This window comes from Neopsephotus bourkii, unplaced genomic scaffold, assembly GCF_033783945.1.
Source record: "Neopsephotus bourkii isolate Nb327-2 ecotype Australia unplaced genomic scaffold, CSIRO-AGI_Nbou_v1 NB_1067, whole genome shotgun sequence".
In the NCBI taxonomy this organism is placed as follows: Eukaryota; Metazoa; Chordata; class Aves; order Psittaciformes; family Psittacidae; genus Neopsephotus; species Neopsephotus bourkii.
In genome coordinates, this window is record NW_026901555.1 from 3,045,121 (window position 1) to 3,101,782 (window position 56,662).

The window sequence follows — 56,662 nt, forward strand, 5'->3', positions numbered from 1 at the left end:
TGGGCGGGGAATAACCTGATGAAATATAACAAGGGAAAGTGTAGAGTCCTGCATCTGGGCAGGAACAACCCCAGGTTCCAGTATAGGCTGGGGAACGACCTGTTAGAGAGCAGTGTAGGGGAGAGGGACCTGGGGGTCCTGGTGGACGACAGGGTGACCATGAGCCGACACTGTGCCCTTGTGGCCAAGAAGGCCAATGGCATCCTGGGTTGTATTAGAAGGGGGGTGGTTAGTAGGTCGAGAGAGGTCCTCCTTCCCCTCTACTCTGCCCTGGTGAGACCTCATCTGGAATATTGTGTCCAGTTCTGGGCCCCTCAGTTTAAAAAGGACAGGGACCTGCTGGAGAGAGTCCAGCGCAGGGCAACTAAGATGATTAAGGGAGTGGAGCATCTCCCTTATGAGGAAAGACTGAGGGAGCTGGGTCTCTATAGTTTGGAGAAGAGGAGATTGAGGGGTGACCTTATTAGTGTATATAAATATATAAAGGGGGAGTGTCACGAGGATGGAGCCAGGCTCTTCTCAGTGGCAAACAATGAAAGGACAAGGGGTAATGGGTACAAATTGGAGCACAAGAGGTTCCACTTAAACCTGAGAAGAAACTTCTTCTCAGTGAGGGTGACGGAACACTGGAACAGGCTGCCCAGGGAGGTTGTGGAGTCTCCTTCTCTGGAGACATTCAAGACCCGCCTGGATACGTTCCTGTGTAACCTTATCTAGGTGTTCCTGCTCCGGCAGGGGGATTGGACTAGATGATCTTTTGAGGTCCCTTCCAATCTCTAACATACTGTGATACTGTGATACTGTGATACTGTGTGCTTCCCTTTCTCTACCTCCCCAGACCATCCAGGGCATCCAAGCCAAGTGTTTCCGCACCCTCCCTGACCTGATCAGTGCCTACCAGCAGCCCAACAACGGGCTGGTGATGCCCCTGCTCTACCCCGTGCACCGGGCAGGGCAGGCGGCCGAGGAGGACTCGGGTGAGCCAGGGAGGGGACATGGGGGCCATGCAGGGTGTGAGCATGGAGGGTTCCTGCTGAGCCGCTGTGCTCTGCCCGCAGACGGGGAGGATGCCCGGGGCACTGGGCACACGGTGAGCGCGGTCCCTGCCAGCGCAGCCGCGGCAGGCTCATGGCTCAGCGCTCCCATCACCACCCAGACCCACATCTCACAGCAGCTGCACCAGAGGCTGCAGGAGCAGGTGCACAGCAGGTAAGGCAGCCCTGCACACCCCGCGCTGGTGGAGGTGATGGTGCGGGCATGGCCGGGGAGGGATGTCCCCACTTTGGAGCACTGTGTGCAGTCCTAGTGTCCTCAGCGTAAAAAGGACATGGAACTGTTGGAACAAGACCAGAGGAGGCCACGAGGATGATCAGGGACTGGAGCACCTCCCATATGAAGACAGGCTGAGAAAGTTGGGGCTGTTCAGCCTGGAGAAGAGAAGGCTGCGTGGAGACCTCATAGCAGCCTTCCAGTATCTGAAGGGGGCCTATAGGGATGCTGGGGAGGGACTCTTCATCAGGGACTGCAGTGGTAGGACAAGGGGTAATGGGTTAAAACTTAAACAGGGGAAGTTTAGATTGGATACAAGGAAGAAATTCTTTACCGTGAGGGTGGTGAGGCACTGGAATGGGTTGCCCAGGGAGGTTGTGACTGCTCCATCCCTGGCAGTGTTCAAGACCAGGTTGGACAAAGCCTTGGGTGAGATGGTTTAGAGCGAGGTGTCCCTGCCCATGGCAGGGGGGCTGGAACTGGATGATCCTAAGGCCCTTCCCAACCCAACCTTTTCTATGGTTCTAAGATGCCCACCTTCCCTTGCAGCCCAGCCAGCGACTTCATGGGCTTCATGGCTGAGTACCTGAACCACCACGTGCAGCTGGACCTGGAGGCGCTGCGCCACGGGCACCCGCAACTGCGTCACCTCAGCACCGCGCTGGTCACTGCCTGCCGCGCACTGCACAGGCGAGCGCACCCCTGTGCCCCCATCCCCTTCATGGTGCCCGGACACCGGCACCCAGGGCTCAGGAGATGCCTGCTCCATCTCTCACCCGCTCCTCTCCTCTCCTCCCTTCTCCTCCCCTCTGCAGTGAGATCGACTTCACTCTGGCTGGTCTGGAGACACTGGCCAGGATGTTCGACCCCCCCATGTCCCCTCACAGCCCAGCCAGGGAGCAGGTGACCCCCCCCGCGGCCACCACAGCCCCCAGCCACCTGCAGGTGTGTCCTCATGTATGGCTGGGTGCCCCTGCTCATTGAGGAGGTGGTTGGGGTGGTTTCGGTGCCTGTCAGCACCCAAAGGTGCTGCACACCCCGCAGCACTGCCAGCGGTGATGGGTGCTGCGTGCCATGGTCCCTGCAGCCAGTGGAAGGCACCTGGTGCTCTGTGGCCCGAGGGCAAGCAGGGATTCATTCCTGCACCCAGTCCAGGGTGCAGCAATAGAGGAAGCTGCTTCCCCTGCCAGACCCCAGGGACCCCCATGTCTCAGGATGCAGCCCAAACCCACGAGGAGGAATCCACCAGTCTAGTGCCACTGTGCTGCTCCAGGAATGTCCATCCTTCTCCCCAGGGTCTCCTGACCAGCGACCCAGACCTTGAGCTGCTCCTCAACAAGATATCTGCCGTCAACCATCTCCTCTCTTCACTGGAGAAGAAGGTGTCTGCCCCATCCTGCCATACTGGGCTTGGGAGGCGCGACATACTGGGTGCAGGCGGAGGCATGGCTGCTGTTAACGGCAGCCACTGCCCAGCTCTGAGGGTGCCCCAGGCTGGGGAGCCTCACTGTGCTCCAGTGAACCCCTCACCTAAATCAAACCCTCTGGCAAAGCAGGCTGCCAGCAGCTGCACAGCCCCAGGGTGCCCAGGGCTCCCAGTTAGCCCAGTGCCCCCTGACCAGGATCCATCTCCCGGCAGGTGCTGAAGTCGCTGCAGGAGACGGTGTCAAGGCACAACCTGGCACTACCTAGCATGGCAGCGTCCCCCCCGCCAGCCGCCAGGCCCCTGGCTGTGCAGAGCTTTGAGGTGAGCGTGGAGGATGCAGCAGGGCCCCAGCGGCACTGCCCACGCTGGGCAGGCCTGGGGCCAACCCGGGATCCTCGTCCCTGCCTGCAGGTGAAGGTGGGCAAGTCGCAGCGGGCAGCCCTGACGGTGGACGTGCAGTCGGGCACAGTGGCCATCACCAAGCAGGGCAGTGGGTCCCCGGAGGAGACCATCCCACAGGACAAAAGTAAGGGTCGATGATGATTGGACTGTGGGGTTCCCTGGCACAGGCCTGATGCCAGGGTGATGGGCTGCAGACCTGGTCTCATCCCAAGCCCCCATCCCACACTACCTGCCGCTCCCGTGGTGGGAGGCTGGCAGCCACCGTTGACCCCCTCACACCCAGCATTCAGTCCTGCAGCTGATCAAATACCAGAGCGTGCAGAGCAAGGTGAGGCTGCTGTATGACCGGGAGCCACAGAAGAGCCTCAGCAGAGACTTCATCTTTCCCAGTGCACGGGTAAGCAGCACCGGCTGCTCCCTGGGTGTCCTGGGGGAATCCAGAGCTGTTATGCACCATGCAGCAAATCAATGGTCTCAGGGCTGAGAGCAAACTGGCTCCTGTGTCTGGGGGTGATGTCCTCTGATCCCACCACCAGCAGCTTCTGGGCTTGCTGTGGCTCCCGGCTCCCCTTTGGGACCCTAAGACACTTGTATTGTCCCACAGAAGCGAGAGGCCTTTTGCCAGCTGCTGCAGCTGATGAAGATCCAGCACTCCAACCTGGAAGAGCCTGACCTTATCTCAGTGTATGTCGGGACGTGGAACATGGGTAAGGATAAGGTCACATTGTCCTGGGAGGCTGCCATGGCTCATTGTGAGCATGGGTGGGTTTGGGGGCGTGAGAGCTTCAGGGACCTGCCCCAGGAAACCTGAGGTCCGAGCTGGTCCTTGGTGGGAGGAGGAGGCTGGAGAAGACTGACTGCTTTTGTGTTTGCCTGTCCTGTCATGATCCGCTCACCCAGTGGCTGTCAGGGAATTGGAGGACCTGGGATACCTGGGAGGGTTTTGGGCGGTAGCAGTAAATCCCCCATCAGTCTCGCATGAGCATGGCTGAGCTGTAGGGCTGCCATGAAGCTTCTTGCCCTGGCAGCTCCTGGAGGTGCATAGGGTCTGTGGCTGGGGACAAGCCGGATGAGCCTGGCATGCCGCCCTGGTGACCCGCTGTCCCCTGCCCGCAGGCAGCACGCCGCCACCCCGCTCCATCGCCTCCTGGCTGACCTCGAGGGGCTTGGGGCGCACGCAGGATGAGACCACTGCCTGCATCCCCCATGACATCTACGTTATCGGCACCCAGGAGAATTCCCTGGGTGACCGCGAGTGGGTCGAGTTCCTCCGCGCATCGCTCAAGACCCTGATGGCCATCGACTACCGAGTGGTAACGGCGGGTGCAGCCTGGACCTCTCTGGCTGTGCCTGGGGAGGCACCCAGTGCTGAGCACGCTAAAGGTGTCCTGCAGCAGTCTCAGGGCACTGGTTACCAGCAGCCATCACCCCAGGGATCCTACCCCCAAAGCCAGGGTCCTTTCCCACCCCAAATGCAGCCCAGGGAACCCCTTACACCCCGCAGACTCTGTGTGCCCTCCTCAGCAGCCACCTTTCAGGGATGGGTTGGCTGACCTTGCTGCTTCTCCATCCCCACCGCGCTCGGCCATGGGGTGGTATGGGGGGAGCAGGCAGACTCACCCCCTGTCCCTCCCCGCAGGTTGCCCTGCAGTGCCTCTGGAGCATCAAGATTGTGGTGCTGGTGAAGCCCGAGCACGAGCGGCGCATCAGCCACGTCCACACCTCCAGCGTGAAAACAGGGATTGCCAACACCCTGGGTAGGGATGGGGTGTGGGGTGCCCCAGAGAGCCTGAGAGCCACCCCAGGATGTCTGAGATGCCCCAGAGCTCAGTGCCCAGCGCATCCCTGCAGGGAACAAGGGAGCTGTTGGTGTCTCCTTCCTCTTCAATGGCACCTCCTTTGGCTTCGTCAACTGCCACCTGGCCTCTGGCAGCGAGAAGACCCACAGGTGATTGATGGAGGGGCTGGGGATGGGGCTGCCCCACAGCAGGCAGCTGTCTCAGGGGGCTGTGGGGATGTCCCTGTCCCCACCACCCAGGAGCAGGGTGAGGATGAGGTGTCAATGATGTGGCTCACATGGTGCTGCTGTCGTCCCCCCCCGCAGGCGGAACCAGAACTACAGTGACATCCTGCACTCCCTGGTCCTGGGGGACAAGCGGCTGGGGGGCTTCGACCTCACCCTGCGCTTCACCCACCTCTTCTGGTTCGGGGACCTCAACTACCGCCTGGACATGGACGTGCAGGTGGGACCCCATGGGCACCGCAGCGGGATGCTGGCACGCTGGTGGCAGTGCTGGTGCCGCTGCAGGGATGGGAGGAGCTGGGGCTCACCGTGCCTCCTTCCCCGGCACAGGACATCCTTGCCCACATAACCAAGAAGGAGTTTGAAGCTCTCCTGGCTGTCGACCAGCTCAACCTGGAGCGGGAGAAGAACAAGGTGTTCCTGCGATTCAGTGAGTGTGGGGACACGGGCACCGAGATGGTGGCACCCAGGGTCCCTGCAGACCTCTCCTGTGCCACCTCCAACACATGGTGGAGCCCTGGCCTGGCATAGCCCTGTGCTGAAAGGCTGGGGATGTGCAAGCCCCAACAGGGCAGGTCCCTGCGCTCTGCATCCCAAGAGTGTGCAAGCACAGGGCCCTCAGCCATCGGTGTGAGCACAGGATGATGCTCCATGGGGCCTGTCCCAGGCTGATTGCAGTGGTGCTGGCCCCTGTGCCACCTCTGTCTTGGTTCCCAGGTGAGGGTGACATCTCCTTTCCCCCCACCTACCGGTATGAGCGGGGCTCCCGGGACAGCTACATGTGGCAGAAGTTCAAGCCCACAGGGGTGAGTTCATGGAGCCTCTGCCGAGCCGCAGGACATCACTGTGGGATGGGGACAGCCGGCTCAGCTGGTGCTGGGGAAGAATTGCATGGTGATGTTCAACCCCACACCTCCACCAGCCTGTTCCATCTGCAAAACGGGCCTGGATGGGAGGGAGCTTGCTTTTTGGGGTGCACCCAAGGGGACACTGAAGCTGGCTGCTTTCCTGTTTTCAGATGAGGATCAATGTCCCCTCGTGGTGTGACCGCATCCTGTGGAAGTCACACCCGGAGACCCACGTGGTCTGTAACTCCTATGGTTAGTGAGACCCTGGGGCTGGGGGCCAGCGCTGCCCGGGACCCCATGGCTGGGGACCATCACCCAGTTGCTCCCTGCCACCCTCCAGGCTGCACCAATGACATTGTGACCAGTGACCACTCGCCCGTCTTCGCCACCTTCGAGGTGGGAGTGACCTCGCAGTTTGTGCCCAAGAAGGGTAAGGGCCTGGGGCCTGTCACTCCCGCACCCTGTTTGGGGTGAGCCCTGGCCATGGGCTGAGCTGCTGGTACCTGCCTGCAGCTCCCGGCTCCAGCCCCGAGCCCCTGGCCTGCATCGAGTGGGAGAGCATCGAGGTGATTGTGAAAACCACCAGCCGCAGCAAGTGCTGCATCGAGTTCCACTCCTACTGCCTGGAGGGTGAGGTGGCCCTGCGGGGTGCTGGGGTGGCAGCGGGGTGCCATGGGGGGGAGCCAGCCCTGGCTGGACCTATGCCCGCTGCTCTCCCTCGCAGAGGCCCAGCGGAGCGGGGAGAACACCTTCCAGAGCTGTGACATCCCCGGCTTCCTCAAGCTGGGCTGGTCCGCAAAGCATCTGCCTGTGGTACACCCCTGAGCATCCTCCTCCCTCCTCTGCCGCATCCCTCCTGCTGGCTCCATACCCTGACCCCCAAGGGGTCCTGGGGGCTGTCACCGTCCCCCCCAGGACAGTACCACCTTGTACCACCCTACCTTGCAGCAGCCCCCCCGAGCACTCCTCTCTCTGCATGCAGCTGAACCCCATTCTGCCAGACTTGGAGTACCTGGTGGACCAGCACCTGCTCCTCAGCATCAAGGGTGTGGAGAGCTGCGAGTCCTATGGTACGTGCGGGATGGTGGCAGGGGGGAACAGCCTTCTGGGTGTGTGGTTCTGCAGCTGGAGCTTGGCAGAAGGGACTGTGGAACTTACCCTGCTGCGTGCTGTGCCTGCAGGTGAGTGCTGCATCGCAATGAGGTCAATGATCAGCAGCATGGCCCAGCAGTTTGAGACCTTCCTCTTCCACCGTGGCGAGGAGACGGGCTCCATACGTGGCTGGATGAAGGTCCGGGTCCCCAAGGACACGTGCGGCACCCGTGAGAGGCTCTATGGTGAGGGTGGCCACACACCAGTACCCTCCTGTCACCCTGGGAATGGGGCACAGTGCACCCCAGGCTGCCCCCCCGGACCCCAGCAGCGGTCAGGGGCTGTGCAGTGCCTGGTGGGGAGATGCCAGACTCCAGTGCTCTTGCAGAGTGGATCAGCTTTGAGGAGGAGGATGCTGAGCCAGCGGCAGACACCCCAATGTGCCCCAAGCCACCCCGGCAGACCCTCAGGTACTGCAGCCAGGCTCAGCCCCACCACAAGGCCTGGTTGTGGGGCGATGCTGAGTCCTCTCCCACTGTGCTTTGCAGGAGCCGGCCCCGCAGCCTCCCGGAGCCGCCTGCTGGCTACACCAACCCAGCCTACTTCATCTTTGAGGGGGTCCCCAACACATGGGGGCTGGCCCCTGGCACTGGTGAAGCCCACACCAAGCAGGCAGAGAGCCCGGCCAGGGGTCCGCAGCACCAGAGCCCCCTTGGGGCACGGGCCCCTTTGCCCTCGGAGGAGCAGCAGTGGGGCAGCCAGCCCCACCGTGTACCAGGGGGTCCACCCCGTGAGTGCCCACTCAGCCCCCTTCGTGTGGGCCAGCAGAAGAGACCCAAATCAGCCACGCTGGTGAGGGACACACCGGGGCTGGGCGACTGCTCACTGACAGCGCTGCACATGGCCTCCTGCCTGAGCCAGATGGACTGGGCATCCCCTGGGGATGGAGGGGACAGCCAGGAGAACCTGCTGCACCCCAGGACCCTGCTGCACCAGGCCCACAGCACCCTGGAGCCACCCCCACGGCCCTGCCGGGAGGTATCGAGGTGCCTGCCAGGTGCTCGCCAGTACAGCCCCTCCAGAGAGGTACCACTGTGGTCCCTATGGGGCTCTGGAGCTCAGCTGAAGGGCTTGGGGAGCTGAGGGAGGGAGGGGACCTGCTTTGGGCCATGGGGTCACCATCAAATGCAAGGTCCCATCCCCAGTGCACTGTTCTGCCTGATGGAGGTGCCCAGGCAGTGGGATAGCGGAAGGTGAAGGAACAGCAATGTGCCCCATTGACCTGGGGTGAGGACATGAAGGCGGGGACTTCATGGTCCTAGTATGACCCTGCTGGCATGTGTCCCTGTGCTTCTCTTCCCAGTGGCCTTGCAAGAGGGGTGAATGGTCCCGCAGCACCAGTGGGTGCCTGGGCCACCTCAGCTTGCAGCAGGACAAGGAACGGCTGCAAGAGCATGGCTGGGACCACCAGGAGATCTTCAGGTACCCCAGGCCCTGGAGCCCAGGAAGGGGGCACAGTGCAGATCAGCTCCTGTGGCCCCACAGGCCCTGGCAGAGCCCCATGCCCTGGTGGGGAGGAGAGGTGGGAATGTGGCAGGACAGGGGCAGGAGGATGTCAAGTCCACGATGGATGCCCTGGGGCTGCGTGGGCTTCCTGCTTCCTCTCTGTGGCTCCCCCAGCACTTGCTCCCCCTCACAGAGATGTCACGGAGCGGGACCTGCCGGAGGCTGGGGCGCTCAGCCCGAGCCATCCTCAGCTCATCCATGGCACCGTGGTGAGCCTGCCGCAGAGACCCAGCCTCGGACCCAGCGCCTAGAGCATCCATCCCCACCCCAGCACCAGTGTGCGCTCTCCTATGGAGCTCCCAAGGAGGCAGGGCTGCCGAGGAGGATGGGGCAGGAAACACCCAGGCCATGCTCCCAACGTGGTTGGCCTCACCAGCAAGTGACTCAGTTGGGGGTGTCAGGAAGCTCCTACAGACACTTTCCGTGTCTCAGTGCCTGTTTCCATCCTTCCACCCCAAAGTGATGGAAGGACCATGCTGAGCCCCACCAGCAGGGAGGGATGGTGGACATAGGAGATGTTGAGGCCATTTGGAAGGTGGGACCACATTGGACCTTAAGGCTCAGCCTTTTCAGGCAGCCTGCAAGGGCACAGTGGCACCTGTGGCCAGCCCAGCTCCACACACCCTGTGCCTTTGGCCTCATCCCTCCTCCCCAGGCCCAGCGCTGGATGGACAGCATTCCCAGATTACTCCAGGATGGACAGCATTCCCAGATTACTCCAGGATGGACAGCATTCCCAGATGGCTTCATCTACAGCAGCTGCTCCTGAGGCTGCGGCACCATTTCCTTACAAGATGCCCCTTGCTGTTCCCATCCAGAATAAAGTCTCAGGGATGCTGGGGTGCATGTGTGCAACGCCTCATTCTGTGCACAGGCAAAGGGGGAGCACCAGAACATTGCCCTCTGCCTCCCACTGTTTACTCGGGGACCCTGCAAACCCATCCCTTGGGGCTGCCCTCAGTGGCACCGTTCCCTTTGGAACGCACTGATCTACCTGCTCATCCCAGCACACCCAGGCTCCCCCAGGCTCTCCCTCTGTGTCCAGGCATTCTCGGGCTGCCCCTGCACCACCCCTCACACCTCTGCTCCTCCCCAAACCACCCCGCTCTTGGCCAGGGTCCCCAGCATCTCAGGGCGCACCCGTTCACCGCCGGCATGCCCGTTCATCCCAATACCAGTGCTTCTGAACAGCACACGCTTTTAACCCGCCTGACGCTCGCAAAGGAGTTAAATCCCCCGACCAGGCAGTGCTCTGCAGGCAGTGGGGGCACACGGTCCCCCCAAAACACAGGGAGACCCCAGCCCAACAGGGCTCCGGCTGCTGCTGCGCCCAAGGTGGCCCTGGTTTGGGGGACACTATGCCCAGGCTGGCCTCAAGGTGGCAGTGGCCACCTTTGTCCCTAGCGTTGCCCCTCAGGGCTGGGATGCCAGCAGGGCAGCACCCTGGGGTGCGGGCACTGCGGGACATGCGTGGACCCGGTGGGGCAGGGGGGCTGCCGTAGGGTGGGCAAGGGGCCACGGTCCCCACTGGCAGGGGGATGCGGTCCGTACGGATGAGGGGCTGTGGACCTCACGGCTGAGTGACTTTGGTCCTCAGGTGCGAGGGGCGCTGGTCCCCATGGCCAAGGGTCCTTGCCTCCCACAGGGCTGTGGCCCCATGGGTGAGACCCACGCGTCCCACGGTTTGGGGGCTGCTGCAGGGTCTGCAGATGGCCCAAGGCCTGCGAGGGCGATGGGCGGGAGGGGAGCGGAGCGGGGCTGAGCCCTGCGGGCAGCCCCTGGGGCGGGCAGGGACACGGGCAGGGATCGCTGCGGGCTCCTGCCCCTCCTCTGCCCGCCTCCAGCCCTGCCTCTCCCGGGCACTTTGCTCCCAGCGGTGGGAGCGCAGGAGCGGGCACACGGCGCGGCAGGGCTCGGCGGGGGCCGCCCGCAGCCCCTCCAGCAGGGCCCCCCGGGGCCCCGCTGCTGAGAGCCCCCCCCAGGCAGGTCCGCAGGTGAGCCGGGGCAGGGGCAGCAGCGGGACGGCCGCACCACAGCCGTGTGAATGCAGCTGGGCACTGGGGGGACGCTGTGAGGGGCTTTGGCCCTGTAAGGGATGGAGGTGGGAACCCAGGGCCGGGTGGGTGTGGGTCAGCCAGAGCTCCCCATCCCTCCAACATCCCCAGATCCCTCCGTGCATCTTCCTCCTTAACACACCACTGCCTTCCTCCATCACCGAGGGCTGCTGTGCGCCCACCTCCGCTCCTTCATCTTCCTCTCCTCTTCCTCAAATTGCTGTTTCCCTGCAGGGCAAAGCTGCCCTTGGGCTGCTGTGGCTTAGCCGGATGCTCTGTGCTCCTGCCCTTCCCTGGGGAGGCAGAGGGTCAAGGAACAGCCCACCCAAGTGTGAAGGGAAACCCTCACCTCCCACCCAGCTGAGAAAGGGGTCACCTCAGAGCAGGGAGGGGATGTGGTGGGCAGAGACAAGCACCCGAGCTCACTGGTGTCCTTGGGGAGGAGGCACCGGCACCCAGGCAGCGCAGGCGGGTCGTGCTTTGGCTGCTCTTGCAGTCAAAGGGAAGGATTGAAAAGAAATGAGGTCACGCTCCCCTTGTGCCGGGGCTTTGGCTGCACCAAGCCCGTGGCGATTAGGGACAAGGGTCCTGCTGCAGGATGTTTTGCACAATTTCCCCTTGTTTTGCAATTTCCGAGCGCTTGGGCGAGAAGCAAAGCCCTGCTCTCCCCGTGCTCCAGCGGCAGCCGGTCCCAGGCTCACCCAGCCACGAATCCCCCAGCGGCTGCTCCCTCCCCTCCAAAATCCACTCTCTCGCCCCTCTCCAAAGCCCCTGCTCGCTGCACCACGATCCCCGACCCCTATCCGGTCCCGCCGCCGGGCAGGACTTTGGCTCCAGGGCAGAGTCTGCCACCGGCGCTGCCCCACTCATTCATTTCATTGGTGCCTTTCTAACATCCCAGGAATCCACAGGGCAGGAGTTCTTGGCCAGCTGCAGGGGCAACAGGGCTGGGGGCAGCTGCTGGCCCCCACTGGGGCCAAAGGACGGGTTCAGGCTGGGCACGACCATGGGGCCAGGAGCCAGGGCACAGCTCTGTTCATGCAGCAAAGGGCCAAGGGCAGCGTCTGCCCCCAACCCATGGCCCCACACCAGCTCCTGCTCTTTCCCAACGGTGGGTGGCCACGCAGGGGGTTTGCAGGACCCTTCGCTGCTTCCCAGGGCACTGCAGTGGCCAAGCTCACATCTGTGAGGTTGTGCTTGCCATGGTGAAGGGATTTCCCAGCCTCACAGCCCTCCAGCATGCACGGAATGGGCAGGGTGGGAGCTGGCATCACATCCCCAGCTCCATGTCCTTTCCCTGCAGCGTCTCCCATCTCCCACTGTGGCAGTGAATGCTTGGCTCAGAGGTCACCTCCTTGAAAAGCCCACTCTGGAGAGGCCACGGCCAGGGAGGGCCTTGCTGGGGACATCAGCAAGGAGCAGGAGGGGGCCTGGTGGTGACGTGTCCTTGGGTGCACTGGTGCAGGAAAGAAAACCCCTGCAGGTACATTTTTATGCTGGTAAGATTCCAGCCCAGGTTGTTCTTGCACAGCTGGAGTTTGCTTTTTCAGGGGGTTGGAACTAGGTGATCTTAAGGTCCTTTCCAACCCTAACCATTCTATGACGTGAATCAGCAAGTTAAACCATGGATTGTGATCATGACTAAGATGAGGAAGCAGCAAATCTGTTGTGATAAAGCTTGTCAAATGTCATCTTCTTTTGCATTTTCATTTTTTGGTGGTTATCCTCAAGGGAAGCTTACTTGGGAATGGTGAAACCATGCTGCTGAGCACTGATGATGCTCGGGCTTTATCTGCCGCCGGAAGCTGTGTAGATGCACTCTCCTCCAAGCAGTCTGGTACCACAGAGCTGCCAGGCTTTCTCCTTATGCATTTCTCACACCGGATTTACTGCCTTATTCATGTCTTAGTTGGTTGTTGACCTATGTCATGGGCACTGACTTTGGCCACTGAACCCTGCAGCGCCTCTGGTCTGGTCATGCTCAAGGCTTCGTGCTCACCTGCACTTAGAAAAGGGAAATAAATCTCCCGGTGCATCATTTCTTCAGCAGCATCACAGACTGAAGAGGTGCAGCCGCTGGGCTGGGACCAGCACAACCAGCACAGCACCCCAAGGGCCACTGCTGGCACCAGCGGTCGGAGGCTTGGGGTTTGCTACCTGGTTCTGGGAAAACAGTGAGTTCTTCCCATTGTTAATGTTTGATCAGGACCTGCCTGTTGCTCTCTGAACTCATCCCTGTAATAAAGGAGTTGGCTGCCTGCACCGGCCGCAGCAGGAAGGAAGCTGCAGGGTGTTTGATGTGAGCCTGAAGCTGTGGCTCAGCCCACTCCTCAAACAGAGCACACAGAGGTGCGTGTGGCACCGAGGGGCTGGCCCTGCAGCCTCCTGCTTGCCCATCTGCCTCCTGATCGATTTATGGTCATCTCTGTAAACCCAGGGATGTCTCTGCAGGTGAGGCTTTGCAGGGAGATGGATCACACCTCAGCTGACCCCATGGGTACACCCTATGGGATGTTCTTGCCAACAGCGCTTGCCATGAGAAGCCATCCACTTGCACATCTCCATGGGAAAGGCAAGGGGCAAACAGGAGGGGGATGACGAGGGAGCCAAAGGATCAAGGAGGCTGATAGGATGCACCCTGATGCCCATCACCTCCTGGGTGAGCTCTGGACCAACAGCAACTGGAGACACCCCAGCGCTCCCTCCGTCAGATATGGTTTGGGTACCCCCTCATCTCTGCCAGCAGCATGGCAGATGCTCCTGCTCCCAGGTTACTCATCCAAGTACCCACCCTTGGCCAGCAGAAGTGGCTGATCCAGGATTGCTTTGCCAGGAACAGTGAGAGGTGTGGAGAGGCCAATGCACAGGCAGCCTTCAGTGGTGCTTTGCTGGACACCATGATGGTGGCAGAAGCTCCTTCTTCCTTCAGGTGGAGTGGGCTCTGAACTCCAGACATCCTGAGACATGAACCCTTTGCCAGCTCCCCCTCCTGCCTCAGCGCTGGGGCCCAATCTGCCAGGAGGATGAAGATCCCAGCCTCTGATCCTAACACTGAGCAAAAGGAAACATCCTGCCTGCCCTATGAACTTGCACTGTCTTGAGCTGGGACTCGGCTCTGGCGCAGCTCCTCTCTGCAGGGCTTACATCATCCCTCTCCTAGGGAGAATACCCGGCAGCTGGAGGCCCCTCACCGTCCAGGGACACTCACTCCCAAAGGCTCCTTTAACAGCCCCCCGAGGATTTCTCCGGGCCATAATATTCCCCCAGACAAGCCTTTCTTCTCCTCCTGCCTTTCTTCTGTCAAGGACCCCTCTGGGACAAGCAGCATTGTCAGGATGGTGCCAATTAGGCTGAGCCGGCTTCCAAGAGGCTGTGCTGGCACTGGGCAGGGGCTGCTGTTGCTTATAAAGGTCTCATTGTTCGCCGCGCCGTGGGGCTGCTGCCCTGCGGGGCCGGCGTGGTCCTCTGTCTCAGGCACGCTTCCCGGCTCCACGCGGCGCTGGTGTCACTGCGCGCTGCTCAAAGGGATGATTAATGGGTGTCATTGCAGGGGCTGCGAAGGGGAGGATTTGTCAAGTCCCCCTCAGCTCCCCGCGAGGCCCGAACGCACAAGCTGAGAAAAACCAGAGAACCATCAAAGTGGCCGAAGCTCCTGGAGGGGGGGCAAATCTGGCATCTTTGGCTCCCTTCCATGCTTTGTGCCTGACAGTGGTTGGGATCAACGACTAATGCACTTTTATTAACTGCTCCCCTAGATCTGGCTCGGAGAACATGGCCACTTCAGTGCGGACGTTCCCAGTTGCCCTGTGGACACCGACACCAGCTTCCTGGCTAGGAGGAAACACCACCGCAGCTGCAGAGGCAAAGTGTGTCTTCAACGAGGAATTCAAGTTCATCCTGCTGCCCATCTCCTACGGCATCGTCTTTGTGGTGGGGCTGCCCCTCAACTCCTGGGCCCTGTGGATCTTCATGTCCAGGATGAGGCCCTGGAACGCCACCACCACCTACATGTTCAACCTGGCTGTCTCTGACACACTCTATGTCCTATCCCTCCCCACCTTGGTCTACTATTATGCTGACCGCAACAACTGGCCCTTTGGGCAGTGGCTCTGCAAGGTGGTGCGCTTCCTGTTCTATGCTAACCTCTACAGCAGCATCCTCTTCCTGACGTGCATCAGTATTCACCGCTACGTGGGCATCTGCCACCCCATCCGCTCCCTGAACTGGGTGAAGACCAAGCATGCCCGCATCATTTGTGTGGGTGCCTGGCTTGTCGTCACCATCTGCCTCATTCCCAACCTCATCTTCGTCACCACCAGCTCCAAGGGCAACACCACCCTGTGCCATGACACCACCAAGCCCGAGGAGTTTGACCACTACGTGCACTACAGCTCCTCCGTCATGGCCCTCCTCTTTGGGGTCCCCTTCCTAGTGATCGTCCTGTGCTACTGCCTGATGGCCAAGAGCCTTGGCAAGTCGAGCTTCTCCAGCCCCAGCCCCCGAATGCCCTCCTACAAGAAGCGCTCCATCAAGATGATCATCATCGTGCTCACTGTCTTTGCCATCTGCTTTGTGCCCTTCCACATCACCCGCACCATTTACTACACCTCCCGCTACTTCCAAGCCAGCTGTCGGACCCTCAACATCATCAACTTCACCTACAAGATCACTCGGCCCCTGGCCAGCATCAACAGTTGCCTTGACCCCATCTTGTACTTCATGGCTGGGGACAAGTACCGGGGGCAGCTGCGCCGGGGGCCAGCCCATCGCCTTCGGTCCGTGCCCACCTGTGACCTGGCCCTGGTGTCCCCCTCCATGGAGAGCATCCTGGGCGGCAGCCACACTCCCAGTGACACCTGTGGGACTGGGACAGCACGGAGCAGAGGCGGGTGCTGAGGGGCCAAAGGGAATTGTAGTAACCTCATCCCTGGTCTCCATACATTGCAGCCCCCCGGGGCTCCATGTGGGCACCCTGGCATCCCCAGGTCCCCAAACCTGCCCTGCCCAGCCTCTGCGGGGGCAGACACTGCAGGGCTGAGGGCCGGTGGCCATGGGCCTTGTCCCAGCCCTGCCCCAGAATGCCATAGGAAGAGGGTGCTTGTGCCAGCTGGGGCATGACCACCTTTGGGGGACCCATGGGAATGGGAAAAATGCTGAGAAATCTATTTTGGGGAGGCAGCTGGTATCCCATCCTGGGGTGCTCCTGGGGATGTGGGGCACCAAAGAGAAGGGACACTGGTCCCTTCCTGGGCATGCACAGCCCTTCCAACCTGCTCAATAGCAATGTGGGGGGACCAGACTGAATCTGTGGATGAAGCCGACACCGGGCCCTCTGAGTACCTGGTGGAGGTTGTCAGAGGTGCCCCTGTTACACTGGTGGCCTTGGGAAAGGTAGGGAGGGATGCAGCATGGGGTACTTGCTGCCCATCACCCCTCAATAAAGCCCCTTCCCTTTTCTCTATGCTGTTTCTTCCTGTAAGAGGAGGGAGAGGGACCTTAACCCTTACCCCCTTTACCCTATAAAGTGTCTGAAAGTGAAGGAAAGCCAGCACCAGTCATCCAGAGGGAGGAGCCAGAGCAGTGACACCTGCGGTGACGAGAGTCCTTGGGAATCTGCCTTTATGGATGTTTGCTTTCCAAATGTTTACTCAGCCCTTTTGTTTGACCAAGTGCCTACGCAGACAGCAGACCAGAGATGGCTATCAGTACTGTTGACTCTCACACACCATCTGGGATGGGATGGGATGGGGGTGTCCCTGTCATAGGGAGCCCAGGAGGGACTGTCTCCCATTGCCCCCATGAGCCCTGCCTGCAGTTGCCTAGGGAAGGGATGCTAATAGCATTATCGGGGCATCACCCCCCCCTCCCCCCCATGGCACTGGCCACACACAGCGCATCCCACCAAGAGGTACGCAGGTCACCTGGGGGGAAAGAGGTCCCCAGGGATGCCATATCCCACCCCCCCATTCCCATCCCACCAGACAGTGATACACAGAGAACCCCCTACTCACTGCTCAAGTGGAAGCAGAGAAGACAACTTCCCTCCTAAGCTCAGTTAACGCAGTACAAGCAGCTGTGGCATCTCACCTCCCATTATACCTGATGTGGCCCAGGTGGTCCCTGGGAGCTGCTTGGTTACACCTGAGCCATGCAAGGGTCCCCATTAAGCACAGCCCCAGCCCTGGAGATGGAACTGCCAGCAAGGGGACATGGGTGGCAGATTCACCCACATGGGAAGTGCAGGGTACACCTGCAGCGCTGCTGATCCTGACCCCGCCACACACATAGGAACAGCTGCAGGGTTGGAATTCTGTATTGGGTACAGAGGTGGTGGAAAAGGCTCATCTGGGGCCACAGCAGCACCCACCGCTCACCCAGGACCACATGGTACCGGCTGAGGCCACTTGTCCCCAGGTCCTGGAGTGTCCCTTCCAGGGGGGGATATCTCCCCAGCCTGGTCCCACTCACCATTGGGATGCTATCCCAAAGAGCCCATCTTGTCCCCTCCTCACATGACACCTCTTCCCTAAGCTCACAGTGTCCTGGTTATCTTGAGGGAACCATGCCCAGCACTGGCCCCCAGCCTTTCTCCATTCCCCCCCCATCAGCCCCACATCTTCAAGGGACACCCACAGCCCCTCCAAATCCCTTTCAAAGAGGACTCTTTCCCAAGTTCCCCTTCCCTTTGCTTCCTCCTCTCCTGCTTCCTGCTCAGTTTTTTGGCCAGAGGAGCCGAGGGCCAGAGTGGGGACCGTCCCCTGTGCATCCCCCGTGTGTCCCCCATGCCGGTATGGCTGAAATCCCCACCCACAAGAGCACTGCCCTTGTGAGCCAGGATCTGGCCGCCGGCCCCAAGCCGTGCTCAGAGGATGTGCAGCTCGTCCATCTCCGACAGACCGTACTTGGTCTTGTTCTCGTTGAAGAGCTTGAGCAGGGAGCGGATATACATCTCGTGGTACATGTCCACCACCTCACTGCTCGGGTCCTCGATCTTGGGCACTGTCACTGGCTCCCCCACTGCCAGGAGAGGAGGAAGGTCAGGTTGGCCCAGCTTATTGGGGATGTACAATACATTGCCTTTGTATAATACATTGCCTACCAACACCACCCACTGCGGGGTGTCCTCCTCCTCCCCCCCTCCACTTTTCGGGTATCCCCTCCTCCCAGGCAGAAGATGCTCACCTACGGTGGTGATGGGTTTGGCATAGGGAAGGAAACCCCGAGACTGGATGGAGGTGAGGCCCCGACCGTAAAAGACACAGGGAGCAAAGCCCATCATCTTTTGGAAGCGCTGCTGGATGCTCCTCATCCAGCTTCCCTCCTCAAAGACCACCTGGCGAAAGAGGTCATTCTCCCCAAAGGAGAAGGAGGGGACGAGGTGGGCCCTGTGGAGGGAACGTGGTGAGTGGGGATGGGATGCCAGGACCCCCAGACTCCCATAGAGGTGGCGGTGCCCGTGACCCACCCGTGCTGCAGGGCCAAGCGGACGAAGCCCTTACGGTTCTTCAGGGTGAGCGTGGTGATGCCGGGACGGCAGGAGAGTGACTCGGCCGCGCCGCCGATGACGATGGCCACCGCATTGCCGGTGCCGTTCTTGGACAGCAGGTACCCGATAGCACGGCGTGTCACTGGGCACAGCCCTGCAGCAGAATGGACCACTGGTGCTGTGGGACTGCCAGCCCCTGCAGTGCTCGGGGACCCTCTGAGGGACCCCGCAAGGGACCCTGCCTTCTGGGACCATGCAAGGGACAGAGCAAGAGCTCCCCCTGCTGCGGCAGGGTTCCTGGAGTGGTTGGGTCTGCAGGAGCGGGCTCTGCCTGCCCTGCAGGTAGAGCACAGAGGACATCAGACCCGGGCTTCCCACAGATGGGACTGGGGAGCTCCCTGCCCACGGGTACTGCACCCTCTGGGTTCTGCCTGGCAGCAGCAGAGCTTGGCAGGAGCGGGGCAGGGAGTGGCCGCATCCCTCAAGGCAGCACAACCAGCCATGCCTGCAGGGCAGCCCATGAGGTAAGCAAGCACAGAGCCTCACCCCCACTCATCAGGTACTCCCTGAAGATGGGCAATCGAAAGTTGCCCGCCAGGGTGGTGAGGAAGGGCCGGATGCCCGGGAACATCTCCTCAAAGCCCGTGGAGCCCGTGATGAAGTTGCAGAAGGCGCCAACGCAGAGGATGCCGTGAGGGTGGGAGCCAATGATGTAGTTGTGGCTAGGGGACAAGTCGTGTGTCTTCACCAGCTGTGGGGATAAAAGGGATTGTGGGGACATAACAGTGGCATGTTCTTTTAGGTGGTGCCACCACCACCTGCACGAACGTCCCATCCTGGCACCCTGGCTCCCTGCACTGTACCTTCACAGGGAAATAATCCCGAAAGTGCCTCCACACAGTCCAGCGACGCAGGCATGGCAACCTCCTGCCACCTGCAAACCAGGGAGGGACCACAGGAGATGATGCCCACCCCAATAGGCAGCAGGATTCATGGGAAACACTACCCACAGACCCACCACGTCCCTCTTCCCACCATGGCGATGATGATGGGGCAGAGGAAGGAAGGAGCAGGTGGAACGTGGTGCTCTCCAATTGCCATGCTGGGATGGACTCCGGGAAAGAGGAGACCCCATGCCCCATCCTGCTGCAAAGCAGGAGGAAAAGGGGACCTGTGCCCATACCCACCCTTCTCCGGTGTTTCCCAGTCAAAGATGATCCAGGCCAGGTAGAGAGCAGAGATGGGCCAGAAGCTGGTGAACACAAGGTAAATGAGGAGCAGCAGGCTGACAATCCCTGTGGGAGCAGGAGGGGGTGAGTGGGTGCATTCCTGCCTCATGGGACCCCCTGCAGTCCCCTACTCACTGACCCAGCAGCAGGAAGCTGAGCACCCACTGAAGGACGGAGAGAAGCTGGAGCCAGGAGTGGATATCCCGCTGCGAGGGCCAGGGCGCTGTGAGCAGGGTGCGCAGGGTGGCCTGGATGCTGGCGCGGCTGCCTGTGAAGGGACATGGCACCCAGCCCAGAGCAGCACAGACTGGATCGAAGATGCTCCACTGGGCTGGCAGGGGGTGAATCCAGGGGCACCTGTGGCTGCTGGGGCTTTGGGATGCAGCGGTGAGGTGGGAAGTAGGATGGAAAGGATGAAGCAGTTGGGTGAGGAGGGGTGGGGTGGAGGACGCTCATCCTGAGAGCTCTGGACCATGCTGGCTGCTCTTAGAACAGCCTTGTGCTGAGCAGGGGGCAGGCTGGGCACCCTGGGCCCAGACATGCCCATGAGCTTGGGTGCAGCACTGGAGCAGAGTGCAGTGGCACATCCCACACCACGCCCAGCTCCCCAAAGGCCAGGACCTTTCCCATGTTCAGGCTCCCAGAGAATTCGTGTCTTTCCCAGCTGGTGCAGGGGGAGGCGCAGGGCAGTGTCCAACCCCAGCTCGTGCCAAGGACTGCGGCAGGGCACCGAGCAGGGTGGCCGAGGCTGGCTGTCCCCACAGCTGTCCCCATGGAGCATTGCCTGCAGCAAGGGACAGTCCGGCAGCTGCAGCAGCTCCACTCCCCCCACCGCCCCCTTCCCTCCAGCTGACCTTGGTGAACCATTAACTGCCCCAGGCCAGGAGCCAGGATCCAAACTCCATGCACGGCCCCATTCCTCCTCCCCAAAACCATCCCAAGGTGCCTGTTCTGCTCATGCACCGCTCCTGGCCAAAGGTCCACTGTGCCCGAGACCACCCGGCACAGCTGCTGCTGCGGGTGCAAGCGAGCTACCCCTTGTGCCACAAGAGCCTTGTTTTCTTGGGAAAACAACCCAAAACCAGCATGTTGGCTAAGAGCAGACCTGTCCCCATGGCTCCCCAAGCTGGAGACCCTTAGGTCTCCTGTGGGACCTGCAGCTCAGAGGAGAATCACCAAACCCTGCGTTCAGTGGCTGGTTCCACTCATTCAGGCTCAATCCAAGTCATGAATGGGACAACCAAAATAAACACCAGAGGCATCACCAGTATTAAAGAGTTGTTTCCTCTGTACCCCAGTCGCTCCCTCCTACCCACCCCTGCTCGCCCTCCAGAAGCCCTGCTGCCCTCACAGCCCTGCCTACGTCAATTTTCCAAAGCCCTATTTGTTTTCCAGGGAAGATGCAAAGCTCTGCTGAGAAAACTCATGCCCACCAAAGCGTTGCTTTTCTTAGTTCCTTTTCCCAGCTCCCCTCCAAGCTCTCCATGAATGACCACACCACAGAGAGAAAACGGAGAAGGCCCATGGGCTCTGCTGCTGGGCCCGTCTGCAGTGAGAGGAGCCTCTTCAAACCCAGGAAGTTGGACTCACAGTCCAGGGCAGCAAGGAAAGAGAAAGGGGAATTTGCAGCGTTCTGGAGCACGTTGCAGGAGTAACATTACTGAATGCATTGTCAGAAATTAATTCCTATTGAGCAACTGTATGTTTTCCTCTGGTGCTGTGAACCCCAAATCGCTCCAAACATCTCCCTTTCCCCTAAGTCTGAAGTGGACAGACAATAGTGACAACAAAAGGCAATTGCCTGACAACTCCTCGCATCTCCAGAGCACCAGAAACCATTCAAACCCATTTTGGAAGTATCTTACCACTAAGATTTTGAGAGCAGGCTGCAATAATTGTTTTCATGGTGGCAGGGAGTTCTGCGCCAGCCCCTGGATCTGCAGGTTAAAAGGTGAGTTTGGAAATGCCGGAGGGTGACTGTGTATCCAGCGGCTTTAACCAGCTGATCCAAGGTAAACCGTCCACTGTGGAGGGGAGCAGACCTGCTCTGGTCCTGGCTTGCAGAGCAGGAAGAGCTGGTGGTCCTTGGGAGGACGAGGAGTCACGCTGAGCAGTGAGGCGCTGCTGTGGCAAAAGACACCCACTGCTCTTCAGAAAGGCACCGCTGCCGGCACCAGCGGCGGCTCCGTGGGAGCTGTCTTCCCCTGGTAATGGTACTGTCCGTGTGCTGGGTATTTCACAAACCCTGTTCTGCTCTAAACGTCATCCCGAAGCTCCCCCTCTGTGGTATGGGAAGGCAGCCCGCCTGACAGGCCTTGACCATCAGCCCCAGCACTGTCCCCTCCTCTTCCACCCCTAAAAGGGCCACTGGAGTCAGCCAGCCCAGCCTGCTAGCTCAGCCAAAGTGGAGAGGAATGGGGGATAAAAAACTGATAAGAAAATGAAACAAGAACAGCACAAAAGCAGCACTGAGTTGGGGCTTGAGGCCAAGAGCCAAAGGAAAGGTGAAAATCCACAGGAACTGGTTCACTGGAGCTACTTCTCAGGATCTACCTCTCCAGAAGTACTCACAAGGAAAAGGCAGCTACCATCAAAAGTAGGAAAGGAATAAGTGCACATGTAGGACTGAGTGTGTTGTTAAAGTCTAAACCATGCTTCATGGGAGAGATCTGGAACCCACAAAAACTCATCATCTGCTCTTGTAAGGGCTGTGTCTGGAAAAAAGGGTGCAACAGCATTCACTGCAGGCTACAGCTTCACAGGGGCAGGTTAGTTAAGAGCTGAGATTGCCAAGTATAAAACATCCAAGTTCTCCTGTAGCCTAGCTGGCCTCTCAGGTGTGCCTGAGTCACGCTAATAGGAAGGAAATCTCACTCCCTGGACACAAGAGAGTGCTCTGCTGATGAACCTGACTGCACCAAATCAGACAGTGAACACCTTGTGACCTCCTCCAGGTAACACTGCCACACATGCAAGTAGCAGTGATGATTTCTCTGGGGTTTTATCCCAACATCTGTAAGACATTTAGAATAACTGCAGCCTCAGCTGCCAGTCCCATGCTGGGCAACTCCAGGTCTTCCAGCCACAATTCCTCACTTCCTTACCCAATGACATGCCTGCTGCACACCAGGTCAGTGCCATGTAGGGCAGAACACTCATGCTCTCCCTTCTCACTCAGTTCAGGATTAGTGCTAGCAGCTATTTAAACCAGTTTCAGAGGAATCCAGAAAAGGTTTTCACCCCTTCAGGGTTATTCTGGCAGTAGATTTCCAAGCACACTGACCACCAGTGCAGTACTTCACTTCTGAATATGGCACTGTTGGCCCCTGTAGGGCTCCCTGCATATCACACTGTATGTGTTACGGCCATGCAGCCCCCATGTTACTTTTGTTATGAGCAAAAGGACAAGCATTTCTATTAAGGCATTTCTACAATGTGTAGTATCAGCATTTCAAGACATTGCCCTTAAAATACCCGATTTACATCACATAAAAATAACGCCAACACTTCAGTCTGCATGCTCAGGAACAGCAGAATTCAACTGTGGAAAGCTCATGGAGCACCCAGCTGTGCATGCAGACCTGCCTGCCAAAGTGAATGCATCCGACATCTACCATCTTGCATTCCCAACACCCTGGTTGTTAGAAACCAGCTTTACAGTTTTGCTCTGGAAGAGCCTGGCATGAAGAGTGATGAATTTTAACAACAGGAACTAGGCAGCACAAGAGTTTTTACTTATTAAATATTTATATATACATATTATTTTGCCGAGGTGAGCAGCTCCAGAGAAGACACTTCCAACACCAGAGGGACAGGAAACACAGGCAGGAGCTTCAGTTCTGAGCAACAAGAGCCACCCAGGGAGCATCAGGCCCTTGCTTGGCCTTGTCCAGAAGCCAGCAGCTCCGCTGAGGCGAGCAGCCTGAGTGGGAGAAAACCCAGGCCAGGAGCTCAGCGAGCAGGGTGTGACATGGCAGCGTTGCCTACCAGGGGCTCAGATCAGGGAAGTTCCTGAGAGGCTGCCTGGTCTAGTAAGTCCTGTTGATCAGGGTCCATGTGGGTGCCAGTGATATTGACAGCAGTAGCCTGGGAATCATTAAGAAGGACTACAGAGCCCTGGGAAAGGTGGTTGGGGCTCTGGAGCTCAGAGAGTGTTTCCATCAAACCTCCAGGTCAAAGGGGAGGACCTTGAAAAGGCCAGGCAGATTTGGCAGGTTAATAAATGGTTAGAAGGGTGATGCTATAGTCAGGGGTTTGGTTACTTAGAAGACAGGACTTGAGCTGGGAGGCCAGGTCTACTGAAGCCTGGTGGAGCTCAACAGCTACTTTTGTAGGAGACTTGCCAGGCTGGTCAAGGCAGCTTTAAACTAGATGTGTTGGTCGGGGGGCATCATTCCGTCCCAACACTCCCAAGTCAATTGCCAGCACCTTTAATAAATGCTTGAATTGATGCAGAGCTATTTCAGCCACTCTAGCCAATGAGTCAGCTTCATTTGGAGCTCAGCTCAGATGCCTCTATACAAACACCTGTAGTATGGGCAACACAAGGAATAAGAGATGTGTACATGGCTACAGAGATATGATATCACTGGCATCACAGAAACATCATGGGATGGTTCCGATGATTGGAGTGTTGGAGTGGAAGGTTATAGGCTCTACAGGAAAGAGATCCAGCCAACAGGGAGTGGGAGTATCTATATATGTCAGCCATAGGCTGGAGAGTATGGAACTCTGTCTGGGGACAGGTGATGAGTCAACAGTTTGTGGGTCAGGGTCAAAGGGAGAACAGCAATGGGGGACATTACTGTGAGGATCTGTTACAGACCGCCTGATCAAGAGGATGAAGCGCTCTATAGACAGACAGGAGCAGCCTCACACTCACAGGCCCTTGTCCTCCTGGGGGACTTAAACCATCCTGATATCTGGTGGAGAGATGGTACGGCCTGGCACAGGCAATCCAGGAAATTCCTTGATTGTGTGGAAGATAACTTCCTCTTGCAAGTAACAGAGGCGCCAACAAGGAGACATGCCATGCCTGACCTCATGCTCACCAACAGGGAGGGGCTGATTGGAAATGTGATGCTGCCCAGCAGCCTTGGCTGTACTGATCATGAGGTGGTCGAGTTCAAGATCCTCAGGACAATGAGAAGGGCACGCAGCAAGCTCACTGCCCTGGACTTCAGGAGAGCAGACTGGCCTCTTCGGGTACCTGCTTAGTAAGGTTCCATGGGATATAGCCCTAAAGGGCAGGGAGGCCCAAGACTGCTGGTTGATATTCAAGGATCATCTGCTACAAGCTCAGGAGTTCTGCATCCTAACTAGAAAGAAATGCACCAGGAGGGCCAAGAGGCCTCCATGGATGAAGACAGAGCCGTTGGGAAAACTTAGAGGGGAAACAAGAAGCTCATAAAAGGTGTAAGCAAGGACAAGTGGCTTGGGAAGAATAGACAGATGCTGTCCAGGAAGCTAGGGACCAGGTCAGGAAAGCTAAGAACCAGTTAGAATTACAACTGGCAAGGGATGTGAAAGGTAACAAGCAGGGCTTCTATAGGCATGTTGCAAACAAAAGACAGACTAGGGATAATGTGGGCCATCCCTGGAAGCTATCAGGAGAACTGGATACCCTGGATTTGGAGAAGGCTGAGGTTCTCAATGACTTCTTCGCCTCCGTCTCCACTGGCAAATGCTCTGACCACACTGCCCAAGTCTTGGAAGGGAGATGCAGCGACTGTGAGAATGAAGACCTTAAGGCCCACTGTAGAAGAGGATCAGGTTCAAGATCATTTTAAGAACCTGAATGTGTACGACTGGAAAAAGGAAATATAACTCCCATTTTCAAGAACAGGGAAATGGGAAGACCCAGGGAACTACACGCCTGTCACTTTCACCTCTGCCTGGCAAAATCTTGGTTTAGTGTGACATGGTTTAGTGTGTGGTGTCCCTGCTCATGGCAGGGGGGCTGGAACTAGATGATCTTAATGTCCTTTCCAACCCTAAACCCTATGATTCTATGATACAGAGGGAAAAGAAAATAAATACATCCATGCACAATACAAAGAACCGTTTCCAAATTCATGTACTTTTCTTGCAAGGACTTCCTCTGACTGGGAGAACAGAGGCAGTCTGACCCCTCGGAAAGAGCTCCACCTGACAGGAGCTCTGTGGCATCACTGTACATAATCAGTGCACTCAGTCCAACATTTAATGTAAACCAAAACAAGCGGTCATGTTTACTCATCCAATTCCCTGCCTCCCAGGGAAGCCACGGATACCTCTGCGTATGTACAGTGTCTTTACTCCTGTATGGCCAGGACACTGGCTATCCTTACAGATTTCCAGGATATGCTCCCTCTGCAGCAAGAGCATCAGCCCATGTTATGCCGGTTGCCATAGCCTCTTGGGTGTGTATCTTTCCAGTCATCCATGTTCCGAGCTTTCTGAAGAGCTTCCTCGTCATCCTCCTCCTCTTTCTTCTCCTGCTGCTTCTGCAACTCTTCATCAGTTACATCTGCTGAAGACAAGAACATGAGTGAGGGGCAGTAGGACAGTGGAAGATCCATAGTCAAGCTCTCAAAAGCTGGTCTGAACAAAAAGCAGGAATTGCCAAATGAGCAACCTAGTAATCCAGTTATTCTCACAGCTTTATGAAGCCAGCTCTTACTCTTCCTCAGTCAGCGGGTGCTTTACACTCTCAACACATCCCCATTCACCCTCCCCCTAAGAAACTTCCCAAGTTCTCCATTCCAATCTTTGCTTTGCCACCCTGTACCTGGAGGCATGCTCTGACCAGACAGCACTCCTTGCCTTCTGCGTTGGTCATACCAGTCATCCACAGTCATCACAGGCAGGCTGGGATAACCAGCACCAAACACTCTACAGGAAGAGATGGACAGTCAAAGAAGACACTTGACATTGCTATGAACGAGCAGAAACATAGACAACCCTGCACAGAACTACTCTGTAATCCAATCTGTACTAACAATACAAGGCATGTTATCAAAGAGGGCTTGAGAATATTTTTCTACAGCCTGGCCCTTCAGCAAGGCTTGCCAGTAACCCAGCCATAACAGCATTTAGAGAGTTCACCATGCTAATTTAGAGAGGCAAGGATTGTTCTATTCACAAATCACTTCACCAGCCCAAAGGAGTCTGTACAGCTTGCCAAGGAGGCCCCAAGAACTGAGTTAGGCACAGCTTGGCAAAACAGATTAATGGAAGGTTCAGGGCAAATAATGTCAAAAGCATGACAAGAAATCTGGTTTCTATCCCAACTTGTGCTTTAGCTGCCATATTCCTCACAAGAATCTCATGGTGTCACAAAATATTAAGATCTGGATAACCTAGGGAAAGACTAACAGTTGAAAACCATACTACCATGACTGATTATTCTCTGGTAGGCATCACATCATCCCAGCCCCCCAGATCACTTATTTGAATTCACTGAAATACTCCAGAGTTTACATTGGATTAAGAGATCACATGTGCTTTTCACTACTGGGCTCTTTATTTTAAGAGTGAAGGAATCCTCTTCTATCCCATAGAGGTTAGAGGGGCAGATAAACATTGCCTCTCTACAGAGTAACCAGCAAACACAATGCCTATAAATTAAGAGTAATTATCTGCTAAATACAATCTCCTCTGCCATCCCAATAGGAGGAAACAGCATCAGCCAAGACACTGCAGCATGCTGGTAACGGAAGAAATCAGAAAAAGTTCAAGAAATCCATTAAATGCTCCCCTCACCCGCTACCCAGATGCAAAGCCTGAAAGTAACAGCTGGTTTTCTGCATTTCAAAGAGTATCTAACATGAGGACAGAGCATTGCCTCTAAATAATCAGAAATCAACATACTTGTTCTGCACAGCATCCCGGGTGAGAATGAAAGGCTTCATTGGAGGCCTGACTTGCCGAGAAGTACCGTGTGGTGGTGCTGAAGACTGAACATGTAAACAATAGTCACAAAATAATCATGTAAATGAAAATCCCTTTCTCTGCTTCCCACCCCAAACAAGTCATTTGAGGTCTCCTAGAAGAGAAACGCCTCTGCTGTCAGAGCAACATCCCAAAATGGACAATTCACACCTTAATCCAGTTTAAATCATGAGCTCCACCTGTGAGCTGCTACAAATCACTTCCTTTTGTGCCTCTGTTACATCCCCTCTAATCAAAACAGAAAGCAGACAAAGCTAAGCCAGATCAGTTCAGATCAAAGCATGAAATACAGCTTATTTTTCCCAGGGATCAAACACAATACACTCTGAAGCAAACAGAGCTCATCATTCAGAATGATATCACCCAGGGCACTACAGAGGAGCAGAGTTCTGCAACACCAGTAATGAACTGCACAAACCAGCTGCGCCAACCAAGCTGGACTATGGTCTGTGTCAACACATTATGATTTTTCATTTCTAGACAGATGTTTTAGATGAGGAACAAAGCTCAGGAACACTATTCTACACAGGAACTGCAGGTCTACGAGAAGCTTCATCATTCAGAACAGGCATTTCTTTCTGTAACACCTGGCCTCCTTATACATGAGAAGTATAGGTTTGAAAGAAATCACAAGGATCTCTTTTAATTTACAAATGTGGGTACTTCTTTAGAGTTAAGGGTCTGGCAGAAGACAGCAAAGGGGAGAAAAGCCTTTGCACGCAGACTGATTCAGCTCTGATACTCAGTGCTCTCTCATTCTGCGAAACATGACTGTCTAAGAACATAGGGCAGAAGTAGACACTGACCAATTAAAAAAATCAGACACTGCCCAGTCAGAGTGAAACCAAATCCCATCTGCTTGTGCTGTGAATGACCTGCAGCTCAAGAAGAGGTCTCATACCTGTTTTGCAGTACCTCTGCTCCTCAAGATGACTATTTCTTGGTCAACACTTTCAATTTCCTCCAGGCTGGTGTTGATCCACTTCTGGGTTTGTAGGATGTGAAATGCCCGTATCTGCTCCTCATCTGCTTGCCCGCTATCCACAGAATTTTTCATAGAGGCCAACCTGTTCTCCAGTTCTTTCTTCTGCTTATATCTGTCTCAAAGAGAAGACAACCAAATCATTAAATTACCTTTGTACAACCCAGCCTGGATACTGTGATTTCTAAAGGAAACAATTTCCTGTTTCTTGAAATTCAGTCAAATGTAGCCAGAGAACCAACTCCTGCCTCAGTTCAACTCAATCTTGCCTACCCTGTTTAAATGCTCTTCACAGAAGCGCCAGCTGCTGCCCAGCTCTCCTCAGGGTATGCAAGTCCCAGACATTCATAAATCTCCTCACGTCTTTGACTCATTTCTTGGTGTAAGGAGAACTCATTTAACAATTCAGTAAGACTCCTGCAGAAATAAAGCAGACTTACAGGAATGTACCCTTTAAGAGGAAGAGGAGCACTGGCAGCACCAGACGATGCCAGCTTTCATTTACTGATGACCTCTAATGACACATAAGCAGGAGGCACTGTGGGGATCCATCTCCCCTCCTCATCTGATTGACAACAGAAGGTTTTTGACAAATGAAATCTACAGAAATCAGAAGAGTTTCAATCTGCTTAAGAACGGCTTTGAAAACGCAGTTATATACCTACATGCACCACCAAAATATTTTGTTCCCATCAACGTCATTGCTTCCATCTGTCAACACAAATTCAGACATTACATAGGATGTTTACTACTCTGTGTAAGAGGTTTAACATGATTTCATGTATTTAAAAGTAAAGTTATATAAAAAAGGAGAGGTTGTAATGAATTACTTTTGTAATTTAAGTATCTCCTGTCTATAAAAAACAGCTTTAAGATACTTTTAATGTATGGGTGCCTCTGTCAGTTTATTTTTTTTTCCTCCTAAAAGTTGAGCAAACCAGGAAAATTAAACCTCCCAGGTACAATTCTGCAAGCCTGGCAATGTTTGTCTCCTAGAGAAAACAGTGAAGGGGCCAGCCAATGGTGAGTTAATGACCTTAAAAAAGCAATGTGATAGTTATATTGAGTTACTTCTACATGACAGAAAGACTGAGCTTGTAAGGCAGGTTAGAACACTCTTTTATTTCTGTCTTGGGTGTTTTTGTGAGTGCAGGTACATAACATACTTCCAGGCTAAATCCTTCAGCTACACTGCTACCTGAAGAACGAACAGTAACAAGCAAGGATTGGAAACCTACAGGAGCTGAAAGAACAAGGAGCATACGAAAGGTCTTCTAAAAGCCTAACCCATTTACAACTGCTCCACAAGGAGGCTGAAAAATACATCTTAACTGGCCAGGCCCATGCTGCCTCACAGCAAACCGAAGGGATGACACAGACCTATGATCTTCATGCAGCCCATGTGTTCTACTGAAAACAAATAGAACTGCAGGGTGTCTCACCCTGATCAGGTACCAACTTGCTTGTGACAGAACTCACAATGCAGGCACCTCCCATCTGCCTTCCAGTGGACACAGTCACGGTACAGGCAGACACCAGCCCACAGCAAAAGGGGGCTTCACAGGTAACCAAAGCCCAACCTGCAGCACTAAAAAGCTCAGCTGGGAGGAGATATTCAGCTCTAAAAAGGCTTTGCTGCGCTGATCCCAAAGGTTCTGACATGGTCTAGTACCCCAAACCCACCTCAGTTAGGTTAATATCTAGAATATAAATCGTATTTTTGTATCCATGCCATTCAAACAGCTCTCCAGCCCAGCCTGGGCCTTTCAGTGCTACCACAATAAGCAACAGCTTGTCAAAATCCCCAGCAAAAAGATAACAAAGAGACATCAACCACCTCTTTTTTAAAGATATAATAAGCCCTTTGGTAGGTAACTTCCAGCATGGATGGTGTTATGCTCTTAGCCACAATTAAAGCACCAGCCAGAAGAGCTTTCATGCAGTTCTTCAAAGACCAGAAACCAAAGATATAAATGCAGCTCTGCAGTCCCTAAATAATATGTGGTTCATATCTTACAACGAATGCTTCACAATCAAGTGTATTCTGGTATTAAGGAGGGTGCTTCTTTCCTGGCAGTCCTTGTCTGTACAACCGTGCACTGCCCCAGGCTTTCCCCTTCTCTGAAATCAATTCCCACAGACTTTAAACGCCACAAACCGAGAGCCTACCTTTCAATTTTGGCTTGCCTGCTCGACGCCATAGCCACCAGCTTGTCCTGGACGGCAGCAGGGCTCCTCCGGGGCGGGCTCCTGTCACCCTCCTCTGCCGGGGGGCTGGTGGCGGGGGGCAGGTGGAAGCTGCCCAGCCCGTAGCTCTTGCACAGCTTGAGGAAGCTCCAGAAGTGGGCCCGGGCGCTCTCCAGGTGCTCCAGCCTCTTGCTCAGGTCCACCTGCTTCAGAGTCATGGCCCCCAGCAAGGCGGGCAGCAGCAGGTACTTCAGGTCGGCCGAGGCGATCTCCTCCAGATCCTCGTTCTCACTGCAAGGGCAGAGACGAGCCTCACGATCCTGTTCCCCCTCCACCTGGGCTTGGCCAAGCCCCGAAGGACAGAAGACCCTCACTCCGCCTCACTGGGTGCTCCCAGGCCCAGGCTCATCCCTCCCCTCCGCTCCGCTCACCTGAACAAGTCCAGCTGCGCCACCATGACGTTCGCCCGCCGCAGGACGTCCAGCCCCTGCCGCACCTTATCCTGTACAGCCTGGCTCCCCGAGGACGGCGCGGTGTCGGTCTCCAACTCTTCCCAGAGCTGCCAGCCCACCGCCAGCAGCTCCGCCAGCTTCTGCCCCTCCTCAGCACCCTCCGCCATGTTGGGCTGGGAACCGGCTACCAACAAATCCCTTCCGGCGGCTACGAGCGACCCGCCCCGCCCGCCATCTTGTGAGGGCAGAGCGAGAGTGCCGCCATCTTGGTGAGGGCGTAGCCGGGGTGCCGCCATCTTGGTGAGGGCACAGCCAGGGTGCCGCCATGTTGGCAGCTGCGGCTCAGCTGCGCTGGGAGTTTCCCGAGTTTGAGCAGCTTGCTTAGCTCCTTCTTACAGTATCTCCGACTTTTAAAAGCGAATAAGGCAGGCAAAGGTTAAAGCTGGGGATTTAGGATGAGATTAGACAAGCAAATAAAGAGAAACTGACGGAGGGGAGAATTAGCTTAGACACTTGGAAGTTGTTCTTCCCTACGAGGGGGCTGGGCGCTGAGGTGCCCAGAGAAGCTGTGGCTGCCCCATCCCTGGCAGTGTTCAAGGCCAGGTTGGACACAGGGGCTTGGAGCAAGCTGCTCCAGTGGAAGGGGTCCCTGCCCGTGGCAGGGGTTGGAGCTGGATGAACTTCAAGGTCTAACAGTTCTGTGGTTGTTTCTATGATGTTGGTCCCTTAGAAACACAGGATTTTGACCTGCATGTGAGAAATGTAATAGTAATTCAGGGCCTGCTGGAAGCACTCAGACTCCAAGAGTGAATCAGTTTACTCTGTTTTCTTCATACCTACTGAGATAGGTCAATAAAAAGTCACTCATAAGAGCTAGAAGAGCTGTTGGTTTAGATGCTCGCTCAGCGTGCCCTGAGTATCCCCCAGTGCGGTGACTGTCCTGGTAATGGGAGGTATGGCAAGAGCTGACTCTCATTCTGTACTGCTAAAGGAGGTAAACAGCAACGCTGTGTCCAGCAGTGTGATCAGTAATGGGTATTATGACTGGAAGTGGACTGGGGCCAGGAATCTACAGCCTTTTGATCTCCACTAGCATGCTTTGGCATACCCAGCAATTGCAACCAGCTCACTTCCATCAGAGCAATACCCCTCTCAACACAGCACATTTCACCTTCATACATATTAGTTAAAAGCTACAGTACACCAATCGCATCATCACCCTCTGTAACCACAAAGATTCAACACTTCAGCAGCACTTGTAAGGATCAGAGCAAAAGAGACTGCTGGAGTGAACTCCTCCGGAGTGTTCTCCTTAGTGTTACACAGAGACTGGCAGAGCACTTCACAGATCACCCTCCCATAGCATATCTATGTTTAATCTTTAGCAAACATCTCCTTAGGGTGTTCTCCTCAGAGACCTCCACCTCTCCGAGGGGCTCACAGGCTTGCTTTCCAAGTACTTGTGAATAGGTTGATGATGGAGCAGTGTACCTCAGCTGCCCCCTCCTGCCCTCAAAAGTAGGGGTGGTGGGAGCGGAGGTAGTTTTGACCCAGGTTGTTGGAGGCAGCACAGGGCAGGCCTTGAGCAGCACATTACTGTGACTCACCAGGGAAGCCCGACCAGGAGAATAGGAAATCCATGTGAGGACTGGTTTCCTGTGAGCTGCAGAAGGCTTTCCCTCTTAAGACCCAAGTGGTTGGAAACTCCCGAATCTCCTTGCTAGGAGCTGAGCAGTCCTGTTTTTGTCTGCTGTCCCAACTGTTCAAGAATAGGTTTCATTTATACCTTGGGAGCATGAATGAGTAAGGGTGAGTGACCAGATTTCCTTGCAGCCTGCTCTCTGCACATATCCGTGTGTGTTGTTCTCTTCCTGCGTGAGGTCCACCTGGCAGGGTTTAGAGCTGCCCTTTCTAATTACAGAGTTAATGCTCTCAAGACAAGGGAAAAATAAATGCTTCTTTGGAAGGCATAATTACCCAGCTTGTACCTATTGACACCACAATGGGCCTCAAGCTGGAGACTACAGGAATAGTAGCTGTGATTAGTCCCACTGCATGTGAAAAGGGGAGTTCCGAAACCATTGGCAAACTGGGACCAGTCTCTCCTATTCCCAGGTTTGCCGGGTGTCTCGGTAATGTAGGTTTTGGGCATGAAGTCAATGTCTAGGGATCAGCCTCAGCTTCTGGACAGTTCTTACATTTCCATCTCCAGACATGAAGTGTGCCTGTGTGCTTTTCATTATATAGATAGTGAAACCTACCACCACGGTATATTGCATTTGATGCACATGTGTAGAACATCTGGCCGTGTACATCCAGAAGGCCTGTCTGGTGCTTCGCAAGAGCTCCAGCATGTTAGATGTACATCAGTCTTCCTGGAAGGTGTTAGAGCTTCTGCATGTTGTCCTACAGCACACAAGTGCGACTCCAGCCCTACTCCAGCCAGACTGAAGGATGCCTGGAACTTCCTTATTCCACCACAGAGCACATGGATCGTGGTCACAGCCAGCATATATGCAACATGAGAAAATCCTTAAAATCTGTAGGGCCCCAGTTCAGGGCTAGTGGGAATATGCTTCTGGGAAAGCCCACTTGGATGGCAAACCCAGGGTGGCTCATGGGCCCACGTCAGCTTCTGCTCTGGGGAGGAGACTGTTCTGCAGCTCCTGCCCTGCCTTAACTCACCTTCTGATGGACCTCGCAGCCAGCATCTCCAGGAATGCACAAAGGGAAGATGCTATTATTGAGTGATTCAGCAAGGTGTCCAGGGCACCTTGGTGTCATGGGATTCCTCCACTCTGATTGAGCAACTTGCTGAAATACAGGGTTCAGAGGTGGGAGGTATGTCAGCCTGGCCAGCCTAGGGGAAGGGATGGAGATCTGCTTCCCCTCTGAACCTCACACACACATTGCTGAAACTCTCCCTCAAGCTATGCCCAAAGGCCCTCAATCAGCAGCATATTTCCTCCTCTGGTCTTATGACCCTTACTCACCTATGCTGATTTGTCCCTGTCCCTCAGCTGAAGATCCCTATAAGGACAATCCCTGTTATTAGTTGTCATCCTTGGGGCATCATGATGTAGCTGAACACCCCAGAAATAAAGGAGAACAGAGATGCAAGGGGTTTTCCCTATATATATGCTGTTCTCATGTTTGTGTCTTGTGTAAATGTAGGCACCAAGCATATCAAAGGTCAAAGCAACATCCCCCATATATTTACAGCAGTACAGATGTTGATCAAGAGCTGAGCCCTCAGGCTATGGCCCCATCTCACACCTCCTCCTAGTTCTGGCTCAGCTTCCTTTGTGAAGAGCACAGGCAGAAAGCAGGTGGAGGTCCTGACCCATGGTCTGCTTTGAGCTGCAATCTGAGGCTGTGGGGAAGAACTATCACACAGAACAGTCCTTGAACACGGAGTCATTCCTCCTCCAAAATGCTTACTTGATTACCAACAGTTTGCTGCCCTTGCTCAGATTATCCTCCTGGAATAAGTTATACAGCATCCCTCGAGGATTAAAGAAATAAAAGGGAAAACAACCCAAACAAACCAGCAGCAAACTCTGCTCTTTAGCAGCAGAGTCAAAAGTCCATGAAAATCACTCACCTTTCTCCAGACTTCATTGTCTGCACAAGTCTGCACAGCAGGGAATGATCACATTCATACCAGCATTACTCCTTTGAAACCCAAATTAAGATCAGTAGCCAAGAGTAGGCTTTTCAGAGCAAACCCATTGCCTGGTTCTCACCACATTTCATGTAGAGGGATGGTTTTCTTCTATGCACAAGGCATTTCAGAGCCATCTCTCCCATGTCAGCTCACAGCCCCAGAAACTGAGAGACTTCTGCGATGGCCCTGGAGACTCTGGGGAGTCTCATTTCCAGAGAAACAAAAAGCCACGAGACATTGGGAAGAATGGTTAATGACAGGAAAGTCAAAGAGGTAGATCCATCACATTAGCCTGTGAGGGTTGGTGAAGCAGGGGTAATGACAGCTGCCTTCCACAGCATAGAGAGGCCCGATTGTGAAAGCAGGGCAAAAGCAGTGTGTGACAAAGTGTCTGAAGGGCCACAAAGCCACAGCTGTTACAGGGATGCTTTTGATTTCAGGGATATTGCTACTGTCCTTGCCTAGGTTTTTCTGTGTCCTGAAGGGCTACCTGCCAGAACTGGAGATGTTTTGGGGTGAAAGCAACGGTGCAGAAGGTTAGAGAAAAGCCTTCTTGCACCAGTTTGTCTGGCATAGTGTTGCACTGGCTGGTGCTGGATTTGGGATATAAGGGACCAGGTTTTCCCATCGTTCTACCTCAGAGGGTGCTTGTGCTAGCCCAGGCTGAGGGAAGGACTCCATGCTCCCCTGGCACCTTCCTGCTGGCTTTTCTGTCCAAGGAGGGTTAGAGAGAGAAAATGCATCCACTTAGATGGCTCCCCTAAGCTCCTGGGGTCAAACGTGGGGTTTGTTCCCTCTAGGTGCATTGTGTAATGCCAACTCCTTGCCCTGCCTCTGGATCCCTGGGAGGCTCTCCCAGCCCAGCATATCTCACAGTCCCGCTAAATCCAGGTGTGGGCCCAGATTACAACACCTCCCACTCAGAGCATTGTCACTTAACTGTCACCTCACCACCATCGTCCTTCCTGCCAGCCTGACTGACCCTTTGCATCCTCCAGCTAATCACAGTGCCTTCCGATTTCCCACAGGACACAAATGGAACCAAAGCTCCTTGCTGCTGAATGACCTCTCCAGTCCTTTCCCAGCTCTTCCCTGTTGGGATTGCAGTGGAGATGCAAGAATCAAGAGGAGAACTCTGCATATTCAGCACTTGACTCTGCTTTTTCCCAGGCAGAAACTCGAATGAGACCTCTCTAGGAGGGGATCATAACATCTCCCCAGGGCATTCCTAGCTATTGTGCCTCCTCTCCTCTACCCCAGGCTGTGTGTGTTTGTAGTTACCAAATGCAAATCACATTTCCCACCCTCCTGGCTGAATCTCTCACTCCACAAGATGCTTCCCCTGTTTTTTTCTCACCAGCTAGTTTTGCAATGCTCTGTGGAGTTCGCAGCCCCTCCCGGTTTCACTTCCCTCTGATCTGGGATGCATAACGAGGTGGCTATAGGGAAGGTGTTTAAGCAATCCTCCTCATTAAGTACCTGCATCACCTCTCCTGGACACAGGAACTGTGGCTGATTTGCAGCCTGGCAGCTGAAGACTCTCTTTTCCGAGGAATGCTGGTGATGAACAATTAATTGCATTTTAAAAGGAGAAGCTCAAGATAGCTTTTTGGCCTTGGGCAGCTGTGATGGAAGCCTTGCAGCTGTGGCTTTACTGTCACTTTGGAAAGGCTAGATGTCAGCAGCCAGCTCAAGTCAACGGCACATTAACAACTGATAATGATGGTTAACTCACTTGGTTCATAGGCTTCACCTCTGAGCATTTCAGCTTCCACCTCCCAGGCTTGTCTCAAGCCACCTTTGACTCTTGACTCTTATTCACTGTTAATCCAGAAACCTGGAGCACATTAAGTGGAGGGGACAATGAAATGGAGGTTTGCAATAAAAGCTCATGAATTGATTCCGTGACCCAGCAGAGGCTATTAAAAATGATTGAATGAATATGGAAATGAGTAATCCTACAGCTGGACTTGGGGCTGAATGCAGCCAACCCCATTCAGTGCAAACCACAAACAAGCCAAGGCGCATGCAAGCAAACCAAAGCTGCCAGACTCTTAAGGTCATGGTGTGAGCTGCAGGAAGTTGCTCTTGGATTTCCATTTCATTTATCTGTCAATGTGCTGTGGGTTCTCCTCAGCACCTGTGTGTTTAGACTCATCCTTTCTCTCCAAAGACTGCCTGAACAGGAATCTCTTATCCCATGCAAGTGCTTGGCCACATCCCATGCTAGGGGAAATGGGGGCTGTCAGGGCCACCATCACTGGCTCCCAGGTCCTTGCTGTTCCCATACGTGTGCTTGGCTAGTCCAGCCCACATTCACAAGGATCTTAAAACGATCCTGGACTGCCTCAGTTTCCAGCCACCAGTGCTGAAACCCAAGAAGCTGTATTCCTTGCTGCCTAGCCAGAAATCTGAGGAAGCGGGAGACAGGAACCTTCCAGCAGGTTTTCCATATAGGTACAGGAGCTGAGGCTGAGGGATACCTGTAGTTAAAGGAAAACCTGGGCCAAGGAGCAGCAGAAAGAGTTAAAACAGAATCGGTCCCCTGCTGCAATGTAAGGGCATGAACACAGGGCTTTATGCTCTCCTTGCAACCTTGCTTTCTCTGTGGCCAGCTGAGAAGGAGATGGCGAAAGGAGGTCATCCTAGGAAACATGCCATAGAGAGGTAAGATATAATACATTTATTTATAAAACACACACCAGAATCCCACTTACATTAAGTATAGAGACTAGAGGTTCATTCTTATTTCACCAGTTGCATGCTCTCTCCAGGCCTGAGTGCCAGCACGCCTGGTATTAAGGGGGTGGAAGGAGTGGGCTGAAGACCTTAGTGGTCTGAACAAAAGGGCAGGACAAACAAGCCCTGAGCATGCCATGCACTGAGTAGGCTTCCACCTCCAACAGAAGCTCAGAGTGCACAAGCCCTGTTACTACAAGGCTGCTGGGTGCAGTTTTGCCATGCTGCCCTGCTTCAGCAGTCTCCAGGACTACTCCTGTCCCTAGATGTGTCTGCTGTCTTCAGTTAGCACTGAGAGCAGCAGTAATCTCAATGAAGGTCATGGGGAGAATCAATGAGTCCTGTTTCCTGAAGCAATAACTGGTCCTGCATGTGTCAAGCCTGGTCTTCATTTCAGATGCTCCAAAGGGCACTGGACCAGTGTTTTCCCTGAGGAGGAACAGTCAGTAGTATTGGGTGAGCCCACAGTGGAAACCTACCCCCCGAGGAGTTGCCCATGAGCCCAAGCAGCTTTGTTCCCCTGCAGCCTTCTCCCAGTGGACGACTTGCTACCCCTTTTTCCAATCCATCACTCCTGGCTTTCAGGCCACTGTCAGAAGCCTCCTGCAAAGAGACAATGGCAGCCCAGACTCCCCATTCACCCCTGGAGAAAAGGGCCTGTGCATGTGGAGTGATAAATGGTTTGTCCCCAGCTGGAGATGAAGGGTTGGACGCTCCTGATCAGCTGCAGGAGGGCAGCCCTTTGTCTTGCTCTGGAGAGGTGGAGCGGAGGTTGGCCTCTGGCCTTAGGCTTCCTGGCATCTCTCAGTCTGAGGTCTTCCATGGTAATGCTGGCGCACAGGCTTCCTGCATTCCCCCTTCTTGCCACAGCTCAGAGTATCCCTCATGATTGGTGCTTGGTCTCCGTCTGTATCATCTCCAGAGGATACCAGTGCAGGAGTCCTCCTACCTGCCACGACGCCTCTGGTGTTATTTACAGACGTATCTCTCCACCTTCCGCCGACACTTCTTGCACACCACGTAGCAGCACCAGTGATATTTACAGTGACATCTCTCCACCACCTCCTCCATGTAGGTGTTGTAGCCACGGCCACAGCACATAAGGTTGCAACTGTCGCTGCCCACGGAGGTCTTGTTGCACTGCCTGCCAAAGGAGGATGTGCAAGTGGGAGCTGAGGGAGCATGCCCATGGAGGGGTGCTGACCACAGCTATCTGCCCAGGCCTCCTCCCAGGGCTCACCTGCCCATACCAGGAGGCAGTGAGTTGCACAGGTCTGCTTGCAAACTGGGGTTGATGTCAGCTCATGCTGCTGTGACTGTGTTTGAGCAGCTGTGGCTGAGATTGGGCGCACTCGTGTATCATGTTGGGGGCAGGAACTCCCCACGGAGAAGGAAAGGTGGATGGCCAGGACCAGGAACTGCTGTTACTGCTAATTCTGACAGGACTGTAAGCCACAGGCCTGAGGCAGCCCTGGCTCAACCTGCAGGTTTCCCCATCCCTCTAAAAACTCCCTGCTGCCTGGCAGTCACTCCAGAAGGAAGACATTTGGGAAGCACCACAGACTCCAAGGGCTGCTGAACCATTCTGGTTACTGGCAGACAGCACTCAAAGGTGCGCAGGGAGAGGAGGCATTTCCCTTTCTGACCTCGCAGTGGATATATCCTGTCCTGGAGAGTGAGCTGACAGACTTTCAGTGGGGGCTCTTCCTTTGCCTTTACACCTGCATAACTCTGTAAGATGATATCTGCCTTCCTACCCTCCTTGGGGCTTTGAGATGCAAAGAGTTCACAGCAGTCTCCCTGCCGTCCCCATCTAATAGGGGACTGCCCATCCACACCAGCTTCCCAGAGCATGATGATGATACAGACACTAATGAAATTAAAGGCTGAGTTATTTACAGCAGTTTCTTACCTATCCTGTGTCCCCAGAGACCCCAGCTGGAGATTTGGTGTGCAATAGTCAGGAGAGTTGATGAGATAAACCAGATCCATCTCTTCCATTGGCCTGACCTCCATTTCCTTGGGTATCAGCTGCTTCCTGGGCCCTATGAGCCGATGGGTCACCTTGATGGCTGCCAGGTACTTGGACTTGAGGTCAGAGGCTATTTCATCGAGCTTTGCCAGTCCCTTCCAACAGGTCTTCACTGAGCAGGAGCCTGAAACACCATGGCATTTACACTTGGTATCCAGGGAGTCACTCAGCACCTGCAGAGGGCAGGAAAACAGACTAATGTGCTTGTGCTTTCTCTTGGTACCCACCCTACAGATTGATTTGCAAGAGCATCCATGGGAGGTTTCAAAAGCTCAGCTGCTTACTGCCACCTTTAAATGAATATAATGAGGCGATCAAGGACTAAGCCCTGCTTCATTCCATGTACGATAAAAACCTAACCCTTGGGGAACTCCCAAGCAGAGGCACTGGTGGCTTCCCTGGCCAACATGGGTGCAGGACAGCCATGGAACGGGTGTGCATGACAGTGTGAAACCCTGCAGTTCCCTGTGGGGCTGGGGAGCCCAGCTGTAGTGGAGCAGAATGGGCCTCTGCTTCCCATGAGCAAATGGGCAAATGTGCTGGTTGTGGAGAGGGTGCAGGGATGGTTGGGGGGGTGGGTAGCAGTGGGGGGTGCCTCTGCAAACACATGTAACTCTTTTTAACCAATTAGTTGCCTCCTGACTTTAAGGACAGCATCCCAACAGCCTGGCTGGAGTCTACTGCCTTACATTAGGCCCCTCTGCCCCCCAGTGCTTTGTAAGGTGCCTGAGCTGCAACAGTGGGGTGGACACGGTACCCACCTGCCGACCCACTGCACTGTTATGCAGATTCATGGCCTTGAGCGCTTGTGTCCCCAGCTTGCTGGATTTTAAGGGGCTGTCAGCAAAAGCAGCGCCGAGCTGGAGGCCATAGCTCAGGTTGTCCCCACAGCCACCCCATCTGAAGTCAGGCCCAGGGACCTCTGAGGGGCCGGAGCCACAGGAGCAGAGAGGGAGCTCTCCCGAGGCACAGGCCCGGGCGATGGAGTGTGCGATGGTGGCGGCGGCCAGCGCGTAGACAAAGGCAGATTCCCGGGTTCCTGGGAAGAAGAGGGGGAGATGTGCTTCCTCCCTGCCCAGCCAGAGCTCCTCGCAAGGCAAATGAGGCTGGGTTTTTTCTTGCAACAGGATATACCCAAGTCCCAGTGTTTTTAATCTATGATATGCATTATATTACATATTATATTGGATTATATCCCTTGCTCTTCCCCCCCCCTTTTTTTTAAGCCTTCAGCAGCTTTCAGTTTGAAATCGAAGTTACTGCCTGTCAGATGATTTAAGTTGCACAAGATTAGCACCAGTGTATGGCAGTAAGTTTTCCCCAGAACATGTATCTAAGGCAAAACTGACATCTATCAGCTGAACAGCAGTGCTGCTTGCCTGGGGCAGAAATTGGAATGCCAACACACCAGATGAAGGGTCCTTTACCTCTCAGCAGGTCAGGCCCAAAGCTGGGTGCTTGCTGGATGGAGGAGCAGTTCCACCTCATGTCTGCAAAGGTCTTCTGGCAGCTGCTCTTGGTGTGGCGGGCGGCCCGGACGATGCTGGGCATGACCTCCAGGTTCCTGCGGCACATCTGGAGCTGGTCGGGCACCAGCCCGGAGAGCAGCCGGCAGTGGTGGCTTTCATTCCAGGCCACCCCGCTGGCGCTCTCCGTCAGCCCGCTGTGGGGAGAGGATGGGTGTCAGCGGGGTGGGGGGAACCATGGGGCACCCAGCCGGAGAAGGAGAGCCCCAAAGGGGAGGGGGGCATCCCCTCGGGGGCTACTACTCACAGCCACTGGATGGCCGCGGAGAGCCCCAGCTGGCAGAGCAGCGCGGCGGCGGCGGTGGCGGTGGCGGTGGCGGGGCGGCCCATAGCCGGGACCAGCGCTGGGGCCGGGGCTGGGGCCGCCGCCTCCTTTTATAGCCGCGGGCAGCGCGGTCCTGCCCCCCGGAGAGGGGAACAAAGGCGGTTTCGGTGCCATTCACGGCGGGCTGGGGCCGGGGAGTGGTGGTGGTGGGGGTCAGTTGTTATTAGCAGCGCCTGGGAAGTGATGCGGAGGTGATGGGGAGCTAGAGCTAAGCACTACCAAGTGCTCAGGTGCTGCATACCCCTCCGTGCTCCCCCATTCCCCCCTCCCCCCGGCTTGGGCTAGAGATGCTGCACACAACAGGCCCCCATATTCTCACCTTTAGCATCTTCAGGAGAGCCACTGGGTCACAAAGCAAATACACGTGTCTGCTCAGCATGTAACAGCTCATCTATGTAACAGAGTGGCAGGAATCACACAGGGAGAACCTTAGTAAGGGACAGAAGGGATTGGTACAGGCTGATTGTAATTTCTGATTATTTTCTCTGCAAGAAGCTTTAAAAAATACATTTCCTTGACCCACAAAGAGTGAAAGTCTCAGCTGCCTGCCTCCTCCATCTCTGGAGCCCAAGAACAGCCAGGATTCTGCAATAACCAAAACTCCAATGTACACATGTCAGTCAAGGGTGTGGACACTTCTCACCAGTCTGGAGCAGACCCAGCCAAAGGCTGTGCTGGGACTGAATGTGGGGAAATCCTGCCCCTAGACACCAACTTCACAGCTTCAGCCCCTTTTCATGCACAAAAACCATCTTGCTGAGCCATGCGCAGTCAGGGCATCTGCAGCTGCTGGGGTTTCATAACTGCAGAGAAAGAGGGTGAGCAGAAAGAGACATGTGGAAGGGCTCTCAGCACCCAGCACACCAGCACATTTCAGAGTAATTGTGTTAAAGGAACCTCTGCTGCTGCAGGAAGGTGCTGGGCTGCAGGGCCAGGGCTCCCTCCACCACAGTCCAGTCTACATCCCTGCCGCTCAAACTTGAGAAACAGCTCTAAACACAACACACCCATTAGAAAACATCTGGTATGAGCAGGATCTAACTCAGCATGGGGCTGTCTTTAGCTTGTCAGCACTTCCCACCCCTCTATAGCTGGCATTGGGCTTTCTGTTGCCTCCAGCACCCCAAAGTGCATGGGGGCAGGAGGGACAGCTAAAGAAAGGACTTGGCTTTGGTTCTGTCACTGGGCTTTGCAGGTCAGGACGAAGTGCTGATGTTTACTGCTAATTCCAGGTTCCTGAAAGCAGCATAACCAACTTCCACAGCAGTTTGCCTCTCCAGGGCAAGAAAATGAGTTAAAGTCCACTGGCTGTCTCACAGACAGCCCAAAAGGGGAGCTTGCCTGGTGCAAACTGATGCGTGCACGTCCATGATCCAGCACTGGGCATGGGTATCAGCTGCAGAAATGCCCGTTCCATTGCAGGGGCCATCTTACAGTTGGCAGAGGTGATGCAGCCAGGAAACTGGTGTCTGCTTGGACAGGAGCTGGCCTGGTGTAGCATTCCCATGGCTTGCACATGCTTGTCACAAGGTGTATTTTCCTGAAACTTTCCATTCCGTAAGAAGAAAACCAAAAGTACAACCTTGCTGCTGCGAAGCCTTTCAGGAACCAGGTAGGCTGATGCTTTCCCGCAGTGGTAGGTGATATTTGAGAGACAAATCCAGCTGACACTATCTTCTTTTGGAAGCAGTCATAGGTTGAAGACCTCTGCTTAGGGCTTTCACTTTCTCCCTCACTGTGCGACTTCCCCTCTCACTAGAAGGTGCTTTCCCTTTACAGGACATAACTGGGTGGTTTGTTAGCATCCATCCCCTCATGACCTCATTTTGACTTGCTATCATGTGCACTAAAAGTAGGACACACAGTTTGAATGGGTGACCTTCCTAAACCACTCTCTTGGGATGAAAAGGCCGAGGTGCATTGTGCTGGAGCAATGGCCCATGAGGAAGGGTCCTGTTAGGAAAGTGCTGAGGTCACTCCCAAATCCCAAGCAGAGTTACAAGGGGCTTAATTAAAGGACAGGGAGAAAAGAAAGAGATATGTCCCTGGAATTGGCTGGCTCTGATCCCTTTAACCTCCCTCTCCATAATGCCTGTGGACTGATACCAGAGGGTCTAAAGTTATGGCAAGCTGAGGAATGATTTTTCATCAGGAGTAAGAAAGACGCAGGATAAAAGCAAATTTGCTGACCTGTGAGGATGAAGGCACGATCCCAGAGTGCAAGATGGATCTTGAGCTTGTTTGGACGTTCTAGCAGGGGAGCGCAGCTACCGCATACCCATGACTGATGAACAGTACTGCCTGTATTGGGGAAGGTCGTCCTCTTTGACCGAGCACGCAGCTTTGGGAGGGATGCACGTGGAGCAGTGAGGGAGGAAGGGGACACCCGCCTAGCCAGCCAGATCACCCGAATCAACCCTGGCGATCAATGGGGTGACAGATGTCGCAGCCAGATCGCCCTCACATCCCCTTGACTGCACATTCTTTATCTTGTCTTAAGCATCCTCCTGTTTCCAAATTCACAGTCCTCAGAAATTATCTTGATGCTCTTTCTTTGGTTACACCTGATGTTCTTTCTCCAGTTCTTCCCAATTTGTCCCGTTCACGTCTTCCAAGGTTTGTGGCTGATAAGAGTCCAAATGTCCAGGTTCTCATCCAGGTCTACTGGTGCAGCTTCTTGTGCAGCATTCCCTACACTGGCCTGCTTATCAGGGCACACAGCTGGGATGTCTCTGAAGAGGGCATGTGGAGGCCAGCAACCACCATCCATGGATGTCTGTTTCAGAGTGCTCTGAGCAGGAGCCTGGCTCTGGACACCTCACGGGCTGCATTGCCACCGGTGGAATATCGGCACTGTTTGCTGCAACTCCCTGGTTTAGGGCAAGAGGGGCCTTTTTCCACTGCAACCAGTACTTACAAAATTATCCCTGAGTATTTCAGGGTTGGAAATGCTCTCCTTGTGGCAGAAAGCAGAGTCCCTGCTGCAGAGCTCAAGGGGTAATGCAAGTCTATATTCCCTGAACACCAAATCCTGTGTTTTGGTTTGTCTCCACAATGAGGACTGATTAAAATAACAACAGTCTGCCTATTTTTAGGGGGCAAGGTAGCAATGAACATGCCCTATCCTGTAGCACATGCTGCTCCAAACCCCTGCAGACCAAGCGTCGGGTACAGCAGTCCTCCAGCCCCTCTGGAACACAAGGGCAGGTCCTGCCCTACTCCTGCCTTCTCCAGACCCAATTATTGCCCTGTGGAGGAAGATGTAAGGGCAAGTCAGACGCTAGCTAGTGCAGTTTGTTATCCCCAGCTGTGGGACGTGGAACTCACAGCCTGCGGGAGGTGGAGCACAGGCAGACTCCATCCATCCATCCATCCATCCATCCATCCATCCATCCATCCGTCCATCCATCCATCCACAGGGCATCCATCCTGGGGAGCCACTAGAGCATCTTTCACTCTCTAGACTTCCTTACAGTCCCAAACACAATTCAAGCACCCTCTTTCCAGAATGCAATTTCCTTTTATGTCACCAGTAGGTGATGCCCATGAAGCAACTCTCAGAGAACTGCACCTGGCCTCAAAATACCTGTGATAAAATCCACAAATCAGCCTGAGACACGAGTGCGTGCGAAGGGTTGGAGCTGCATCGTGCCATATGAAAAGAGCCAGGCAGAACTGACAGGGAAGGGTCTCACCACTTCCCAGCTCACATACCCTAAATGTTCTGCTGCAAAGACCCACTGCACACACCAGTCCTGAGCTCTGAGGCAGCCTCAGTGCATGCTCCAAGGGCCAGAACCAACCAGCACTGTAGAACAGGAGGCAGTTTGCTCAGTTTTCTGAAAGCCCAACTCAGCTGCTCCCTCCTCAGCCCAAAGTCTCCTCCAGCCATTCCTGCTGCTCAAGCAAGCTGATGGTTGTTTTGCTCCAGTGGTACCTGAGGCTTGGTACTGCTGTCCTGTGTAAGACCAAACTCTCTCTGGCTCCAGTCCAAGGTGGCATGCGGCAGAGATGAACCTGATCTCTGAATCTGGTCTGCTTCTACCCAGGACACTGCAATGAGAGAAAGTCCCTGTTAAGTCCCTGGATTTTGCCTATACACATCACAGGACCCCAAAGATGGAGGTAGAAAAGCCTGAGAAAGCAGCACCAGCTGCTGGGGCCTAATGTTGGTGCTGTGTGGGACAAGGTGACAGCACCCTGGGGCCCTGCTGTATGACTGATGGCTCATTGCTGCAAGACTCCATTGGTAAAGCTAAGGTCCTTTGCCATATGAGGTGAGAAACTGAAGTCAGACTGGTCTCACCACAGTGGTACAGTTCAGCTTTCACCTTTCTTGGGTCAGTTCAGCCCTGCTGGTACTCACTGAGTGCTGGAAGTCCCTGGTATTTGTTCGAAATCTCACCTTCCCAATCTTGACTGTTGCAGATCCTTCTCTTACCTTGACATGAAAACAGATACGGTGCCCACACTTCTCCTCTCACTAAGCCCAAGTGCTCCTTTCACTCTAACCCCAAGGGTTTTGCTGTTATGAAATCATATTCTCTGTAAGTTCCTTTTTCACCCTTGGGGAATGGGGAAATGCTTCAGGCCCTGAGGGGGACATTGCGGGGAAATCTGAACAGCTTCTGGGGGATTAGGGCTTTTCTGACCAGGAAAACCGGATTTTGTCAGTGTTGGGAGGTGCCTGGGTGCTTTCTTGGGCATCATGTGCTCAGCAGGCAGAGGGAGGGCAGTGGCTCACAAAGCAAAGGTAATCATGGGTGCTGGGCATGTCTAAACACACATTCCTTCTTCAGACTCCAGCAGGAGGGACACAGGAACTCCCAGTCCCTTGCAGATAGTCATTTTGCCCTGGAACCCTCTGCATGCACCCTGCTAGGAAGGGCTGCTTTGCTGGGTGTCCCACTGCCACATGTCTGCTGAGGGATGAGGAGGGCTCAGTGGGAATGCAGGAGATGCGAATCCTTCCGGGGGGATTTCTAACGTTATCTCATCAGCTGCATGAAGCAGCCCCACACGGCCCAAGAAGTGACCGTCAGCACAACTAAACCCTACAACAGAGGATTTCAGACAAGAGGGTCAGCAGGCCCCTAATCTCTCCTGGGAGATGCTAAAAGGTGGGCAAAGTGCAGACCCACTCGTGTGCAGGCTGAGGGGAGGAAGGTCTAGGGTTGCTGTATAGGCAAAGATGCTTTCCAGCGGGGTGGCCCCAGCAGATACTGGTTCCTGGGGCTGTTCGTCCCCAGGACAGGACTTTGCATTACGATGTGGAGCACCCTCCCTCCCCGCCGGCTGTACGTGCTGTGGCATTCACAGCATCAGCACCTGCTTTGGTTGGTGCTGGCTAAGCATCGGGAGATGGACATCAGGGATGTTTGACACCTAGACAGGACATGGAGCAGTGTCCTACCACTGCCCAAGCTGTTCAAAAGCGGGTCTGAGTAGGCTTAGAGCCTCCAAACCAAAACGGACCTGTCCCCTGCACAAGGGGCTGACCCCTTCTCTGCTCTGTGGTGTCAGGGTAGAAAGGTGAGGGGATATTGCCACCTTCTGGCCAGTGGTTTTGCTGTTAAGGGCCACCATATTCCATCCTGGTCCCTGAAGAACCTGCTTTCACCATGCTCCTGCTGGTGTCGGTGCTGGTAAGTCTCACGTTGCAGCAGGCACTTTTTTCCCCTATTAAGCACTCCTCCAGGTGTGGATGGCATCTTACTCTGGGACCTGGAGGATACCAGCTGGGTTGCCATAGCCAGTACATAGTGGGGTTGAAAGGCAGCTGGAAATGCAAGAGTATCTGGGTTCTGAGGGGGTTTGGGAGAATCATAGAATAGTTCGGGTTGGAAAGGACATTAAGATCATCCAGTTCCAACCCCCCTGCCATGGGCAGGGACACCTCACACTAAACCATTTCACCCAAGGCCTCGTCCAACCTGGCCTTGAACCCTGCCAGGGATGGAGCATTCACAACCTCCCTGGGCAACCCATTCCAGTGCCTCACCAAGCTGTGAGTAACAGGAAAAGCTGTTGGAGAGCAGGAATGTGGAGACAAAGCACACAAGGACAGTCTGGAGGCAATTTCATAGCTTTACAGGTGCTGAAGCCGTGATCAGTGCTGTGGCAAAGGGGCTCAGGACCATCCCCTTCCTTTGGAATGTGAGGTAATTGTGGGAGCTGGGCAAGGGCACAAGAAGCCAGGGCCAGTGTAGGGAACAGTGTCCAGTGACTTCTGACACCCTCAAGCTGCCTCCTATGAAAGGTGATTTTTACCAATCCTCCTTCACAGAAAAGTTTTGCAATGACTGAGTAGTAGGAAAAAAAAAAAAAAAGGCTTCCTTTTAAAGCCAAAGTAATGCTTCATTTGCTGTCAGTTCCTCTTCTTAGCTCAATCCTTGAAACAACTGTAGGGTAAGTGCTAAAAATACCCCTTCCCTTTCCCTCTGTTGGGGAGGGAGGAGGGCAGGAGGGGATTCCCAGCCTAGGTAAAGGCTTCCCTTCCCCAGCCTGCCCAAGCCACCATGGGGAGAAAGTGCAGCCGTGCTGATGGAGCTTCATCTGCGGGTGCTGAGCAGAGGGAAAAGCAAGGGGAGGAGGCGAGGAGCAGGGAGGAACGCTGGAAAACTTCACCCCCAGACTGTCTGAGTGGTGCTGGCTGCCCTGGGGACACAGCCAAGAGGGGAAAGCTCAAGGGGGAGCTCACAGCAGGGCAAGGAGACCTACTGCCTCTGCACATAGAGCTTGCTCCGATGACTAAGCTGATTATTGAAGGAACATCAAATAGTTGTCCTGGGTGGCCGAAGTTTCATATCCCTCATTACGGGGTCTTGGACAGGGGCCAAAGAAACCCCCCATAAATGGTTTGCTACCCCCATAAGCACACAGGGATCCTTCCGCACGTACCATCCCAGCTTGCAACAGCTTGTAGCTTCCTTTTGTATAAGGTCCTTCCAGGGGTTCCCCTGCCATCAGAGTGCCCTGTGTCCCCTCAAGCCCCTGGTGACCTCAGTGCTCCCCCACCCCACGCTCACCTACCTCATGAGGAGCCACATCCTTTTGCCTGGGAAGCCGAGACGGCGCCGGGTCGCGGTGACGCAGGTGGTGGTGGCACGCTGTCATGTGGCACCAACGTCTCTCCGAGGAGGCAGGGTGTGCTCCCTGGGCAGCTCCCACCATGTCCCAGAGGTTGTGGATGAGATTCCTGCTGCAGGCAGGTGCCTGGGAGCATCCCATCCCCTCCGGAGGTGGGGGATGCTGGTGTGGGTCACCCCTGGTACCTTTGCCCTGCAGCAAAGGGTTGCTTTCCTTAGTGAAACCATCCTCTTTCCTCTTTCTGATGTAGTGGTGGAGTCAGTGACCTCACCACGGGATGGATACTGAGAAGCAGCCTGGGGGTGGTGGGGACCTGCAAGCACTTGCTCCTGTCAGCTGATCTTCTCCAGAACTACTTACACATGATGCTGCCTTCGAGCTTCACTACAGCCATCCAGTGCCCCACAGCTGGGACCAGGGACCATGGGTCTGCTTGGGGGTTTGAGCTGTAAAGAGACAGATGGTGATGCTTCATGTGCTGCTGGCAGCCCTGACAGTGTCCAACGGCAGGCAGCACACCCTGTCTCCAGTGTCCCCAGGCAGCAGGGCTGGGAGACCCAGCTGCAGAACATGTGTTCACATCTGCACCCCTACCCCCCATCAGCCTGGGACAGCCCAGGCAAGCGGTGCTGCAGAAGGCAATACAGGACTTTGTACAGCACGGGAGATGCTGGGAGCTGCCTTCCCCATCTGGCCCCTGCCAGTCTCCTTTGGCTGAAGGCCTGTGGTGCTGGAGGGCTGGTGGCAGGTCCCAGCCTGGCCAGAGCCCCACCAGAGAGGAAGAAAGTGTCATGAATAACATGCCTGACCTCACTAACTGGGCTAGCAATAGTTGCCAGGGGAGTTTTGTTGAGTCACGTAGCAGAGGCTGTGACAGTGAGTGATAATGGATAGCAGCGGTGGCTCAGCCCTACAAATAGGAAGGATGTAGGGGGTATGTCCCAGAGGTGACACATTGGGACAAGCCACTGCCATCAGCCTCCTGTCCCATCTCAAAGCTGCAGAGCAACTGCTGCCTTAGCCAGGAGCACGTAAAAGGCACCCTGCTGTGGGGAGCCAAGCTGTGGTTAAAAGGACAGTGGTTTATGAGATCAGCCACATTTGGGAACATGTATTGCAGCCATATCAGCAAAAAACAAATGAAACACTACTTTGAGGAGCTGTTCTGCTGTGTCTGTGCATGGAATTGGACTTACCTGAGCTCTTTGGTTGGTGAAACCGAGGGCAGGCGCTGCTGGGCAGAAGGAGGGAAACAGCATTCTCTGCTACAGTGGTTTCATGCCCTGCAACAACACAAGCACATTATCTTGCATTATCTTTTAAGAGAGTTGGGTGGTTTTAGGCTATCCTGTGCTCCTTCTAAACACAGAGGGTGAGAAGTGCTCTCCTTGCTTGAGGAGCGATACCTACCAACTAGGAACCCGGAAATCCTTCAACTCCTGAAGCAGATGAAGCTCCAGCTCTCATCTCCATGGAAAGAAAGGGGAAAAGGAAAAAGAGTGCCCTTGAACTGAAGCTAGTTGCAGACAAGGTAATTTCCACATGAGTTAGCAGAACAGCTGGTTGGAAATTTTTGATAAAATCTGTTTTTTTTCTGTGAAAATGCAGATCCAAATGAAATGTGGAGGCTTTCCACTGGAAAGAATGAGTTTGGCTGGATTTCTCAACTAGTCTTCACTAGAAAATTTGTAAACGGTCACAATATTTTAACCACCACTGATGGTTTTTTTTCAGACCAGAATTTATAGCCCTACTGCCTTACAGCTGTACATGACAATGCATCATTTTTGGCATCATCTCTTCATTTGTTTGAACTTCAATATTCTACAGATCTTTTGCCCCCATTTTAGATCAAGAAAAAGCTCAAGCTGCCAAGACATCCCCAGGATAAGGAAACCATTTCCTGTAAACCATGGGAAGCTCAGCCTGAGGAGCAGTGCTGAACACAAGACATACCCCCTGTACCACCAGCCAGGTCTCCCTTGACCACATGGGTAACTTGTGATGGTTTCTGGTGATGCAAATGCAGGGGCAGGGTCTAGGCCAGCCTGGTCACATCCCGTTGTCCGTCTGCCAGCACAAGCCATGGGTGCTCACCCTGTGCCCTGCTCCTGGCCAAGCTGGAAGCATGCCGCTGGGAGAAGGGGACATTGCCCTTGGAGCTGACATAGATTCACTTCTTGCAGTACTTGCGAGATCACGAACTGGAATCGTGTTTTTCTTTGAGTTGGGAAAGCACATGGACATCAATAAAGATAACAACCCAACATGCCATTTCCTTGGCTCAGTTCCTGTACCTTCGCAACCCTTCTTTGGCCTTGGGGGTTGTCCAGGTTTTCTTGTCAAAAGGAGCTTACCTCCCCTTCCCTTGCACTCTAGCAGCCTCCCTGTCCCTTAGCAAGGCCAGCGTCAATCTTCCACCTCTTTCCATAAACTTAATGTATCTCTGGGAGCCTTCCCTGCAGGGTAAAACCAGTACCAGGATACTTTCTCCTATTTTTAGTATGTGCTTTAGCAGATGCTCTAAAACCTGGAGAAAACTTTAGGCACCAGCAGCCCGCTGTTCCTTCATGGGTCAACCATCAGCTGCTGCTGGTCTGCAGGGACGCAGCACAGCCTTGTGTCAACAGCACTGGATAAACACGGCTCTGGAGTGATTGGGAAGCCCAGGGCAGTGCCTAGCACAGAACTGAGCACCCAGCATGTCCCCGAACACCCATCTCTGTGTGACTGCAAGGCTCCAAGTCTCCGTAAGCCTTAATGCAAGGAGGATGCTGGTGGAAGCTGGTGAAGCAGCAGCACAAAGGGCAGGACACCCTATGATGACATGCATGGAAAGTACAGCCTGGCAGGGGGTTTAAATGAGGAACAGACCACACAAAATGTACCAGAAACACCCACCGAAGGCAACCAGCATTTTGGGCTCTGGCCAGGCAGCCCCAGAGAGTGTCCCTGTAATGTCCCCAAGCGCCTGGGCTGGGGAAGGGGGCTGGCACAGATTTAGGGACTGGCCGAAGCTGCGCTGAACTCACTTGGTGGCCACGCAGGAAAGCCTGCCCAATTTAGAGGTCCCTTCAGGGTGGTGACATGCAGTACCAGGCTCCCCTGGGATGCTCCGGGCACTTGCCATGATGAGGCACTAGATCAAAGGGAAACTGAGGTAGTGATAGAAATATGGTGCCATCAAAAGCACTGGGAGTCCATTGGGAGCTGAATACCCATCAAAGGCCAGGAAGCTGCAGCCCCAGCAGCAATATGGGCAGCATAAGTTTTACAGCAAAAATGCCCTTTGCTTCATAGTAAAACCATGATAAGCTTGAAAGAAAAAAAAAAAGAAGTAATTGGGATTTTAAGTGACTTTCAAGCCCTTTTGCACTCTCAGCCTCTCACCTGAGAGGTATATGGAGAAGTAGGTGGCCTTGGCCAGCTGGGGACTTTCAAGGTGGAACAAAAGAGATGTGAAACATAAAAGCTTCCACTGCAGCCTTACTTTTATCCCTCCACAGAGGTGGCCCCAGCCACTGAGGTGCTGCTGTCATGGGGGGTGCAGCACCACTCCGCTCTGGGATGCTGCACATTCACACCTGGGACACACAGCCAGCCACTGTGTGTGGACCGGGAACATCACCATGACAACAGTCATCCCACATCACTGGTACAGCTCACTTAGCACCTTCTCCTGCCACCCTCCCTAGCTGGGGTCCTAGCCACCCCCTCCTCCCCACCATTAAATACTATCAATATGTGGATGAGATGCTTAGAGGGTGCCAGATGCACCAAGGACCATGGCTCTGCCAGCGCTTACCGCTGTGATTGGGACTGAGCTGCCACTGCTGGCTCGGGAGTCCAGTCACTGAGGATGGGCACATCCTGCACCCCCCTTGAAGAGCCAGTGCCCCAGCATCAACCCCAGGACTGGTTTTCTCTCCTCACTACCTCAATGGGTGAGGACAGGGCAGATTTCCTTCTGGCACCCACAGCAGTGCCTGGGGTAATATTAAGCCCTGCCAATGCCACAGCACTGTTCAAGTGACAGCCAAAGGCACAAGAGAGATGTGTAGGATCCTGCAGAAACCCCCTTCACACACTGGCATGTGGACCCACCACTACACCATTCCCTACCACTGCCCATTCTTCACAGCTGGGCTGGGGAATGCTTTTGGGAGCAGGAGCAAGTATTTAGCCAAGCTATTTAAACCTACTTAAAAGCCAAATAGTGACTGCTGGGAGAGCTGTAAAAGACTCAGGTGGCACCAATGGGGACAATTCGGTTTCCACAAGCAGAGTGTGCTGGGTTCGGAGCGGGCAGATGAAACCAACCAGCTCAGGCTCTGGTTTCTTGTCATGGATGATGACAGTGTAGGATGTCAGGGCAGAAAACTCACCCACAATTGCTTGTAGTGTGTTTTATTTCCTGCAGGGAACAGAGCAGGTGGGGGTACCTTCCTTCCCAAGGAGAGGTGGCCCAGAAACTACCTCTGCTCAGCACCAATCACACTCCCTTTATTTGGTTTACAAAACCGGGGAGGGAACGAGACCTAAAATACAATAATGTTATTACTATTATCAATAACAATTAGAGTTCTGACCCACTGCAACGGTTCCTGCTCCTCAGGGCTGGGCTACACTTTGGTGACACTGTCTGCTGGCTTTGCCTCGCCTGGCTCCTCTCGTTTGGGATGCTGGGGGCAGACCCCCATGCTGTTGCTCTGGAGTCCTACAAACCCTGGTGACTTCTGCCCTTTCTTCATAAGGCAGCAAGCCCCGCAGCTGAGAAAGAAAAGGCTCATCAGGACCACGAGCAGAGCCAGCGAGCCCATGTCCTTGGGGTGTGGACAAAGCCACCGAGGGCTGCTGGCTATCTTGGCTGAGAAGTTCCTGCTCTCATCCTGGTAGGTGCAGAGGGCTTCATCCTGGTCCAGCACACCCACCCCAGCAGCCCACAGTGTGTCCAGCCAGGCCAGTGAGCAGCAGCTGAAGGGGTTTCCAGCGATGGACATGTCCTTCAGGCTGCGGGACCAGCTCATGAGCGCCGGCTTTTCCAACATCAGCAGCCGGTTATTGCGAACGTCCAGGCTTTCCAGCGGGGAGCAGAAAAGACCTGCGGGCAAAAGGCTCAGGTTGTTGCCTGAGAGATCCAAGACTTTGAGCTTGCCCAGGCAGGGGAGCTCTGCTTTGCCGTTGTCCATCTGGTTGTCCCTGAGAGAGAGTTTCTGCAGGGAGAGCTCCAACCCTGCCAGGGCCTCCTTAGGCATGAACAAGTCCTTGTTCCCCGACAGGTCTAGGGAGAGTAGTGAGGTCTGGTTGAAGGCATAGGGCTGCAGCCTGGTGATGTTGTTCCTATAAAGACTCAGATGCTTCAAGCGAGGCAGGTTGTAGAAGGGGGTGCAGGTGCCTCCTGCATTCCCCCCCTGGCTCTCACAAGGCTGGAGGCTGTTGAAGCCCAGGTTGATTGTTTCTAGCTGAGGCAGAGAACCAAAGAACCAGGGTGGCAGCATGCGGAAGGCATTGCCATGGAGGTCCAGCGAGCGCACAGACAGGGCAACGTGCTCCAGTGGTGCTGGTGAGTGGTCACTGGGATCCATGCTGCTGGTGAGTAACTCTCCGGCCACATCCTGGAGACAGTTCATAGCCAGGCTTAGGTGATGCAGAGAGCCTAGGCTGTGGAAGAAGGTAAATGGGAAGAGCTGCAGCTGGTTATAGCTGAGATCCAAGTCAGCCACATGGGTCAGAGCAGACACAGTGTGCAAGGTCCTGTTAAACCTCGCCATCTCCTTGTAGTGCAGTACAAACTCCCCCGGGTGGCGTGAGCCTGGGATCAGGGAAGCAATAAGGTTGTTGGAGAGGTTTAAGTGTGTGAGATAATGGACTTTGGGGAGCTCTGGAAAGTAGAGCAGTCTGTTATGGCTCAAGTCGAGCACTTGAAGCAGGTAGGGCTCCGCTGCCTCCTCCGAGGCGAACAGCTCCAGGGCGTTGTGGCTGAGATTTAAAACTCGCAGCTGCGTGAGGCTGAAGCCAGAGATACAGTAGAGGGAATTCAAAGCCAAGTTCACCACCTCCAGCTCTTCCAGAGCCTCAAAGACTCCCTCCTCTATTTCCATGATGTAGTTATTGCTGAGGTGGAGCTCACGCAGCCGTGGCGTGCTCCAGAAGATCCCCGCCTGCAGCCTGGTCATCTTGTTCCTGGAGAGGTCCAGCACCCTCAGCCTGGTGAGGTTGCGGATGTACCAGCCTGCCATGTGGCTGTCCAGGTTGTTTGCCGACAGGTCCAGAACCTCCATATTCCTGAGCAGACGAAAGGCTCGTCCATTGGCGAGGTAATTGCGGTCGAGGTGGTTTGATCCCAGGAGCAGAGAGCGCAGCTGGGGCAGCTGAGCCAGGGCTGTGGCTGACACGGCTTCCAGCTGGTTGAAGCCCAGGTCCAGGTACTCGAGCTGCTCAAACCCCGGCATGGAGCTGCCTGACAGGTTTTGGATGAAGTTGTTGGAGAGCTCAAGGTACTTCACCCCTTGGCCAAGCTCCTTTGGAAGCTTGTGCAAGCCAACTCCTTTGCAAGACACCTTTGTGGGGCTCTAGAGAGAGACAGGAGAAGCCGTCAGTGTGAGAGGGTCTGCAAACCACAGCCCCAGCCAAGCCAGCTGCTGGTCAAGATGGGCATAAGCAACACAGACATGAGCACAGCTCCCTTTCCCAAGCCTAGGATGGGAAGGGAACAGACCCCTAAAGCTGCTGCTTAGAGACAAGAAGCTTGTCCCCAGGCTAAGGCGTGTTTTCACTGCTGAATTGTTCCTGAGTGCAAGAAGGAGCATCAGCCTCGGCCCTGCAGGCTGTCCTCTCATGCATCCCAGCAAGCGAGATGGGCAGAATCATAGCATAAACACACAAGATGCATCAGGTTGGTGGGGCAAACCCAGCCTCTGGAGGGCACTGGGGTAGCCCAGGGACTAGTCCAGAGCATCCCTGCCCTGTCTGGGCAGAGGAGGAACTGACACCCCCATGGCAGGGACTGCTGGAAGGTGCCACCGGCATGGGAGGGACATGGGAACAGCTGGGGGCCAGGAACCAGCTCAGAGACAGGAGAGCAGAGAAGAACTCAAAGATAGGAAGGTTTGAGATGGAGGCTGGAGGGAGGTGAGAGCCATAGGGAGGAGATGCACCCTGCACTGCACAGAGGGATGCTTCCAGCCCTGCTTGGATCCCGCAGTGCTGCTGGGGCCATCCCAGCCCAGGGGCTCCTTGGAAAGCTGCCTTACCTGCTGGCACAGTGCGGGTCTGAGCCTCACCTCCCCGCTAGACTGGGCTCTGAGAACGAATGGGAGCAACCAGAGCAGCAAGCATCCTCTTTCAGCCAGCCGGTGCTCAAACAAGAGCATGTTGGGCTGCGGGCACTGCCAGCCCTGTCCCACTCCTCCAGTGCTCTCTGGCGGGCTGGGCAGGAGCCAGGCTCTGTATAAATAGGTTTCAGGATGGGACGGGGGAAGGAGATAATGCATGTGGGTGTTTGTAGCTACGGAAGTGGGAAAAGAAAGACATAAGATTGCAGAGGGGGAAAAACAGTGCAGAAAGCCACAAGGAAGGGAAAGAGAAACATCAGGAGAGGAGGAGGCAGGGCTGCTCTGGTGCTCAGGTTGTCGGCTGGTCCAGCCACCGATATCAAATGCCAGGAGGCAGAGGTGGTACTTGGGACAGCTGAGAGCATTTGGGGGAGTTCTGCTGCATGGACCTGGTTCTTCCTCCAGCTTCCTCTGCCCTATGCCAGGGCAAGCTGTGCTTTGTACCCGCTATCCCAGGGCAGCTGGTGAGACCTTCCCAACCATCCCAAGCTGGGAACCAAGCTCCAGGCTGCAGCCACCGGGGATCACCATGGGAATCCCAGCACCTTGGGCTGCAGGTGAGCTCATTGCAGGGAGGCAGAGCAGGTTCCTCTCCCTGCGCTGCCGAGGGGACTCTCCTGCAGCATCCTGGGGTTTACCACCTGTCCCCAGCAGGATGTATAACCCTGGCACCCCCCTTCCTCCTCCTCTTCCTCCCCAGGAGTCCGCTCTGCTGCAAGAGCCGGGCTCCTCACTGCCACACGCCCACGTTCCTCTGGTCATAGAGGATGGCTGCTGGGTCATCTCTCCCAGGCCAGGAACCAGATGGGGACTTTCTCCGCGGCAGCTTCAGGTGGTGTCTGGGCTCCCAGAGGGATTGCACAGGGATTTTTCTGTGGTGACATCTCCATGTCCCTGTGCCACCTGGTGCTGACATGCTCCCTGGGGACATGCTCTGCACACGGTTCATGCAGGATTTTGGCTCACTGTGGCCAATTTCCTTCCCATCCGAATGAGCATCCC

General features: G+C 54.9%; 6 protein-coding genes across 10 annotated transcripts in view; 2 read left to right on the forward strand and 4 right to left on the reverse strand.

Annotated features, from left to right (window-relative positions):
• The window catches only part of INPPL1 (inositol polyphosphate phosphatase like 1), a 12,542-nt gene extending 3,611 nt beyond the window's left edge, over nucleotides 1–8,931 (forward strand). Inside the window, exons 4-28 of the mRNA XM_061361950.1 lie at nucleotides 839–977; nucleotides 1,059–1,209; nucleotides 1,819–1,959; nucleotides 2,085–2,214; nucleotides 2,565–2,651; nucleotides 2,909–3,016; nucleotides 3,107–3,221; nucleotides 3,388–3,494; nucleotides 3,702–3,804; nucleotides 4,214–4,410; nucleotides 4,737–4,854; nucleotides 4,949–5,045; nucleotides 5,202–5,340; nucleotides 5,451–5,550; nucleotides 5,838–5,926; nucleotides 6,139–6,220; nucleotides 6,309–6,398; nucleotides 6,482–6,598; nucleotides 6,693–6,781; nucleotides 6,951–7,038; nucleotides 7,150–7,305; nucleotides 7,449–7,530; nucleotides 7,609–8,146; nucleotides 8,424–8,542; nucleotides 8,760–8,931. Of these exons, the coding sequence (XP_061217934.1) occupies nucleotides 839–977; nucleotides 1,059–1,209; nucleotides 1,819–1,959; nucleotides 2,085–2,214; nucleotides 2,565–2,651; nucleotides 2,909–3,016; nucleotides 3,107–3,221; nucleotides 3,388–3,494; nucleotides 3,702–3,804; nucleotides 4,214–4,410; nucleotides 4,737–4,854; nucleotides 4,949–5,045; nucleotides 5,202–5,340; nucleotides 5,451–5,550; nucleotides 5,838–5,926; nucleotides 6,139–6,220; nucleotides 6,309–6,398; nucleotides 6,482–6,598; nucleotides 6,693–6,781; nucleotides 6,951–7,038; nucleotides 7,150–7,305; nucleotides 7,449–7,530; nucleotides 7,609–8,146; nucleotides 8,424–8,542; nucleotides 8,760–8,877 (3,300 nt within the window). The 3' untranslated portion in view covers nucleotides 8,878–8,931. The remainder of the gene's footprint in view (nucleotides 1–838; nucleotides 978–1,058; nucleotides 1,210–1,818; nucleotides 1,960–2,084; nucleotides 2,215–2,564; nucleotides 2,652–2,908; nucleotides 3,017–3,106; nucleotides 3,222–3,387; nucleotides 3,495–3,701; nucleotides 3,805–4,213; nucleotides 4,411–4,736; nucleotides 4,855–4,948; nucleotides 5,046–5,201; nucleotides 5,341–5,450; nucleotides 5,551–5,837; nucleotides 5,927–6,138; nucleotides 6,221–6,308; nucleotides 6,399–6,481; nucleotides 6,599–6,692; nucleotides 6,782–6,950; nucleotides 7,039–7,149; nucleotides 7,306–7,448; nucleotides 7,531–7,608; nucleotides 8,147–8,423; nucleotides 8,543–8,759) is intronic.
• A 1,651-nt stretch (nucleotides 8,932–10,582) lies between these two features.
• Nucleotides 10,583–16,139, forward strand: P2RY4 (pyrimidinergic receptor P2Y4). 3 transcript variants are annotated; one of them, XM_061361954.1, is made up of 2 exons: nucleotides 10,583–10,620; nucleotides 14,436–16,139. In XM_061361954.1, the coding sequence occupies exon 2, from the start codon at nucleotides 14,452–14,454 to the stop codon at nucleotides 15,574–15,576; it is 1,125 nt and encodes a 374-aa protein (XP_061217938.1). In that variant the 5' UTR covers nucleotides 10,583–10,620; nucleotides 14,436–14,451; the 3' UTR covers nucleotides 15,577–16,139. The 3 variants fall into 3 exon arrangements, with proteins under 3 accessions (XP_061217938.1, XP_061217936.1, XP_061217937.1); XM_061361952.1 differs by lacking the exon at nucleotides 10,583–10,620 and adding an exon at nucleotides 11,878–12,179; XM_061361953.1 differs by lacking the exon at nucleotides 10,583–10,620 and adding an exon at nucleotides 12,854–13,131.
• Nucleotides 16,140–16,977: 838 nt separating this feature from the next.
• On the reverse strand, nucleotides 16,978–21,995 carry LOC133216881 (diacylglycerol O-acyltransferase 2-like). Of its 2 annotated transcripts, XM_061361955.1 has the most exons (8): nucleotides 21,261–21,994; nucleotides 19,535–19,663; nucleotides 19,354–19,461; nucleotides 19,030–19,100; nucleotides 18,713–18,917; nucleotides 18,146–18,320; nucleotides 17,863–18,065; nucleotides 16,978–17,697 (listed from the first exon to the last, which is right to left on the reverse strand). In XM_061361955.1, the coding sequence occupies exons 1-8, from the start codon at nucleotides 21,298–21,300 to the stop codon at nucleotides 17,543–17,545; spliced, it is 1,086 nt and encodes a 361-aa protein (XP_061217939.1). In that variant the 5' UTR covers nucleotides 21,301–21,994; the 3' UTR covers nucleotides 16,978–17,542. The 2 variants fall into 2 exon arrangements, with proteins under 2 accessions (XP_061217939.1, XP_061217940.1); XM_061361956.1 differs by lacking the exon at nucleotides 19,535–19,663 and having other exon boundaries at nucleotides 21,261–21,995.
• A 3,460-nt stretch (nucleotides 21,996–25,455) lies between these two features.
• IGBP1 (immunoglobulin binding protein 1) lies at nucleotides 25,456–31,290 on the reverse strand. Its single transcript, XM_061361957.1, is given in 9 exon segments — nucleotides 25,456–25,903; nucleotides 26,165–26,268; nucleotides 27,247–27,332; nucleotides 28,229–28,424; nucleotides 30,479–30,787; nucleotides 30,928–31,165; nucleotides 31,168–31,216; nucleotides 31,218–31,247; nucleotides 31,249–31,290. Coding segments are annotated over 9 exon segments (1,182 nt in total). The 5' UTR covers nucleotides 31,276–31,290; the 3' UTR covers nucleotides 25,456–25,760.
• Nucleotides 31,291–37,283: 5,993 nt separating this feature from the next.
• LOC133216883 (protein Wnt-11b-like) lies at nucleotides 37,284–48,759 on the reverse strand. Of its 2 annotated transcripts, XM_061361958.1 has the most exons (8): nucleotides 48,270–48,759; nucleotides 45,175–45,290; nucleotides 41,557–41,628; nucleotides 41,160–41,410; nucleotides 40,814–41,049; nucleotides 40,148–40,425; nucleotides 39,267–39,559; nucleotides 37,284–38,498 (listed from the first exon to the last, which is right to left on the reverse strand). In XM_061361958.1, exons 4-8 carry the CDS (start codon nucleotides 41,240–41,242, stop codon nucleotides 38,324–38,326), a joined length of 1,065 nt encoding a protein of 354 aa, XP_061217942.1. In that variant the 5' UTR covers nucleotides 41,243–41,410; nucleotides 41,557–41,628; nucleotides 45,175–45,290; nucleotides 48,270–48,759; the 3' UTR covers nucleotides 37,284–38,323. The 2 variants fall into 2 exon arrangements, with proteins under 2 accessions (XP_061217942.1, XP_061217943.1); XM_061361959.1 differs by lacking the exons at nucleotides 45,175–45,290; nucleotides 48,270–48,759 and having other exon boundaries at nucleotides 41,557–42,877.
• A 3,302-nt stretch (nucleotides 48,760–52,061) lies between these two features.
• Nucleotides 52,062–56,440, reverse strand: LOC133216884 (transforming growth factor beta activator LRRC32-like). The gene is made up of 2 exons (XM_061361960.1): nucleotides 55,580–56,440; nucleotides 52,062–54,898 (listed from the first exon to the last, which is right to left on the reverse strand). The coding sequence occupies exons 1-2, from the start codon at nucleotides 55,817–55,819 to the stop codon at nucleotides 52,949–52,951; spliced, it is 2,190 nt and encodes a 729-aa protein (XP_061217944.1). The 5' UTR covers nucleotides 55,820–56,440; the 3' UTR covers nucleotides 52,062–52,948.
• Nucleotides 56,441–56,662: the final 222 nt, after the last annotated feature.

Excerpts from the sequence above, each read along its gene's own strand:
- P2RY4 (XM_061361954.1), top strand. The coding sequence starts at position 14,452 with ATGGCCACTTCAGTGCGGACGTTCCCAGTTGCCCTGTGGACACCGACA.
- LOC133216883 (XM_061361958.1), bottom strand. The coding sequence starts at position 41,242 with ATGGGCCGCCCCGCCACCGCCACCGCCACCGCCGCCGCCGCGCTGCTC. Across the intron at positions 40,426-40,813 it reads TGGGCCTGACCTGCTGAGAG|GAACCCGGGAATCTGCCTTT; the intron begins GTAAAGGACCCT and ends TCTTCTTCCCAG. Across the intron at positions 39,560-40,147 it reads ACAGTGCAGTGGGTCGGCAG|GTGCTGAGTGACTCCCTGGA; the intron begins GTGGGTACCGTG and ends TGCCCTCTGCAG.
- LOC133216884 (XM_061361960.1), bottom strand. The coding sequence starts at position 55,819 with ATGCATTATCTCCTTCCCCCGTCCCATCCTGAAACCTATTTATACAGA. Across the intron at positions 54,899-55,579 it reads GACCCGCACTGTGCCAGCAG|AGCCCCACAAAGGTGTCTTG; the intron begins GTAAGGCAGCTT and ends GTCTCTCTCTAG.
- LOC133216881 (XM_061361955.1), bottom strand. The coding sequence starts at position 21,300 with ATGAAAACAATTATTGCAGCCTGCTCTCAAAATCTTAGTG. Across the intron at positions 19,664-21,260 it reads CTGCTCTCAAAATCTTAGTG|GCAGCCGCGCCAGCATCCAG; the intron begins GTAAGATACTTC and ends GTCCCTTCACAG. Across the intron at positions 18,321-18,712 it reads GGAGTACCTGATGAGTGGGG|GGCTGTGCCCAGTGACACGC; the intron begins GTGAGGCTCTGT and ends ATTCTGCTGCAG.